The sequence below is a fragment of the Sminthopsis crassicaudata genome, chromosome 6 (genome assembly GCF_048593235.1).
Source record: "Sminthopsis crassicaudata isolate SCR6 chromosome 6, ASM4859323v1, whole genome shotgun sequence".
Lineage (NCBI taxonomy): Eukaryota > Metazoa > Chordata > Mammalia > Dasyuromorphia > Dasyuridae > Sminthopsis > Sminthopsis crassicaudata.
The window spans coordinates 215,361,799-215,433,887 of NC_133622.1; positions in this window are offsets into that span (position 1 = coordinate 215,361,799).

Sequence of the window (72,089 nt, forward strand, 5' to 3'; positions counted from 1 at the left end):
ACGAACTTGAATAATAGTGGTAATAATGAATACCATTATTTCACTTGTGATCTTATTGGGAAGCTTTTAATTTACTCTCATTACAGATAATAGCTGTTCTTAATTTTAGATAGATACTATTTATCATTTTAAGGTTTCCATTGATTCCTATCCTTTCTGATGTTTTTGTTTTTGTTTTTGTTTTTGTTTTTATTAGGAATATTGGTGTATTTTGTACAAAGTTTTTTTTTTTTTTTAATATCTATTTGAGAGCATTTTTATTTAATCCATTAATATAAATATAAATATGGATATAATTATTTCTGTTGTTTCTGCCATTGATATTGATGAGAATTAGCTAAGGAGTATCAAAGTGAAATTAGGTTTAATTGAGGTCTAGTGGCAGGTTCGGGGTATAGGGAGTCAAATAGAGCTCCTCTGCAACCCCTTTGGATTCGGTGCAAAGATACAGAGTTAAATGAGGTCTAGTTAGTAGTGGTGCAAGAGTCCCCTGTAAAGGAATTACAGACCCGAAAACCTAGATTAATGAAAGAAGTTTATTATGGGGTTTGGAAGTAAGGTTAGAAGGTAGAAAGACACCAGGGCCAGGGCTGGCACCAGTGGCAGAAACCCTTGACATGGCTGGCATAAAGATGCCATGTTTGGGATTTCTGCCAAGAGTGGACTCCAGTTTCCCCTTTTTATAATGGGGGGCTTTTAGTAATCTTGAAGGGGCTCGTGGGTGGAGTCCCAGGTTGGCTCCTGGCTGGGTTTCAGCCAGGGCTAGAATTTGAATAGAATTCAATGGGTTTTTAGATAAGGAACTGTTTGTGCTTGGGGTGGGGGTTGGGAAACCTGAGCAGATCATTAGAATAAGAGCTGGGACAGGCCAAGTTGGCTCAGATCCCATGGGGGCTGGGAGAGCCCTGGATATCTCCCATTGGAATTCATGGGGGTTGGAATCAGAAAGGAATCTTAATCCACAACAATATGGTTAATTATGCTGCTAGTTTTTGTTTTTGTTTTTGTTTTTGTTTTTTTAAATGTTGAACTGGTCCTGCATTCCTGGTTTAAATCCTGTATTTCTTGTATAAATCCCACCAAGTCTTTCTTAAAAATAATGCACTATCTTTGAAATACTGTTGTAATTTTCTTGTTAGTATTATATTTAAAATGTTTGTATCAACATTTATAGAAAAATTTGGCCTATAGTTTTCTTTCCCTTTTTTTGCTCTCTGTGATTTAGATATTAGAACCATATTGGGGTCATAAAAGAATTTGGTAGTACTCCTTTACCTCTTTTTAAATAGTTTCTTTATAATATCGAGATGAATTATTCCTTAAATATTTGATACAATTCACTGTAGATCCATTTGTTTCTAGAGATGTTTTACTTATGAAATTCATTTATGGCTTATTCAACTTTTTTTTTTTCAAGATAGGGTTTCAGCATTCTATTCCCTCTTCTGTTAATTTGGGCAATTTATATTTTCCTCAATATTCATCCATTTCACTTAAGAGTGTCAGTTTTGATTACTTTTTAAATCTCTACTGTTACCTTTTGTTGAATATAATTTTATTTTATTTTGGTCTGAAAAGAATGCATTTAATATTTATAGTTTTCTACACTTGGTTATAAAGTTTTTAGGTTCTAATACATGGCAAATTTTTTTGTAAAGGTGCCACATAGATTAAGAAAAAAGGGCATACTCCATTCAGTTCCCATTCACTTTTCTCCAGAGGTCTCTCATTTCTTGTTTTCTAAGATCCTATTAATCTCCTTAATGTCTTTCTTATTTGTTATATATTTTTGTTTATCCATTTCGGAGAGGGAACATTAAGTTCCCCCACTAGCATAATTTTTTTTTTCTATTTCTGTAACAAGCTGTCGTCTCCAGAAGCTGCCTGATCACTCTCTGGGAAGAGATCTGCTGTGTCAACTCAAATCTCTTGGACAGATTCTTCTTCCTGTAGTGAACCGTTGTGTCCAGGCAGTTGCTGTTAACTCTTGTCCTTAGAAGTGACTTCCCTTCCTGCAGAGAGCCCCGTCAAGCCTGATGCAATTCAGAGACTTCTTCTATCTCTGGGAGTCCTCTCTTTTATTCTCCCAGAGAATGGGTGTGGGATAATGCAAGGGCTTCTGGGAAGAACCACCTCAGCCAATGAGCCTGCTCCTTCCATCAAGTCAACCTGAGTTCTCACCTTGTAATTGTCCAACCTGAATTCTCACCTTGTCACTATCCAGACAACCCGAGTTCTCACCTAGTAATCCTAACATATTTCCTCCTGCTACTCATTTAATTTTCCTTTAAGAGTTTGGTTTCTAATACAAATAATTTTGATTACATTAAATTATCTTTTCATAAACAAAATTAATGCAGTCAAGATGAGAAGAAAAGCAGAAAATTGGTGGGAAAATTACAGGAATTTTCTCTGATTAAGTCCTGTGCTTTTTTTTAAACTTCAGCTGAATTATAATGGATTCTACTTCTGTATGCTTATCTCAATTTCAAGAGTGTTTCTTGTAAAACAAACAAACAAACAAACATATTGTTGGAGTCTGTTTTCTAAAACAAGTGAATAATTTTATTTTATGAGTGAATCCATCCCATTCAAAAGCACAATTTTGATAAATGTGTGTATTTCTTTTCATCTTATTTTCTTCTGTTTATCCTCCCTCTCTTTTTATTCTTTAATTCCTTAAAATTATATTTTGCTTCTTATCCCCGCCTCCCTTAATTTTTTGTCTCTTTTATCACTCCATGTTTCTTTTGTCCACTTCTCCTACTTTTCATATATAGATTTCTAAACCTAATTGAATGAATATGTATCTATGTATGTATGTATCTATTCTTGCCTTTTTTAATTATTTCAGATGTGAGATTCAATTATTGCTCAGTTCCCCATTCCCTACCATTTTCTCCTGCATTGTAAAAACTCATTCTTGTATGGCTTTTTTGTATGAGATAATTTTATTTTATTATCCCTTTCTTCCCCTCTTTCTTCCAGTTTATTCCTCTTTTTCATCTATCCTTTTTTTGAAATTATTCCAAAATTATCAAGTCACTTCCATGGCTTCTCTCCATAGACTTCTAATTGCCTGAATAGTAATAATAATAAAATGCTTAGGAGTTAGAAACATTTCTCATCTTACCATGTAGGGATATAGAGTTCAACATTTTTAAGCTCCTTATGATTTCTCTTTCATATTTGCTTTTTTCAGCTTTCAATTTTTTTTTTTTATTTTTGCAAGGAACTTTTCCATTAATTTCTGCTTTATTTGTTTGTTTTTATCAAAACTGTTTGAAGGTCCACTATTTCTTGAAATAAACATTTTTTTCCCCTTAGTTTAAGCAGCAAGGTTATTCCTGATATTACGCCTAGTCTTTTTGCCTTCCAGAATACTATATTCTAAGTCCTGTACTTCTTTATTGTGGTGCTGTTAAATCTTTTGTGATAATGACTTTGTCTCTACCATATTGGAATTTCTTTCTATCTACTTAATGTCTTGTCTTTTTAATTTTGGAGCTTTGAAATTTGGCTATCATATTCTTGGAAGTTTTCATTTAAGGATTTCTTTCAGGAGGAAATTGATGGCTTCCTTGAATTTCTGTTTTACTCTCTGGTTCTAATAAGGTAATTTTCTCTTATGATTTCTTAAAATATAATGTTTAGGATCTTTTATCATTATTTTCAAATAGACTGATAGTTTTTAATATATTTTTTAGATTTGTGTTCCAGTTGAGATATTTTTTTTTTTTGTTTATTTTGTTTTGTTTTTCAGAATTTCACATTTGCCCATTTTACATTGTTTTATTGATTTCTGATGTCCATGAAGTCCTTAGCTTCTAGGTGCCCTATTCCTATCCTATTTTGTAAGGAATCATTTTCTTCAGTGAATTCTATCTTTCTTTCTTTCTTTTTTACTTAGCCAATGCTGATTTTAAGATGAAATTTCCCTCATTTTTTGGTGTTTTACCAAGCTTATTCCCATATTATTTTTTGATAATTTTCTTGCATTGATTGGATTGATTTCATTTCTTTCCTCAGTTTTCTTCTTACTACTCTTAATTGATTTTTAAATTTTTTTTTGACTCTTCCAGGAATCTTTGTTAAGTTTGTTTGAGGCTGTGTTTGTAGTTCTTTTCCCATTATTCTATTCTTTTGAGTTTGTAGCTCAATCTTTTATGTCAACACAAAAGCGATTTATTGTCAGATCCTTTTTTCTTATTGTTTTCTCATTTTCTCAATCTATTTCTTTTTATTTTGAATTTTTATGTTTAAATTGGGCTCTGTTCCCAGGCTGTGGATGAGGGTGGAGGCATTGTCCCAAGTTTAGAATTTTTTTCTACTAACTGTTTTTATAGTTAATTATAAGGTTTTAGATGTTTTTAGTGTTTGCAAGATCTGGATAGAGTTGTGGTTACTGCTTCTTGGTCTATGCTTTGGGCCTTTTTAGGAAGGACCCCTAGTCCCTTGTGACTGCAAAGGGCATTGTTCCTCTTGATCTCTGCTCCCTTAGGACAGCAAATGCTTCTTCTAGCCTTGGAACCTCTACTTGGAAGTGGGTAAGGTCAAGAGAGTTGCAAAATAGCACTAGTTCTTTCTCCCAGCACAGGGTTCCCTTATGGTCTTTTTCTGACCATTGTTTAATCTCCTATAAATTTTCTGCCCTAAAAGCTCCTGAAGTTGCTGGTGGTGGTAGTGTTGCTGCCTCTGAGGCTCACAGTTGGTATAGTGCTCTAAGTCAGTTCCCCCCACAGTGTGACAACCTTTTCCCCCTATGTTTTAACTTGCTTCAGGTTGGGAAACATGTTTTATTCCAACTTTTTGTTAGCTCTTTTTTCCCCAGAATTTAATTTAAGGCCTTATTTTAAAGTTGTTTGGAGGGAAATGTTGGAAGAACTTGGATATTAGAATCTGCTCTGATTTCTTGACGCTGCCACAAAAAAATCTGACTGTTCATATTTGTTACCAAGATATAATTTTTCTTTATTTTCAATTTTGGAGAGTGGAGATAAAATACATTGTATAGTTGAAAATTATTTTTAAAAAGAAAAAAAAAATAGGCTAAGTGATTGGCCCAGAATTGCATAGTATCAGATGAAGAATTTTAATTCTAGTTACCTGATTCTTTTTATTACTTTCCCCTGCCCCTCTCCCCCCTGCCCACTACATTGAGATAACACTACTTTGTAGTCAATAGATTTGGAATCTGGAAAATCAGTGTTAATCAGGCCTCAGATATAAAGAAATTGTGAATTGTGTTTGGACAATTCACTAAATCCTCTGTGCCCCAGTTTGCTCATCTACAAAATAAAGGAGGAAGGCTGGGTTAATGATTTTTAGTATTATTTCAAGTTTCCAAATGTATGATTCTATCATTTATCATTTTTTCTTCCTCCTTCTTTGCTGTGAGACTGCCAACTTTCTCATCTGGTACTGTCTCTCATCCATTTCTCCTTCTAATGTGTAATTCAAATGTGTTTTTGGCTAGGGAACCTAGCTTGTTAGATAACTATACTGCAAAATATGAACTGTTGTAGAGTGATGTAGAGTGACATAAGTCAAATCAAGCAAAGTAGTATACATAGATTATAATCATGAAAATGGCACTTCAGTGCTATGTAGATATAAAGATGAAGGTTGACCCTTCTATTCCTTTATAGAGAGGTATAGGATTCTGGTGAGGAATATTGTATACATTAGTTTCAAGCACAGATGATATGCTCCTGATTTTGGCTGACTTTTTTGTCTCATTTTATTTTAAATGAAGAACAACTCTGTGAGTAGGATATATTTTGAATTTAATGCTATTTAAGAGAAGACAGCATATTTTTAAAAAAGCAAAAAGTGTTTCCACATGTAATTCTCAAAAGACTAGCCCTATGAAATTCATTAATATTATTACATTACCTTTATAATATCTGTCCTACTTATTCAGTGTGCTTCCTTACTTGGCTGTATTCCCACATATGTGATATAGGCTTGACTTCTGGATGAGTAATTATAAATGCAATCATTATTCTATCCTCATTTTAGATCTGAAAGAGCCTCAAAGATCATCTTGTCCAGGGCACTCATTGTACAAATGAAGATGAGAGCCAGAAAGGTATGAGATTTGTCCAAAGTTTTCTAGGAAGTTAGTGGCAGAAGTGGGATTAGAGGCCAAGGCCTCTGCCTCCAGAGTAAGACATCTATCCTTTCTATTATTCAACTACCTATAGTTGAATATTGCTATCTTTATTTCAATGAATTTTTAATCACAATTTAGATGGTTTTTACACCTTTGTAGAGAAGGAAGGCTGCATTAGGATATATCTTCAAAGACATACCAGTGAGCCATATTGCACTATGGATCACACAAAATTTTTAAAGAAGATAAACATGTTTCCTGTTACAAATACAGGAGACATGGCATGGTCTAATAAAAACACACACCAGATATGAAGTTAGGAGATAGGTTCAAATGCTATCACTTTCTGCATCTTTCTTTTGTTGTTTCAATTATGACTAACTTTTCATGACCCCATTTGGGATTTTCTTGACAAAGATAATGACTGGGGTGCTTTGCCATTTCCTTACCTAGCTTATTTTATAAATGAGGAAAATGAGGGAAGCAGGGTTAAGTGATTTATCCAGGATCACACAGCTAATAAGAATCTAAGGTTATATATAAATTCAGGAAAAGAAGTGTTCCAGATTCCAGGCTAGGCTCTCTATCTAGGATACCACCTGGATTGTTACAGAACTCATTTTTCATGTTTTCTTCCAAGTGAAACCTTTGAAATCTTATTTCCCTCCTGGAATTATTCTCTATTCGGTTTTTCAATGTAGCTGGCATATTCCCAACCTTATAGAATGTACACTCTTTGAGGGAAAGAATGGTTTTGCATTTTTGTCTTACTATATCCAACATGAAAATGGCACCTTCAAATATTTGCTGAATTAAATTATATAAATGTGAGCATTATTTAAATGCAAGAAATTACTAATGGCTCAAAATGAAAACGAAAAGTTAGAACATATTTTTTTTTTTCCCATATGTTTGAAGTGTGAATATCTGGCTCTTGTAAATATATTTAATCATCAAAATGTATTCCAAACATTTCTTTAATTGAAGGTGTGTTTAGTCATTTTAATTTGGAACTGTTTACCCATGCAAGTAATTACAGGGGCAAAGATTTTAATTAAGAAAGAAGGAAGCAGTAGGAGGAGCAAGAAAAAAGGATTAGAATGAGAAAGAAAAAGGGTTGGAAGAAGACAGAGAGAAAGAAATCTTGGCTTAAGAGACTTTGTGAAATGTAGTTGAAGGCCTCTGAGCCTGATTAAATTTGAACATGAGAATAAAACCTCTTGGGGTTCAGGGTCATGTGAAATGTCATTGAAAGAAGACACTGTTACACTCTGCTGTGGCTTAGAGTACATTTTCCTGTTTCCACAGAGTCTTCTTATTTCAAGAGGGGAAAAAAGGGTGGGGGGATTAAGACTCTTTACTCTTTTGGGTACCACAGTGATAACTTAAAAATAATTTGTCATTCCCACTAGGGAAGGCTGGTACGAAAATGTCTGCATTCCAAGCAGCTCCTGCCATGTATAAATAGTGAATTATTCTCACTGGGCTTAGATAGCAAGCTGCTGCAGCATATCCTGGACATGATAAATTGTAGCACTAATGAGCCCATGAATAGGAAATTTGGCTCATTGTGGGAAACGATTTCCCATCCTATGCCCCCAATCCTGGAAATTTTCTTTGCTAGCTTTGGAATTAGAACCTGAGGTTATTTTAGTGTCTTCTTCAACAGCGAATGATTACCTGATTCTGGCAAGCTGTGGGACCAGAAATGGGCTTTTTAAATAGATACCCAGTGTTTGCTCCATTATTTGCTGCCCTAGATAGAAAACATCTGAAGCTCTGGATTCTGTTTTGAGGGCCATGTTTAAGGAAGACTATTAGCATAGTAAAATAGCATATGTAGAAGAGTCAGGCAAGAAATATATATTAAGTACCTGCTGTATATACCCACTGTATGTCAGACATTGTGCTGTGTTGGGGATACAAAAAAAAAAAAAAATAGAAGACAATTTTTAACCCCAAGAAGTTTGCATCCAAATGGGGAAAGAATGAATAAAATATATGTTTAAGTAAGCTTTTTATAGGATAAATAGAAAATAATTAAAAGATGCAAATTCTAGAATTAAGAAGGATTAGAAAAGGCGGAGGAGGATTGGATTTTTGTTGGAACTGAAAGAAAGCCAGAGAATCTAAGGCATAATTTGTGATGACAGACATCATGCCATTGGGTGAATAGTTTGAAAAACTGGAATGTTTAGTCTACAGAAGGAAAAAAATATAGAGGATATATGACAATCATGTTCAGTCATTTGAAGAATGAGCGAGTAGAAGAGAATTTTTACTTAGCCACTGCTGTACAATGAGTAGAAGATTGGACTTAGCCTGAAAATGCCCTGGGTTCAAAGCCTGTCTTAGATGTTAGCTATCTGTATGAACCTGAACAACTTCTTAACTTCTCTGTGATTGTTTCCTCATATGTAGTAGGATAGTACCTATATCACAGAGTTATTGGGAGTTTTAGTAAGAACTCTTATGAAAAAGTGATTAGCAAGTTTTAAAATATTCTATAAATGTGAAATATTATTATAATAACGGCATAGAGGAGAACAAGAATCAATGGTTGAAGTTCCAGAAAAAGGAATAGTTTAGTTCAAAATTTTCCTAATAATTAGAATTATCTGAAAGTGGAATGGGCAACCTTAATTTCCTATCACTGGAGCTATTTACATAAATGCTAGATTGTCATTCATCAGGCAATCTATAGAAAAAAAAATATGTTAGGCAAGAAATGAGGTTAGCTACCCTCTATGACCCCTTCAAACTCTAAAAATCTATTATTTCATGATTGTGTAAATGTTTGAACAAAATAATCTACTTTCTGTCTATTCTCATTTCCAAAATGCACCTTATGCTGTAAAATAATTAATCAATTCATTATTTTTAAAAAACCTATTGTTCCATCCAGAAATTTCTCTTTTTTTTTGCCAACTCATTCCTTCATCCAAATTCTAACTCCCAACTTAAGGCTAGAAATTACAGAATGAAGTTCTTTAAATTATTGATTGCTTTATACAACATCCTAACAAAGCTATCCAAAAAGTGAAATTATTTGTCTAGGAGGCAATGATTTCCCCCTCACTAGAGGATTTCAATAAAGATTCAGGGATTCTCAAACTATGGCCCATAGGCCAGATGCGGCCCGCTGAGGACATTTATGCGGCCTGCTGGGTTATGGCAAATGGACTGAGGGGTGGAGACAGTGTGAGATTTTGTTTTTACTATAGTCTGGCCCTCCCAGGGCCAGTGAACGGCCCCCTATTTAAAAAGTTTGAGAACCACTGGGCTTTACTAGGCCAGGCTTTGCTAGGCCAGGCTTGACAAGGCTTTCTTCACCTAGGCTTTGTTAGGGTAGGCTTTGCTAGGCCAGGCTTGACAAGGCTTTCTTCAGCTAGTCTTTGTTAGGGTAGCCTTTGTTAGGGTAGCCTTTGTTAGGGTAGGCTTTGTTAGGATAGGCTTTGTTAGGATAGGCTTTGCTAGGCCAGGCTTTGCTAGACCAGGCTTGACAAGGCTTTCTTCACCTAGGCTTTGTTAGGGTAGGCTTTGCTAGGCCAGGCTTGACAAGGCTTTCTTCAGCTAGTCTTTGTTAGGGTAGCCTTTGTTAGGGTAGGCTTTGTTAGGATAAGCTTTGTTAGGATAGGCTTTGCTAGGCCAGGCTTTGCTAGGCCAGGCTTGACAAGGCTTTCTTCAGTTGGCCAGGAGTTCTCAAACTATGGCTTGCAGGCCAGATGCAGCCTGCTGAGGATGTTTATGGCGGCCCACTGAGTTATGGCAAATGGGCTGAGGGGCAGAGACAGAGTGTGAGCTTTTGTTTTTACTATAGTCCAGCCCTTCTACAGTCTGAGGGACAGTGAACTGGCCCTTATTTAAAAAGTTTGAGAACCACTGGATTAGATGATAATTTGTCTGGGATATTATAGAGGGAATTCCCAACAAGTCAATCCAGGTGACCTCTTTCCTACTATTCTATTCTATTTATTGTATATATTCTATAGTACACTATTCTACTATAATATTAATTCTATTATTGTCTTTGTTGCTCATAAGTTTATTTACAAAGTACTGTGAATAAGGAAAGCCTTCACAAGTTCCATAAAGTAGAGCCCTGAATTTCAGAGAGTGTGTACTGAAAACTCTAAAACTAATGGTTCTATGCCATATTTCAATTACTTTCCTCCTAACTTGACAAATCCCTAATTTGGAAATCAAGGTGATTGATGAGTCGCCTTCAGCACAATATATCACTGGTCTTCTAGGACATTGATTGTGATGAGCAAAAAGTGGAAACCTTGTTGTGTGCATGTCAACGTGGAGAACTGATAGAACCATTTGATAGAAGCAGGGAAATGTAGAGACATCCCAAAAGTAATAAGAAGTGAAGGGAATGCTCATGTCACTTCAAGAAAAGAAACATGAATTAGATAACCTTTCAATAAAAACTCTTTTTATGATATTCGCACACATGTATTGTACCTAGACTATATTGTAACACATGTAAAATGTATGGTATTGCCTGTCGTCGGGGGGAGGGAATAGAGGGAGGGGGGGTAATTTGGAAAAATGAATACAAGGGATAATATTATAAAATATATATATATATATATAATAATAAAAAAAAAAAAAAAAACTCTTTTTAGCTGAGAAGTCACTGAGCTTAAAGGAAGTTTGTTTCTTTTGTTAGATCATTATTCTTCTATGGGTCTCCATAGTTTGGGGAGCACGTTTGCATATATACATTCACACACACTCACATTCATTACATTTCAGTTGAACTACTATTTGTTAAGTATTTGCTGTTCTGTGGTGGAAATGCCATGCTCAATGGCTGAAAAAAAAAATATATATATATGTACAAATTCTTACTTTTTCTTTCTTTTTCATCCTCCTCTCCTCTCCTCTTTTTCCCTCTCCTCTCCTCTTCTTTCTGATCCCCTCCCTTTTTCCCCCTCTTCTCTCTTGTTTCTTCTATCATTCTCTCTGTGTATGTTTCTCTCTCTCTCTGTCTCTGCCTCTCTTTGTCTCTCTCTGTGTGTATGTGTCTCTCTGTCTCTATCTCTGCCTTTCTCTGCATATGTATTTGTGTCTTTCTGTGTCTGTCTCTCTGTATGTCTCTTGTCTCTCTTTGTCTCTCAAAATAAACATGAGCATGTGTCCCTTTATTGATCATGGCATTGTAATTAAAGAATTAGTTTTGGAGTATGAAAAACCTGGATTCAAACATATTCTTACACATAAATGTTATTGGATGATATTGGGCTATCATTTAACTTCTGATTAATTCCCCCAGGCTACTTAGTTTCTAATAGTATAGTTTCAAAATATTTAATGATCTACTTTGGTTATGGAAGTCTCTCCCTTGGAAGTCCTTATATTAGTAAAATCATAAATTATTTCAAAAATTGTTTATCCACCTAACCTGCAAATTGGTATGAAGATGCTTTGCAAACCGTAAAGTGGTATATCAATGCTAGGTAATAAAATTATGGTTATTATCTCTCATGTGCATATCTATTCTCAAGTCATAGATGTTCTACTTCCTAACATCTCTTACATCTAGCACCTTCTCCACCACTCACACAGCAATTATTCTTCAAAAACATATTAATTAATGCTCTCTTACTAAGAGTTTCTTCACTCTCTCCAAGTCCATTCATTTGCCAAAAGAACTATCCAAAGCATAGGTTTGATTTTCTAATTCCTTTGTTCTAAACCTTCAATGAAGTTTTAGTGTTTGTAAGATGTAAGCTAACAGCTTCCATTTGACATTATACTCTTTTCGTTTATTTATTTATTTTTATCACACATTGTTTTATGGCTCATTTTGGGACAGAAAAATCAGAACAAAATGGAAAATGCTGTTATTGTATACAATGTATTCCTGGTCTTACTTGTTTTGATCAGCATCAGTTTGGGTGAATCTTTCCAGATCTTTTTAAAATCAGTTTATTCATCATTTTTTATTGAACAATAATATTCCAATACCTTCATGTACCACAACTTGTTCAGCCATTCCCCAATTGTTGGTCATTTACTCTTTTCCATTTCTTTTCTACCACAAAAAGAACTGCTACAAACATTTGTTGTTCATCTGGGTGCTTTTCCCTCTTATGATTTCCTTGGGATATAGATCCAGTAATGGCATTGCGGGGTCAGAGTATGCAGTTTTATAGCTCTTTGGGCAAAATTCCAAATTGCTCTCTTAAGTATAGTTGGGTCATTTCACAGCTCCACCAAGAATGCATTAGTGCCCCAGTTTTCTCACATCCCCTCCAACATTTACCATTATCTTTTTTTGTCTTCTTAGTCAATCTGAGAGGCATGAGGTGGTATCTCAGAGTTGCTTTAATTTATATCTCTCTAATCATTAGTGATTTAGAGAATTTTTTCATATAATTACAGATGGCTTTAATTTCATGATTTGAAAATTGTCTGTTCATATTTTTGACCATTTAGTAATTGGGAAATGACTTGTATGCTTATAAATTTGACACAGTGCTTTATATATTTTAGAAATGCAATTTTTATGTGAAACATTGGCTAAGACTTTTCCCAGCTTTGTACTTCCCTTTTAATATTGTTTCTGTTGATTTTGTTTGAGCTAACACTTTTTAATTTAACTTATTCAAAGTTGTCCATTTTGCCTTTCATAATTTTCTCTAGTTCTTCTTTGGTCATAAATTCCTCCCTTTCTTCAAAGATCTAATAGGTAAATTAAATCTTGCTTTTCTAATTTGCTTATGATATCACCTTTTATGCCTAAATCATGCACCCATTTTGACCTTATTTTGGTATGAAGTGTGAGTTTCTAATATATTATTTTCCAGTTTTCCCAGCAGTTGTTTTATTTATTTATTTATTTTTTATTTTTTATTTTTTTTTGTCAAATAGTGAATTCTTATCCCCTAAGCTGGAATTTAGGAGATTATCATATCAAATGTTAGATTACTATAGAAATCATTGTTGTGTTGTGTATATTTAACCTATTCTACTGAATCACTACCCTATTTTTTAGACTGTACCAAATGGTTTTAATGACTGATGTTTTATACTATAGTTTTAAATCTGGTAGTACTAAACCATCATCCTTTGTATTTTTTTTTATTAATTCCCTTGATAGTCTTGATTATTTTATTCCTGATTAATTTTATTGTTTTATCTAGATTTTGGTATGGCATAGAACAAGTAGACCAATTTAGGCATTAAAATGGACTCCAATGCATAGAAATGGCATCTTATTCCCAAAAGTTTACATTTCATGTTGGGTTTCCATTTTCTCCCCACATGATTATAATGTATCATTTTTTAGTTTCTAAACTTATAAAACATTCAGCTTCTTTCAAGGTCCAGCTTGTGTGCTACGCCAATGCAAAATATTTCTAATTGTCCTACTTGTTAATTATATTGTGAAAATAAATTATTAATTTGTCCTATAAATAGCTTTCTGTCTTTTTTTACATGTCATATGCCTCCTGAAGAAATATCAATACAGTGAACATTAAGAAACTGTTTTTCCTTTTCATATTTTCAACCCCAGCACCTTGTATGATATCTTATACACAATATATAAAATGTTTGTTTAATTGGAATGGGTGAAACCTATCCAACATGAAAATGTCTTTATTACTTTTAAAGAAACCCAATTGTAAGGTTAATCATTTCTTTTGCATTTACTTCTATGATTTGCTCTAATCCTCTGATGGACAGAATTGTCTTCTTCATATGGATATTCATCTTGCTTGTCACTTGAGGTTAATTCTATTCATTTCTGGCATACTTATCATGAATTAGGGCCTCAATTTTCATTCTTTATGAAGCAAGTATCTTTGAAAGATAAAGGTAGTGAACCAAAACATCCAGTTTAAGGGCTTACCCAAGGCCACCTAGCAAGGAGTTTGACTAGAGCCATCCAGAATGAAATTAGCATAACTGTCAGCCTCCTTAGTTATTCTTTATCTCTGGTGGAAATCCCTTAAGTGTTTGAATGAAGTCATACCTTCTGAACAACTGACATAAGGCTCTTATTACTTTATTTTTTATGATCTTCATTAGACTAAAATAATAGATCTTTCTTTGTAGGGAGAGATTCTATTCTTAAATGGTGTGCTTTTGTGCACTGTGATACTCTTCTTATTTTACATTATCTACCTGCATGTGTGGGAAGCCATATAAATCTATATAAGCATCATTTCATCAAGTTGGTGGAATGAACACTTTACTTCACAAATCAACTCTCAAAACAAAACAAAACAAAAAATCAAGCGGAAATCTTCAAATTTACTTTTATTTATTTATTTTAAACCTAGATTCATCTTTTGCTTTTATATCATCTTTATTTTGTCATGAAATTCTCAGTATTTCTTAATATCTTTAGTTCATTTACCATCAATCTTATTTTCCCCTATGGAAGAACAACAACAAAAAAACCAAACAAACATGGAGGAGGAGTTCAACAAAATTGACCAATTCATCAAATAATTGTGTTCTCTGGATAGCCCTCTACCTCAGTAAAGAAAGGAGAGAGAGATAGTACATTTTCTTAAGCCTTCTTTGTAAAAATCTTGGTCAACATAATTATCTAATATTCATGTGATCATGTTTTGTTGCTTTCTTTTAAACTTTTGAAGTCATTTTATATATATTGTTTCATGGTTCTGCTCACTTTATTATATATCAATTTATATATATCTTCAGTTTTTCTGAATTCTTTATTCCAATTGTTTCTTCTAATAAAGTAATATGTAATTACATATACATTTCCAATAAATCAATTTCCTTTAACAATTCTGTTTGCTCTGGAATTTGTTTTTCTAACCCCCCCCCAAAAAAAAATAGTGTCTATGTTGTGTGTAAAGTGTCACTTCATCAGATTTTTCTTGAACCAATATGCCAGCCTTTTGTTAGGTCAATAGGACAACTTCTAAGGTCTCTCTCTACTTTCCCAAGTGCAGGACACTCAGCTGGAGGAATTATCTATATTTGAAAGACTGATGTTTTTAAGCCCTTCACCCTTCATGGGGTAGCTTTTTCCTCCCATTTTCAAAGCTTACATCAGGGCTCAGAGCTGCTTTGACACTTTGAGGACTCTGAGTCACCTTTTCCCTCTCAGATACTAGGGCACCAAGAGTATCTGTTAGACTCTTTGATCTATTGATTCAGAAGAAAAGAAGAAAGTAGGACTCTGGATTCCTCTTTTAGATAAAAGCAAAAATACTTTCACCTTTGCTCAGAAGAAGTGACTTCCCAGAGTGCCCAGGTCATATCTTTAGTGAATCTCTACCCTGTGATGTGGGAAATGAAAAATTAGTAAGCATAAACATAAATACAAAATTCAACTTTATTGACTCCATCATGTTTGGATTACAAACTCTAAGCTACATAGTCTAGCATTTAATGGGTCTGATTTCATCTCACTAATTATGTCACCTTACCTTTACTGGTCCTCAACATATAAAGTTCTTTTTAGTCAAACCAATCTTTAAAAGATAGATATGTATGCTCATTTCTATGGCCAAATCATACCCCCTACTGTTTACTTCTGACTGGTATGACTTTATCTCATTTTTTAGCTCTTTAAATCCTATCCATCCTTTAAGCCCCAGCTCAGGTCAGCTTTTTTGACCATATCTCTCTTTTTTATAGTTGATTTGGCTCCTTTGGGCCCTTTATACTGATGATCAGTGCTCAATATTCAGTGTGTACAAAGTAAATATAGTCCAATGTATGAATTAATAGACAATATAGTCAAATGTACTTTGTATATATTTTGTATTCACTTTTTAAGTGTAAGCTGAATTGCTTAGAAGAGGGAAATTGCATAATTGAAATTGGATATTAAGGGAAAACTCTTGAGTATGATTGTAAAAAATGATCAAGATGGGAGTATGGCATATTAATGAGGTGAGACAGTTTCTTCAGAGATTTGGAAGAGCAGCACAATGAGAGAAAGAGTTAAAGAAGCAAAATAAGGCATTGAAAATGAGAGATAAGGAAGAACGATAGCAGATGTTTAATGATGCCAGTCCAGCACCTTGAGAATGGACCTTGCCTCTTAGTGTTTTGTGCCCTAGCTTATTGAAACCCCTATGAAAGAAAGTGGCAAATACATAACACAAGGTTATTAAATGCTTTTGAAGTTATATTGAATTAACATGAAGTAAATTTATAACAATGTCTGGCTTTTATTAGCATCTTAAGATTTGCAAATAAATTTACACACATCTTCATTTTTCTTTGAGCTTTACAACTATGATTTTGGTACTGTAAAGCTTATTTCTATTTTATAAAAAAGGAAACTGAGATTCACTTGACTGTCAGCAGTAATATTTCATCTACCACTCTCTTAATTCTAAACCTAGTGCTATTTCCACTAATCAACACTATGTTTCATTAAATGCATTAACTTGTATCAAATTAGATAAAAATGTGATACCAATAACAAGCAGGACTTCACCATCTCCCTGTATTTTGTGGAAACAATTACTCCAAGGATAGCAAATATAGACTAATAGGATCATAGATTTAAGACTGGAAGGGATTTTAGAGATCGTTTAGTTCAATTCACTTGTTTTCCAGAGGAGAAATTTGAAACCAATAGACATCAAGTGATTCTTCTAAGGCCAAAAAGAGGTAAGTATAAAAAAAAGAATTTGATCCCAACTTTTCATGCTCCAAATTGAATATTTTTATATTGTACCAAACTGCTTCTGGAAAAAAGTGAACAGACAATTTGGAATTCTCAAATAGAATTACTAATCTTGAAAGAAGTGAAATATGTAAATGGGCAGAGGATATAGCTCTAAGGAATTGAACTCACAAAGCCAGAGTGAACAAGCCCATGAAACCAGTTGTACCTTTCTTTGTTGATTGTTGATTATTATTTTATCAATATACTCAAAGGATCTGTTGTGACCAAAAAGCAAGTATACATTCTGACTCCTGCCTCTACTGAACTGTTCTCCTGCAATGCACATGACTCAGCAGTTGTCTACAACTCACAATTTAGGATAGAAAAATAATCTTCCTATGTCAAAGATCTTAGTCTACATACCACAAGATTGAAATTCCAAAATATCAATAATAATGATAATAATAATAATAATAAAACATGGAATCTGTGTGTGTGTATTTCTTGATCTTAGCTGACACAAATTATTCCATGGTTGATTGGCAGTGGAATCACTTATGTACAGGGAAGTTTCTGAGTCTGTGTTTCTTTAGGATTGTGGCCTGGAAGCCTGAAGAGTTACAAACTTAGACAACTTTGAGTAAAAAACTACCTGGCTTGCAATTATCCTTTGAATACTTGTGTTCCATCTCAGTAACTGACCCACAATTGCACAGTGTAGAAATTTTGTAGTCAATATAATTGTCACTTTTCATAAACAAAGACTGATCCATGTAATGCATTTTTGCTGCATTGTCTATTTTAAATTGAACACGTTGAAAGAGAAAAAAATTGCTCATGCACATAGTTACATATCAGTGCATATCTAGGGCCAGACATAATTTCTTCTGTGAAGAGGGCCCTTTCTCTAGAAGAAAACCCCTCTCTGAGTAAAAACCAGTGCTTATTCTGCCTGGGGCACCCCAAAATTCTGTGATTTGTCAAGATCCCCAAGTTAGTATGTATCAGAATCTAGAATCTAGATTTTCACTTTCTTGTCATAACATAAAGGCTGGCACCCTGCTAATATGTCTACAAGATGTATGTGTTTGTGTGTGTGTGTGTGTGTGTGTGTGTGTGTGTGTGTGTGTGTGTGTGCGCGCGCGTGTGCATCAAACAGGAACATTGATAATAACAAACAACATTATGTGGCAATTACTGGGTGAAAGGTTGTCCCTTACAAAAGGGAAATAATCCTTATATTAAAAGAATTTGTACTTGATCAAGAAATAGAATACACATAGATAAGGGCATATCGAAAATATAAAAAAAAGTATAGGGAAAGAATATAAATAACTGAATTTTCTACAAAAGCTTCATATAGAATCTGGGTCTTGAAGAGAAGTAGGGATTCTAAAAGAGAAGTAAAGTGGGCAGGAAAAGTATAATATTCATTACACATATAAAACACATTTATCTACACATGTATGTATACATCCAAATACATGTATATGGATATGTACATATATAATATATATTATATGTGTCTCTCTCTGTGTGTATGTGTGTGTTTCCAGGGTACTTGGGCAACATTGAACATCAGAGCACTAGATTAGGAGCCAGAAGTGCTGGATTATATGTCAGATTACTATTTTGTTTTGTTTGCTTATTTATAAATTCCTGGAATTTAGTACAGTGCCTGCATGTAGAAAGCACTTAACTGACTTTACTCAAATAATTGCCTTTTTTGGCGGGGGGCTCATATCAACTATAAGATATTATCCAAATGGTAACTAACTTCTCCATGATCTGATAAACCCTGAGTCAATTCATCTGTTCTCTATTGCATATCTTGACAAATGGTCTTCCAGCATTTGCTTGAAGACTTTCAATGATGGTTGGCCACTACTATATCTTGAAGTTTGGTTTGATTCGGTTTGGTTTCCTTACTATCCCTGGTTTCCTCCAGGGACCAAGCAAAACTAATCTCATTTCTCTTCTATGTGACAATTAAAAATAAATAAATAAAAGGACAATAATTTAATTTTCCTCAGTCTTCCTTTTGACTGAACAAGACAAAACAAAAACTACCCTGTTTTTTTCAACTTATCCTTGCATAGAAGGATCTTCAGGTCCTTAACCAGCCTGGTCACCTTCTGCTGAATGAATAAATGAATAAAATAACAAACGTTTTCCCCAACTCATCAATATCTTTACTAAAATGTGGTGTCCAAAAATCAAACACAGTACTGCAAGTATGTTATAATCAGGGTTAAGGGACTTGGGATTATCATCTCATTCATGTATGCATTATCTTCCTCAATGAAGTTTCAAATCCCATTGAATTTTTTGGTTTTATAATAAACATGATGAGAAAGGATGATTCATTAGCTATGCTCTAGAGAACTGAAGACATTCTATCCTGGTGTGTAGCTTTTAGACTATAAGAAAAGTTTCCATTAAAGTTCCAAATGGTGTCTACTGTGGCTACCAAAGTCCTTTCAAGGCTAAAAAATTAGGCAGAAGAGTTCCCATTTCTTGGGATTATATTAAGTGATGTTGTAGTTTTTGTTTCCCTCTCCTCATCAAAATATCACTGAGAATCTACCTTAAAGCAACAACTGACTCAGTTTCAATAGGCCTGTTTTTCTAACCTTTGATCTTTATTTCTAAATAAGTTTACTTTTCTTTTTGTGAACATCCTGGTTCCCAGTTTCTTAAAGTCCGATTCATGACTCCATATGGGGTCTTCTAACTGAATATGGGGGTTGCAAAATTATGATTTATTACTAATTTGTATCTGTTTTGTATACCTGTTTTATATACCTATATACTTAGAATTACATAAAGCTTTCTCAGGAGAAAAGGGTTCTGCAATAGAAAAAAATTTAAGAAGCCCTGGCTCAGATTATTTCTAAATTAAATTTATTCTCAAGACTTTCCATTTTCTCTATTAAAACGCATAATCACAGATACAATAATAGGATCAATATGGCCACCAATAATAAAACAAAAACACAGCCTCCTATTGTGTCACTTTCTATAGCGTTTTTTAAACTAGTAGATTGGGGAGGGGGGAACATAGCTGGATGGTACAATAGATGGTGAAGTAAATTGACCCTAAATTGACCCTATTGACCCTAAAATGAGTTCAAACTTGACCTCAGACACTTAACACTTCCTAGCTATGATCTTGGACAAGCATGTTAGCCTTGATTGTCTAGCCAAAGTATATTTATATTTTAAAAAATGAATAAAGAGGAAAGATTTCTAGACATTTTCTTTTCTGAACTAAAGCCTTACTCCTCTGAGTGTCCTTTGTTAAATCAGCCTTTACCCCTGCTTCAGTATCCTTATGATGAATAGAATACATCCTGCCTTCTATTTTCTATAGGATGAGATGAAGTAATTTATGTAAGACACTTAGAAAAATCAAGGACTGTATATGGGAGATATAGAAATCTGGTTTAGAAATAAGAGGTCCTAAATTCAAATCCTACCTCTTTCTGTCTTTACAAATATAACACAGCTAGCAAATAGTAGGCCCAGATGGAAATTCAAATTGTCTGCCACAAAATTTAGTGTTTTTTTTGTTGCATATCACATTCCAGTCATTGTTATGACTTTTGTCAGGTTAGAGAACATCTCTGATTATCCATTTGTTCATCTGTAAAATAGGAAGGTTGTAATAGATAGACTCTATGATCACCTTTTTTAGTTTTAGCTAACATGATATGGTATATGAGAGATAATTTAGGCAGAGATTCTGCCACATGAACATCCAGCAATATCTGTGAATCTATCTTAATGAACCTTAGAATACTTTCTTTTTTCTTTTTAAATGCAAGAAGAGGTTATTCATTCACAAAGCTCATATTCTACAGGGGAAAAATGTATTTTACTTAGGAAGGCAGGGCCATTGTTTGTTAAAATACTGAAACATAATTTGGAAATTTTAGCACTTAATTAAAATTGAATAACTTCATTTAGAAGACATACATAGTGATGTTCACAAAAGTAAATGTTAGAAGAAAATTAAACTAAGCAAAGTGAAATAGATATTTTTATTAAAAATCAGCTTGTTTAAAATATCTACATAATTTAATCAAAAGTTGAACTTTCTGTACTGAAATATCTAAATGACTTCCTCCCAAAATTCCTTTTTATTTGCTTGGTTTGGGGGGGCTATTTGCAAATTTTAAAACAACTATAAATTATAGAATTTAAATTATAGAATAATTTAATAATAATTTGATAATAAATATTAGCATCATTGGAATCCAACTCCAGTGAATACTGAGAGTGTGAATCTGAATTGAATAACTGCTGCCAGGTGGAGATATGCTTTGCAATATTCCTTTCTTAATCTGAGAGTCAAAGTTTATCAACTCTTTAAACTAGAGTTGCATTAACACAGACTACCCCCAGGTGATGCCATATGCATTCCCGGGTAAATGCATAGACCATACTTTAACATTTCAGTTTCACTTTAACTCCTGACAAGGTCATAAATACCAGTAATTATTAATAACAAAATATTTGTCAAAACAGTAGTGAATAATAAAAACTATCAACAACAAAGTATTTGTCAAAAAAAGAGTTGTAAATAGCATAATTGTGATACTTTGTTCCTGTCACATGCATTCTCCATCAAGACTATTCTAAATTTATCTCCAGTATGTCTTTCATTCATTGTTAAGGGAGGTGGTGAGCCAATGCTTTGAATTGTTCTTCCTTATAGAAAGCAGATCTCAGGTAATATCTGAACCGATTCTTCCTGTATGTGGACTTACTCAATACTGGTCCTCTACAGAATAGCTCTCTGTATTGGTTGAAAGACTTTTTTTTTTTTCCACTCTGAGCTCTCAACAAAGATGAAATGATAAATCTAATTTTAAAATTTCTGTGATTTTTTTAAAATAGCAACTTTGTGAGGAAAGGATGCAAGTGACATTTTACGTACTTCTTAAATGATTAAAAGGACTCAGAGAGGTTCAATATCTATGGTCAACTTAGGTTCTATGTTTCCAAATGGAGTATTTTTTTCTACTCTATCACAGAAAAGGCAATGACTGTGTTTAGAAAATCAATTATCAAATCATCATTGGATATAGATTGTTGTACAATATTTTGTGTTGAAGTTTTAAGAGTCTCCTCCTCTGGCTTTCCTTATATTTGATGAAATAGTATAGGCACTTGTAAATAGAACTTGTCAGCAAACATTTAAGTACTTTATGAAAAATGCAATGGGAAAGTATTCTAGCCTTTCAAAGGAGGGAAAACTTCCTAGTCAAGGAATGGTTGTCATTCTTCTAAGTAATGAGTGAGATTAAGGGAAACCCACTGCATATAATTTAAGATATTAATAACTAAACATTTTTGTTGAATTTGTATTTACAAGATATGACATGGAAGAAACAACCATCACCACCAAAATCAACAACACCAACAAGAAAACATTGGTTACCTTACATAGATAGAGGAAGTTGCCACAGAATAAGCATACTACTAATATGAACAATTTTTCAAATGCATTTTATAGAATTTGAAAAAGTCTAGTTATGTTGGGTTCATAAAAGAATACCTATTGACCTTGGGAACATATGGTACAAAAGGGATTTTCTCACAAGGCTTCTCTAATTTTGGTAATGTTTCATTATTCCTGTTTCATGGAAAAAGGACTAAGACTGAAAGTAGGGAAGTGATTTACCCAGGGTCTCACAATAACTATTGAAGCATGTTGCAAACCTAATATGCTTCAAGAACTGCTTTTCACACAGGGTGAAGGCACACAAAAACACATTCCTTCATGCAAATAATTGGAATGATCAATGTATGAGAGATATGCTTTTCCGACTTGTGTTATGTAGAAATAATCTAAGTAGACAATTAGAATATATGGAAAATTCAAAGTCTAAAGTTTGAAAAACTCCTATACCTAAGGAAAAGAATTTTTTTGCTCATTTTTCCTTTCTTATTTTTTTCTATCCACAATTCTGTAGTTGGGCTAACCTTTTTTGAGTTGCTTTATAAAAATTAATTAAATATACACTATAGAATATCAGAACTGTAATTTACCTAGGAGGTTATCTAGTCCAATCTTTTCACTTTATACATTAGGAAACAAGTCTCAGGCATGAAAAGACATGCTCATTATCATATAAGTTGATTAATCAGTCCATAAACATAAAATAGATATCCACTATTGACAAAAGTCTGAGCTATAAAAAATAGAAAATCTCCCTTCTCTCAAAAATTTGTATTCTAAGTGGAAAGACAAGATATATGCACATGAAAAGTAAAATATACCAAAGTGCCAAAGTGACTATAAATGCCAAATTGTACCCCCATAATGGTCTTCTGTGGTCCCAAAGGACTTGAGGAGGAAATCCTTGAAAAAGAGGGCCCTGAAAAATGGCTGATCATTAGATAGGTAAGCTGAATTAATTATACCTGGTATTATATAGCTCCTCAAGTCTGTGAAGCCTATTTCATACCTTATCACCCCTGATTTTCATAAAAACCTAGTAAATACACAGAAGCATGGTTATTATCTCCATATTATAGATGAGAAGAATGAGACAGTGACATTTTCCATAGCATTAAAAGCTAGATTTATTTTAAATTCTAGGTCTTCTTACTGAAAAGGTACTGATTAGACATTGTTTCATTCTATGCACAGTATCTATTGCATAGTAGGTACATAGTAAATTCTTGTTTAATTTATAGTATTCTATCCTCTTTACCATGCTGCCTTTTAAAATCCAGAATTAAATTAATAGAATAAAATGGGTATAAAAGTAATAATTCTTAATCAAAGAAAAAGCAAACTCTTACTTTTTTCCTATTGTTATCAATGGATTGGAAAACTTTACTTGCCCAAGCTTTCCAGGGATTAGCAAAAGAAGTCTACTCAATTCTTACTTATGTATATTTGTTTTAATTACAACCACTAATCACAAAGGGGAAAGTGGATTACATGCATTTGAAGCATTTGGCTCTTTCTCTTGATCATTCCATCTGGGGAAGTCTCCTGGGAATGGAAATAACCTGAGAGAAAAGCAGGCCTTTTGGCCTCCTTTTACAAAGGTAAAATAAAATGAATTTATCCTCTCTAGCCAAATACATAAAGCCTCATTTCAGGGCTGGAAGGATCCATCATTGTGTCAGGTCAGCTGCATCTCTACACACAGCACAGAACTGTGTGTACAATGCTGATAGAATTGTCGGTAGAGAAGCTCAAGGAACAACTGAGATTAATGAGCAGTACAGGGGCTTGTCCATAAAATACAGTTTCAATACGTGGAAAGAGATAAACAATAAAAACAATCTAGGAAAGACTCAAAATAATAAAGCTTTAGAATCCCAATTCTGACATTTGATGTTCCATTAATAACCCAATAGCTGTTTGCACAAGTACTCCAGTCATGAAGCATCACTTAGAAGCATCAGTTCTTATCCCCATTCAGTTTATTAACAACTGAATAAAAACTCTAGCATCCTTCTCAGAATAGGAATGTTTCTTTATTTCTTTCCATACAACAGAGATGAAGGTTGTATTATGATTAATCATCTGAAGCAATGGGAAAACCAACAGGCTTATTAGAACTATTGTTTTCTGAATATTTTTCCCAGAATGTTGGAATTCATTAGTCTAGAGAAGGAGTAGTCTTGGCTTCATCGTCACCTTCATCAAATAATTCCAGAGGATTGAAAATGGGGGCATTTATGACAAGATAGTAGAGTAGCAAAGAACACTATCATTTTATTTAGAATTGGCAGACCTAGGCATGAATGCAGTCCCTGTCATTTATAAGCTCCCCTGATGTTGAATTGGTGACAAATTCACCAAGATGGTGTTTTCCATCCAAACTTTATTGGAATTGCTTTGGATTATGGAGAAGAACCAAGTTTATCATACTTGCTCATCTCATAATCTTCCTGTTGCTTTGTGTAATACTATCCTGGTTCTGTTTGTTTTACTTATCATCAGCCAATATAAATTTTCCCAGGGCTTTCTAAAACCTGCCTGTTCATCATTTTTTAACAGAACACTAGTATTCCATCATTTTCACATAGCATAACTTATTCAGCCATTTCCCAACTGATCAGCGTCTATCATTTTCCAATTTTTTGCCATCACAAAAAGAGCTGCTATACATAATTTTTGTACATGTGGGTCCTTTCTCCTTTTTATGATCTCTTTGGGATACAGATGCAGTGTGGCATTGCTGGATCAAAGACTATGCAGTTTTATAGTACTTTGGGCATAGTTCCTAATTGCTGTCCAACCAATTGGTTGGATCATTTCACAACTCTACCAGCAATACAATAATTTTCCCATATTCCCTCCAACTTTTTTTGTTATATTTTCCTGTCATCTTATGAACTGGTATTTTTAACAGTAGAGGGTAAACTTTTCAAAATGAGAGATACTTCATCATTGCATTTACATTCTGGTTCCTACCATGGAGTTTGTTATATAATAGGGATTTAATAAATGTTTGTTGCACTGACATAGTTCATTAAATTCTGTTATGTTAATATGGAAGTGAAGCAGAAAAACATTTTATTTTTCTGATTGAGTTTAATGATATAGGCTAGCCATTGAATGTAGTGAAGTTTCATAGGAATCTTTCTGATCTCTCGCATTTTCTAGAAGTCTCTGAAAATTAAATAAGGGGGATTTCCTAACTGAATTTGTGCCTTTCAAGCAGCTCCACTTTCTAGCCCCAACTTTTCTATTACTCTTTTAGACCAAGATGATTTTATATTTTCAGGCCATACTACTTGATGGCCAGGAACATATGGTCTTTATTTTGATAGATTCTAAGTCCAAATGAAAAAATGAAGCTACGTGTTTTAGACTTCTTTCCAAAATTCAAACTATTTGTTTGTTCTGGGCCAGTTATGAATCAGTGATTCTCCAATTGTATTAGCTGGAAGGAAAAGATCATAAGATCTAAAGCTTTCTTTTTCCAAATGGATATAGTGAGAGCCAGAGTCAAACTAGTAAATGATCAACAAAACCTAGAAGTTTTACCTCTCAGTCCAGTGGTGATAATATGATAAGCAGATAATCTGTGTATATTTTGTGCCAGATGCTTATAATATTGTAGTGCAAGTATTTATCTAATTCTTCTGCCTCTAAATGATTGATCTATGTTATTAATGTTAATAACTTTATGTTGTATCCTGTTAATATACAGAAAACATTTCTGTCCTATTGTAGATCCATAAAAAGAATTCATTTGGATAATCTGCCTTGGATCACATCTTGTTTTCCAAAATGGTAAATGTTTTTTATTCCTTTCACTTGAAGAGTTTTTCCAACTGTTGCCTGGTTTTTGGTGACCCTAATGCTAGGTTTATTATTCTTTAAGAAACAGGAAAATGGATGCTATTAAAATGCAAATAAAAACAACCTTTATAATGAGCTTTTAAGCTCAAAGGAATTTTACTTGTTTTCAAATAAATAGTAATTATAGAGAATATTTTCCATGGAATTATAGATAACTTTGGTTTCTTCTAAAAATTTCTATCATTTCACCATGTATCAGTTAGACAATTATTTCTATTCTAATAAATTTGGCTCAATTCTCTGTATATTTAAGAAATGAGAAACTTGCTTAATTTTTTCTCTAGTTTTATGCTTTTTGTTTTGTCTCAGCTTCATTGGTCTTGTTTTTGTGAAACTTTTACTTTTAAATTTAATATAAACAAAATTACTTATTTTATATACCATAGAACTCTGTACCTCTTTTTTGCCATAAATTTCTCATGTATCCATAGATATGACAGATAAACTATTCCCTGTACCTTTAATTTGCTTATGGTATCATAATTTATGTGTGTAGCATGTACTAATTTTGAACTTATCTTGGGTATACATTGTGAGATTTTGTCTATATCTAGTTTCTATCAAACTGCTTTCCAGTTTTCCTAGCAAGTTTTGCCAAGTACTGAATTGTCTCGAAGACTTGGATCTATAAGTTTCTTAAATACTGGATTACTATAAGCATTATTACTGTGTTTTGTGTTCCTAACCTATTTCACTGATCTGCCATTTTATTTCTTGTTACTTTATAATACAATTTGAGAACTAGTACTGCTAGGTCATCTTCTTTCACATTTTTTCTACCAATTCCCTTCATATTATTTATCTTTTGATTTTTCAGTTAAATTTATATTTTTGGTTATCTCAATAAAATATTTTATTTTTTATTTCTTTTAACACATATTGCTTTATGAATCACACTGAGAGAGAAAAATCAGAAAAAAGGGGAAAACCATGTGAGAAATCAAAAGAAAACTGAAAAAAAGAAATGAACATAGAATGTGTTGATTTACATTCACTCTACTTAGTTCTTTTTTTGGCTGCAGATGGCATTTTGTATCAAAAGTCTACAGGGATTGCTTTAGATTGCTGAACCACTGAGAAGAACTAAGTATCTCATAGTTAATCATCACATATGCTTGCTGTTATTGAATACAATGTATTCCTGATTTGTCTGTTTAGCTCAGCATTAGTTCATCTTTCCAAGCCTTTCTAAAATCACCTTGTTCATCATTTCTTTATAAAACAATAATATTCCATTACCTTCATATACTACAATTTGTTTAGCTATTCCCCAATTAATAGGTATCTACTCATTTTGCAATTCTTTGCTACCACAAAAAAAGCTGCTACAAACATTTTTACACATGTGGGTACTTTTACCTCTTTTATGATTTCTTAATGACAAGGCTGGGTCAAAGTGTTTGTAGTTCCATATTTACACTTGCAAATTGCTCTCCAGAATGGTTAAATCATTTTACAATTCCACCAATAATGCATTAGTGTCCCAGTTTTTCCATATCCCTTCCAACATTTATCATTATCTTTTCTTGTCATTTTAGCCTATCTGAAAGGTCAAAGTTGGTACCTTGAATCTCTGTAAATAACAGTGAAGAGCATTTTTTCATATAACTATAAACAACATATGAAAATTGTTCATATCCTTGGAACATTTTATCAATTGGGGAATGAATTGTATTCTTATAAATTTCCCATTAGAAATGAGACCTTTATCAGAAATACCCAGTATAAAGATTTCTCCCCAACCTTGTACTTCTCTTTTAATCTTGTTTTTGTTGGTTTTGTTTGCACAAAAAGTTCTTAATTTAATGTAACCAAAGTTCTCCATTTTATCTTTTATAATGTTCTCTAGTTCTTCCTTGGTTATAAATTCCTCCCTTCTCCAAAGATCTGATAGGTAAATTATCCCTTCTTCTCTTAATTTGTTTATGGTATCAGAATCCTTCCTTCTCTATCTTAGGGGTAAACTTTTAATTTGCTTATAATATCACTTTTTAAGTATAAATCATGTAAATCATGAGCCTATTTTCAACCTTATCTTTCAATATGGTATTTGGTACAGGTAAATGCCTAGTTTTCCTGATATTGAATCAAACTTACTTTCCTCATTATAAATCCCACTGGATGATAGAGTATTATCCTGCTGATAAATTGCTGTAATCTCTTTGCTAACATTTTATTTAAAATTTTAGCATCAATTTTCATTATGGAGATAGATCTGTAATTTTCTTTCTCTGTTTTCGCTCTTCCTGGTTTAGGTGCCATATTTGTTTCATAGAAGAAATTTGGCAGAACTCCTTCTTTACCTGTTTTTCTAAAATTTTCCAAATATTTTACATAATATTAAAATTAATTGTTCTTTAAATGTTTGGCAAAATTCACTTGTGAATCCATCTGGCTGGAATTTTTTTCTTAGGACTTCATTAATGACTTGTTCAATTTCTTTTTCCAAAATGGGACTGTTTAAATAATTTATTTCCTTTTCTGTTAATCTGGGCCATTTATATTTTTATCAATATTCATCCATTTCAGTTACATTATCAGACTTGCTGCCACACAGGCAAAATAGCTTCTAATTTTTTCTTTAATTTTTTTTTTTTTTTTTTTTTGTCATTGGTGGTAAGTTCACTCTTTTCATTTTTACTGCTGGTGATTTAGATTTTTTTTTCTGATCAAATTAAGCACCATTTTATCTATTTTTTTTTCATAAATCAACTCTTAGTTTTATTTATTATTTCAAAAGTTTTCTTAGATCCTATTTTATTTAAATTCTCCTTTGAGTTTCAGAATTTCTAATTTGGTATTTAATTGGATTTTTAAAATTTGTTCTTTCTCTAGCGTTTTTAGTTGCATGCATAATTCGTTGATCTCTTCTTTCTCTATTTTATTCATGTAGCTATTTTGAGATATTACATTTTGTCTAAAAACTTCTTTGGCTACATCCCATAAGTTTTGGTATATAGTCTCATTATTGTCATTCTCTTGAATGACATTATTCTTTCTGTGATTTGTTGTTTTACCCATTTATGCTTAGATTATTTAATTTCATTGGTAGTTAGCCTGTCTTTCCCTGGCCCTTTATTGAATATAATTGTTATTACATTGTGATCTGAAAAGGAAGCATTTACTATTTTTGCCTTTCTGTATTTGATTTGAGGTGTTTATACCCTGATACATGGTCAGTTTTTGTGTAGGTGCCATGCATTACCAAGAAAAATATGTATTTTTTTCTGTCCCTATTTATTTTTTCTCCAGAGGTCTATTATATGTAGGTTTTCTAGAATCCTATTAACCTTCCTACTTTCATTCTTGTTTATTTTATGGTCAGATTTTTCTGATTCTGAGAAGAGAAAATTTGTTCCCCACTAGAATGGTTTCACTATTTATTTCTTCCTATCACTGGCTTAAAATCTTCTCTAGGAATTTGGCCACTCTACCATTTGTTACATACACATTTAGAATCATTATTACTTCATTATATTCAATACTCTTTATCAAGATGTACCTTCCTTCCTTATCTCTTTTAATAAGGCTTATTTTTATGTTTGCTTTATCTCAGGTAAGAATTGCTACTCCTGTTTTTTTGTTTGTTTGTTTGTTTGTTTTTTGTTTTGTTTTGTTTTGTTTTTTAATTTCAGCTGAAGCATAGTAAATTCTGTCCCAGCCTTTTATCTTTGCTCTGTATATGTATCTGTGTCAAATGTGTTTTTTGTAAACAACATATGTAGGATTCTGTTTTATTAATGTACTCTGCTATTTCTTTCTGTTTTATGTGAAAATTCATCCAATTCACATTATTTGTTATGATTCTCAATTCTATACTTTCCTCCATGCTATTTTCTCCCCTGTATATAATTTTGTTCTCTTTCTACTCAGTTTTTAATCCTGTGTTTTTTTACTCACCCCACCCAGTATTCTACTTCCTATCATCCCTCCCCCTTCTTTTAATAGTGTTTTTAAAAACTTATTCCACCCAGTATCTATCAACCCTTCCCCTTTTCTCTTACCTTTTCCCTAGTGTATTTGCCCTTCCTTCTATCCTGTCCTTCGTTTTTCTTTTCCTCTTTCTCCTACTTTTTATAAGGTTAGATAACCACTCAGATGAGTATAGAAATTTAAATTATTCTTAGAAACAAAAGTGATGAGATCAACCATCAGACGACGTTCATCATCTTCCCTTGTTTCCCTCTATTATAATGTCTTTTGTACCTCTTCATGTGAACTAATTTTCACATTGTACCTCCCTTTTCCTCTTTTTCCAATACAGATCTTTTCCCATTCCTTAATGTCTTTTTCTTTGATGTTATTTCATCAGAGTCCATTCACAATAATACCCTCAGTCCATGTGATTTGCCCCCCTCTTGTTTGCCCCAGTGACTGATAGAGTTCTCAAGAGTTACAGATATCATTTTACCATCAAGGGATATAAGTAGCTTAAACATTAAATAATATATATTTTCCATCTGCTTACCTTTCTAAGCTTCTCTTGAGTCCTTTTTGGTAGATTAAATTTTCTGTGTAGTTCTGGTTTTGTTTTTTTTTTCAGTAGAAATGATTGAAAGTCTCTTATTTCATTGAAGCTCCATCATCTCCCCTAAAGGATGATGCTGAATTTCCTTGAATAGTTAATTCTTGGTTGTAACTCTAGGTCCTTTGCTTACCAGGATATGCTATTCCAGGCTTTTTAGTCCTATTTTTTTTAAGAAGCTATCAGATCTTGGGTAATCTTGACTTGATATTTGAATTGTTTTTGTCTGGGAGCTTGTAGTATCTTTAACTTGAGATTGTAGTTTTGCAGTTTTACAACAATGTTCCTTGAGGTTTTCCTTGTGGGATTTCTTTCCTGAAGGTGATCAATGGATTCTTTTAATTACTATTTCTCCTTCTGTTTCTAGAATATTGGGGCTATTTTCCTTAATTGTCCCTTGTAGAATGCTATCCAGGCACTTTTTTTTGGTTGTGGCCTTCAGATAGGCTAATAATTTTTAAATTATTGTGGCAAATTGGAAAACTAAAGCACTGTTGGCAGAGTAAACTGATTTAACCATTCTGGAGAGCAATTTGGCACATTGCCCAAAGGGCAACCAATTTGTACGTTTTGACCCAGAAATGCCACTATGTCTGTATTCCAAAGGGATCATAAAAAAGAGAAAAAGAAACTGTATTTAATTATTTAATTGTATTTGTAGTATCTATTTTCATGGTGGGAAAATATTGAAAACTAAAGTGATACCCATCAATTGGGGAGTGCCCGAACAAGCTATCTGTATGACTGTTATGAAATACTATTGTATAGTAATAAATGAACAGATAGACCAGATAAACCTGGAAAAGCTCATATGAACTGATACAAATTGAAATGAGCAGAACCAGGAAAATATTATACATTGTATGATGATCAGATATGATTGACTCAGTTCTCAGCAACACAAGGATCCAAGACAACTACAACAGACTTAAAGGAAAAGGCTATCCATAACCAGATAAAGAAATTATGAATTTGGGGCAACTAGGTGACACGGTGGATAGAGCACCAGCCCTGAGTTCAGGAGGACCTGAGTTCAAATCTGGTCTCAAACACTTAACACTTCCTAGCTGTGTGACCCTGGGCAAGTCACTTAACCCCAGCCTGGGGGGGGGGGAGATTATGAATTCAGAATGTAGATCAAAGCAGATTTTTTTTTCATATACTTTAATCTTTCTTATGTTTCTTTTGACCTGTTTCTACTTTCAAATTTGTGACTAATGTGGAAATATTTTTCACGTAATAGTACAAGTGTAAAACATATAAAATTGCCTACTATCTTAGAAAGAAGAGGGTATAGTAGCAAGAATGGAGAAAAATTTGGAACTGAAAATCTTGAAAAAAATGAATGCTTTTTTTTACATATAGCTGAGCAATAAAATAAAATGTTATTTAAAAATTTGACTTTGTATGAAAAGTGTTGGAAATGTGTTTTGTAATTGGTCCATTTAGTAAGAGTCTATCTCTTTATCTGGCTAACCATCCCTGATACTTTGCAAAAAAGCTCATATGCTCTGTCACCATCACCATTACTTCCTTCTAGATAATTAGAATAATTTACAGATATATAATGTTTTGATTTCTGTAAATCATTTCCTCTTCAATAATGCTATGAGAAAAGCATTATAAGTATTATCATTCTCATTCTCTAGATGAGTAAACTAGATGAGTTAAAATTGATTTTAACTTTAACCATGTGACTTGTGTCAGAGTCAAAATTCAGATAGATAAGATTTTAAATTTAATATTCTATTTTTTCACTAAATTATGTTTCCTTTCTATTTGCTGCTTTAATTTTTAGTGTCCTTTCTTGATTAGGAAATCTGAAACTCTACCTAGTGCCTTGGATAGTAATCACTCTGGTTATGATAGTAAAAACTGTAGTTCAATTAAAAGAGTAAGAGGTAGTACTACTTTTTACCACCATATCATAATTACTCCACAATAGCATCTATGTACATATGTATGTTTATATATGTGTCTATGCATACATATGTAAATATATAATCATTTTCAAGTTTACACATACATGCACACACACATGTAAACACAATCTATAAACTATCTATACATTATCTCACTTATGCCTCAATTATTGGAAGAAGTACTATTATGACCATTTAACAAAGTAAGTAACTGATGCTTATTAAGGCTATGAAATTTAGTGGTATGCATTTGATTTTTCACATGGTAAAATGTTGAGTAAGTGATTTTTATATTTTTTGATTCATTCATATATCTAAAAATTTAGAAGAGAAAAAGTAAAGATCATCTAGTCTAACACTTGCATTTTACAGATAAGGAAATTAAGGATGAAAGAAATTAAGTAAGCTCCTGAGTAGCATACCAAAGTGAAGCTAGAAATTAAATACCAATCTTCACTCTACAGATATAACATTCTTCACATGCTGACCTTTGCCTCATATTGAACTTATGGAATAATCCATTTATATTATTAATTATTTTCACTGGAACATTTAGAAAGGTATCCTTTATATCTCACATTTATATAGTTGATTTTCTGAACCTGAGTAAAAATGTACTATTATTATTAAATTTAATTTTTGTTTATGTTTAATCATATGGATTAGGAGTTGGATTTGATTCTGTCATTTGATGTGATATTTAATTGCCCCATAATTGTGTTATTGGCAAAGTTGATAACCATGACACCTATACTTTTATTCAGTTATTGATTTAAAAATTTTAAAGCAAATATTACAGCAGCATGGGTCTTTCAATTATTCCACTACTTTGGATTATACAATGTTGATATTTCAATCTATCTTTATAATCATTGCAATGACCCTATTCTTCATCACCATTATTGAATACCTGTTATATAAACTGAATCCTTGACCTATGTAACAGTTTGAGAATTGGATTCCAGTTGTAATAAGACATGAGGGAATTCGAAAATTGAGTAGAATATTAGAGATAATCTAGTTCTTTTCTGTCAGGAATATACAAAGAAAACATTCATCTGCAGAAAATGCCATCTGTCATTAAAAACTGCCTTCCTTCAATCAAATGTTGTATTAATGCACTTTTAGAATATCAAGCCAGGTCTTAATTATTCCAGACAGTGCTCAGTAACATGCACCACTTCAAACAATAAGCAATCCACTGAACATGTAAAAGCACATTACATCACTATTTTTATTTATATTTTTTCTTATGATTTATTTTTAAAACTTATCAATATAGGACATAACATTGGATTTCAGACATTTTTTCAGTACAAAATCATTCAGATAATGAAAAAACTTTAATTTAGTCATTTATCCATATTTTAAGCTATAAAATTATAGATGTATGGTGATCTTTACCATACAGTACACACTTATCACAAACTTCTAACTGATATGGAAAATGATATTTACATTTCACTTTTGCCGAGCAAATTGAGCATTATCTAATTTTTTTTATATGTTGGTCTAAATAGACTAAAAGCTTCTGGTGGGCAAAGTCAAAATTTCCTTCAAATTTCCTTTGTATTCTCACAATGCCAAGTATAGGGTAAGATGGAAAGCAGATGATCAATATATTACTATTGATTGATTTATATAATCAACATTTTAAAAAATCTTGTCTTTTTTTTTTACTTTTAAATTATTTATTTCAATAATATAAAGCATAAAAAACTAATTAAGAATAGCATAACTTTTTTTTTTTCCAAAGGGAAGTTCCTGTGGGAAATTTCCCCATAGTTGGGAATTATGGTTGTGAACAGTCTTTCTACTAAGAATGAGTGAATAATTATAAATGTCATAGCCTATGCCTGCGTTACTAGGAGTTATTAGGAGTTATTATTATTAGAAGTCAAAAGCCAGTCTTTAGCCCAGGTTTTCTATATTCCAATATTATCCCAATATCAACTATCCTATATTCCATTTTACTTTGTAGTTATTTATTTCTACAATTACTTTAAATATTAAGAAAATGCTTAATAATTTTAAGTCATGTCCTCAGAGTTTCCTGCAGAATTCATTGCCCAATTCCCATTTCCCTGATAATTATGATGTTTAAATTGTATTATGTTTTGTTTTTTTTTTTCATTTTCCAATAATAGATAAAAGCTTTCTCATATTACTTTTTAAAAAGTATTTCTTTATATTAAACTGACATTCTAATCACATTTATTATTTTTAATTAACAGAAGCTGATTTTCTCTCCCTCACATTCATCTCCCTATTAGAAAAAATGGAAAACCCTTTAATTATGCATAAGTTGAAAAATAAATTTCTATGTTAGAAATGTCTGTTATCTGAATCCATCCCCTCTCTAGCAGGAGGTAGATAATATGCTTAAAGCTTGGTCTTCCAGGGGCCATTTTTTTCGTCATTTTGTTGAACAAAGTTTTAAGAGTTTCCATTTTGTACTAGCTAAGAAACAGAGTAATTGAGAAAGATCTATCTGTGTCCAGGGATAGGACTTTGGAGATTGGGTGTGGATCATATTATAATATTTTTACCATTTTTGTTGTTGTTTCCTTGCTTTTTCATTTCTGTTTTTCATTTTTTTCCTTTTTGTTCTGTTTCTTTTCTTGTGCAACATGATAAATGTGGAGATATTGATGATGGAATTTCACATGTTTAGTATATATTGGATTGCTTGCTTGTCTGAGGGAGAGGATTGGGAGAAGGGAGGGAGAAAATTTTGAAATGCAGTGTTCTATAAGAATAAATGGTGAAAACTATCTTTGCATGTATTTTACAAATGAAATGCTACTATTAAAAAAAAAAAAAACAGAGTAGCTGATCATTGAATAGATTAGGTTTACAAGACACAATTGTCAATGACTATGGTAATCTAATGTTTGATAATCCCAAAGAATATAGCTTCTGGGATAAGAACTCACTATTTGCCAAAATTGTTGGGAAAATTGGAAAATGGTATGACAGAAACTAAGGATTGACCAACACCTAACACCTTATCAAGATAATTTGACATGGCTTCATGATTTAGGTGTAAAGAGTGATCCTATAAGCAACTTAGGAGAACAAGGGAAAGTCTGCCTCTCAGATTTGTAAAGGAGGAAGAAATTTATGGCCAAAGAAGAACAAAAAGACATTATGAAATGCAAAATGGATAATTTTGGTTATATTAATTTTAAAAATCTTTGTATAAACAAAATGCATCAAAGAATAGAAAGGAAGCATAAAATTAGGGAAAATTTTACATCCAAGGATTCTGATAAAGGCATCATTTCTAAAATATATAGAGAATTGATTTAAGTTAAGAATACAATTGGTCAAATAATGTGAACAGCCAATTTTCATGTGAGGAAATTAAAGCCATTTTTAGTCATATGAAAAAATACTCTAAATTATTATTGACTAGAGGAATGAAAATTAAAACAACTCTGGGGTACCATTACACACCTGGCTAATATGACAGTAAAAGATAATGATAAGTGTTGGAGGAGATATGAGAAAACTGGGATACTAATACATTGTCAATGAAGTTGTGAACTGATTCAATCATTTCAATTTGGAACTATGCTCAAAGGAATATCAAACTGTGCATACCCTTTGATCCAGCAGTATCTATAACCCAAATATATCTTGGAAAAGTTAGGGAGACCCACATGAGCAAAAATGTTTATAGCAACTTTTTTTGTAGTGGCAGGGGACTGGAAACTAAATGGATCCCTTTATGGAATAGTATATGTTATGGAATTTTATTGTTCTATATGAAATGATCAGCAGAATTTCAAAAAGGCCTGAAGAAACTTCCATCAATTAATGTTAAGTTAAGTGAATAGAACCAAGAGAACATTGTATACAACAACAAGATTATATGATAATCAATTGTGATGGAGTGATTCTTTTCAACAATGAGATGATTCAGCCCAATTCCAGTTGACTTGGGAAAGCCATCAACATTCAAAAAGAGGACTATGGGGGCTGAATGTGAATCACAATATACCTTTTTGTTGTTTGCTTTTTTATTTTCTTTTCCATGTTTTCCTTTTTGATCTGATTTTTCTTGTGCAGCATTATAAATGTGGAAATGTGTACAGAAGAACTGCACATGTTAAGAAAGGGAGGTGGGGGAAAGAGAGGGAGAAAAATTTGAGATATAAGGGTGAATGTTGAAAACTATTTTTGTATGTATTTTGAAAATAAGAAAAACTGTTTAAAAAGTCTTAAAAGTTTCAAAATTGTTTTTATGTAACTACCTTACTATATTTAATAATTCTTCTCTTGGTGGGCATTGAGAACAGTTCAGTTGTTTTCAACTCCCCACCTCCCCAAATAATTAATTAATTGAACTCTTTGAGAAGATAACTTTTTTTTTTTTTTTTTTCCAGAATACTTCACAGTGTATTTGCAACAATGGCTAAGTGCTTTGAGTTTTTCTGGATAATATTTACTATGTATTTCCATGTTGTTCTCTAAAAATGTTTATATCTTTATCTCCACCAACAATTAGTTTTTGTGTCTTTTTATCTAAAACCCAACCAACACTAACTTGAAATTCTCTTTCATTATTTTGACACTTCAATGATTGTGAAATAAAAGTTTTTCTAATATCCACATATTTGATTACTAGTATGGTCAAGCATATCTCAAGAGAATAATAATATTTCAATAATTTAATAATAAATAAATATATGTATGTATATATTTATATGTGTATGTACACTCATCTGATTGACTAATAGTCAAGCCCTTCTACCCCACCCATAAAAATTCTATTTTACTACTTAATATAAAAATTTCTTTAAAATTGATAAAATAGAATATTTCACTTTATTTTATGTTTCTCATAATTAAAATTGATATATAATCCAACTGGAATTAACTAAAATGCATATCATAAGGTACTGTGGCAAATCCATTTACTGTCAAACTTTTAGTCAGTTTCCCAAAGGACATTTCTTAAAATGATATTTCTTTTTCCTATTTAAAAAAAATCTTTAGGTTTAGCAAATGCTAATATTTTGCATGCATATGGATGCTCATCTGGAGAACTATTTCATGCTCCTATTTTTTTCCTTTATTTTTGACCAGGACCAAATATGTTTTGATCATAAAAATGTTCTGACATGGTCATAATCTGATCAAGGAAGTTCAGTTTTATCAGTTTAATATCCTTTTGATATTTTTGCTCTGTTTTATTTTTTAATCCATATTTATGTATGACTTTCACAAAGAAACTACTTCATTCTTGTGTTGCTGAGAAGAGCTGAATCAATCATAGCTTATAATCACACAATCTTGCTGATAACATTTACAGTGTTTTCCTGGTTCTGTTCATTTCACTTTGTATCAGTTCATATAAGTCTTTCCTGGTTTCTGAAGTCTGTCTGTTCATTATTTCTTATTGCACAAGATTCCATTACATTCTCTAATTGATGGGCATCCCCTCAGGATGCCCTCAGTTCCCAGTATTTTGCCACCATGAAAGGGGATGTTATAAATATTTTGCATTTTATAATTCTTTTTATTTCTTTCTTGGTCACAAATGTTTCCCCTCTTCATAGTTCTGACGGGTAGCTTATCTCTTACTTTTCTAATTTGCTTATAGTATTTAATATATTTACCTCCTTAATTTCTTTCCTGTTCGTTTTCTGATTTGACTTATGAAGTTCTAAGAAAAAATAGTTGTGGTCCCCCACTAATATAGTTTTGTTATATATTTCTTCCTGTAACTCACTTAACTTCTTAAAGAATGTGAATGCTATATCATTTGATACATTTTCTGAGTTTTGATATTACTTCATCATCTATAATACCATTTAGCAAGATGTAGTTTCCTTCCTTGTCTCCTTTAATTCACTCTGTTTCTGCTTTTGCTTTGTCTTCATCAGAATTGCTATCTTACTTGTTTTTTCCTTCAGCTGAAGCATGATAGATTCTGCCACAGCCACTTATTTTTGTTTTTGATTTCTTGATCTCTCTCTCTTTCAAGTGTGTTTCTTGTAAACAATATACTATAGGATTTTGTTTTTTGATCCACTCTGCTATCCACTTTCATTTTATGGGAGAGTTCATCCCATTAATCTTCACATTGTGTATTCTTTCAATTCTATTCTTCTTCATGTTTTTCCTCTTTCTCTTTTTCCCTCCTCACTATTTCTTTTTTGCTTTTATCTACCACTTCCCCTGATCTTCCCTTCCTTCCGTAAGTTCTTTCTCTCCCTTTTCCATTTTCTCCTCCCTTGTATTGGTCTTTTGCATTTCTTCATATGAAATAATTTACACTATTTTACCTCTTCCTTCTATGTCTAGTGTACTACTTTCTCATCCTTTAATTTTTCTAAGTGTATTCTCTCAATTTCACTTTATGCCCATACCATCTCTCCATGTATATTTCTTCTAACTGTACTATTAGTAAAACATTTTTTTAAAAAATTACAAATATCTTCTGTGTATATGTGTAAACAGTTGAGCTCTCTTGAATCCATTATGTTTTCTTTCCCCTTTTTATTTGTTTATGATTCTCGTGGGTCTTGATCTTGGAGGTCAAATATTTGATTTGGTTTTGGTGTTCTTAATGAAAGTTTGAAATCCTATTATTTCTTTGAATGACCCTTGAAGTAGTATGCTTAATTTTGCTTGGTAGGTGATGCTTGTTGTAATCCTACCTTCTTTGCTTTCTAGAATATTACATTCCATGATCTCCAGTCAATTAATATTGAAGTTGTCTAGTCCTTTATAAGCCTGGTTATGACCCTCTGATAATTGAATTATTTCTTCCTGGCCACTTACAGTATTTTTTCCTTGACCTTTTAGCTCTAAATTTTGGCAATAATCTTTCTTGGGGATTTTATTTAGAGACTTTTTTTTTCTGAGGTGATTGACAGATTCTTTTGATGCCTAGTTTATTCTCTGAATTCAGGATGTCAGGACAGTTCTCTTTGATAATTTCATGAAAGATACTTCCCAAGTTTTTGTACAAAAAAAACCTGATGCATAGAAGATTAGAAGGGAAGCAATAAAGGGTTCTGATAAAGTACTCATTTCTAAAATATATAGGGAATTGACTCAAATTTGTAAGAATTCAAACCATTCTCCAATTGATATATGATCAAAGGATATGAACAGATAATCATCAAATGAAAAAATTGAAACAATTTAGTCATATGAAAAATGCTCTAAATCACCATTGATCAGAAAAATGCAAATTAAGACAACTCTGATGTACCACTATACAACTCTCAGATTGACTAAGATGACAGAAAAAGATAATGATGAATATTGGAGGGGCTGTGGGAAAACTGGGACACTGATGCATTGTTGGTGGAGTTGTGAAGTGATTCAACCATTTTGGAGAACAATTTAGAAATATACCCAATGGGCTATAAAACTATGCATATCCTTTGATCCAACAGTCTTTCTATTGGGCTTGTATCCTAATTATAAAGGAGGGAAAGAGATCTACATGTGCAAAAAATGTTTACAGCAGTTCTTTTATAGTGGCAAGAAACTGGAAACTGAGTGGATGCCCATCAGTTGGAGAATGGCTGAATAATTTATGGTATTATGAATGCTATGGAATATTATTGTTTTATAAGAAACAATCAGCAGGATGATTTTAGAGAGACTTGGAGAGACTTACATAAACTGATGCAAAGTAAATGAGCAGAACTAGGAGAACATTATACATGACAACAGCAAGATTATACGAAGATCAATTCTGATGGACATGATTCTTGTCAACAATGAGATGATTTGGACTACTTCTAATGGTATTGTGATGAAGAGCGCCATCTAAACCTAGAGAAAGGACAGTGGGTACTGAATGTGGACCCAACATTGTATTTTTTTGGGGGGGGGATTTTGTTTTCTTTCTCATTTTTTCCTTTTTGATATGATTTTTCTTGTGCAACGTATTTGTGAAAATATGTCTAGAAGAATTACATGTTTTAGTATATATTGGATCACATGCTGTTTTGGAAAAGGGATGGAGGGAATGGAGGGAAAAATTAGAACTCAAGATTTTGTAAGGGTGCATGTTGAAAATTATCCATGTATATCTTTTGAAAATAAAAAGCTTTATTTAAAAATAATAACAAAAAAAAAGAAAGCTACTGCCTAGTTTCTTTTGGATTCTGACATTGTATCTTTTGGATCTATTATCCAATTGAGATTATTTACCCTGAGGTTATTATGTTTTTCTTCCATTTTTTATGTTGTATGTTTTCTTCCATTGTTTTCATTCTTTTGAATTTCTTTAATTGTTGCTGTCTCATAGATTCATTAGCTACCACTTCTCCAATTATTACTTTTAAGGTGTTATTTTTCTCAATTAGTTTTTGTTCTTTCTTTTCCATTTGGCCAATTGTGTTCTTTAAGAAGATATTTGCTTCAATAGATTTTTGTTTCTCCTTTACTACTTGGGCAATTTTTCTTTTGAAGCAATTTTCCAAGATGTTGATTCTTTTTTCATATTTCTTTTGCATCACTCTCACTTATTTTCCAAATTTTTTCCCTTCTAGCTCTCTTAAATTATTTTAAAGCTACTTTTCAAGCTCTTCCAGAAGTTCCTTCTGGACTTGAAACTATTTCCTATTTTTCTTTGGCATTTTGTCTGTAGATATCTTGACATAGTTGTTCACTTCTGAATTTGTGTTTTGGTATATTACCAAAATATATACCAAATTACCATAATTTGGTAATTGCCATAATAATAACCAGAATAGGTTCATCATGTTCTTGAACCATATCACTGAGCAAATCAACATTTTTAAAAACAGATAGCCAAAATTCAGGAATTCTTTTAGGATCTTCTTTTTCTTCATTTTTTTCTCCTCTTCAAGCTTAGCCTTCTCTTTCATTTGTGAAATCTCTTCATCATCATCTGGTTTCCATTCACATTCTTCCTCTGTAGGTTCATAAATTGCAATTTGTGTTTTGGTCATCATAAGAACTTTCTTTGGTTAGGTTTCTTTTTCATTGTTTTGTTCTTTTTTTACCTTTTTAAAAATTTGAACTTCATTCCCCAAGTGTAATGAATACTATCTCAGGCTTCTTTTTTACCTTCTATTATTCTAATATTACCCTGGAGTCCACAGTTGATCTTTGTATTTAATCCTGTGCTGAGGGGGTAGGGTACAGGTTTTTGGTGCTGTTGAAAATTGTAGATATGAGGTCTGCCAGTTTACCTGGTGCTGAGCTGGAGTCTTAATGGTGGTGATTGGCATGTGCTGAAACCTGTTGGTGTGTTTCTGTGTTTCTTCAGGACAAAACTATGGCATCCGGTGGTCTGACCTCAGGAGGAGTTCTTCCTTCTAAGTGAGCTAATTAATTAAACCTATTTTCTCTCAGAGATTGTAGGCTTTTTAAAGCTACTCTATCATGTTATTTTCTAATATATTTTTTTTTCATTTTCAGTACCAGTTATTTTTTCTTTCCTACCATCTTGGTAATTGCTAGTTTTTAATACCATGATGTATAAGGAAAAGTAGGTCTACTTGTTTTGTCCCAGTTTTTTTTTCTTTCTTGTGAAAATACAAGGTTTTCATTTTGTTAGCTACTGACTACAAATATATATATATTTTTTAAATGTTGAAGAAGCACTTTTTTCTCCATCTCTCCTCCCCCCATCAAATATGTGTATACACACATATATTTACTAACACATACACACGTGTGTGTGTGTGTGTGTGTGTGTGTGTGTGTGTGTTATTTTAGTTCTTTTGTCAGGGGTGGATATTTCACTTTTATCTCAATTAGTATTTTGGTATCTGTTGATGAAATTCTAAGGTTTTTAAAAGGACTTTTTGCACACATGCTGAATTATAATCAAAGGTTTCCAATGTTGAACAAACATTAAAAGGTTGTTAGCAATGATGAATGAATATATATTGTGATTTTATAATAAGTAATGCTTCATCTAGAAATGTTGAATTTCTATTAAGAAAATTAGTCTATAATTTGCTTTTAATATATTATTTTTGGCAGGTTTTAATAGCCACACCATAACTACCTCATTAAAAAGTGTTGGGAATTACTACCTTTACTTAAGCGGAGTTTTTTTTTTTTTTTTGGAATAATTTATATGAAGTATGACTTATTTGTTCTTGGAAAAATTAAAAGAATTAAGTTGTAAATCTTTCTAGTACAAATTGTTTTTTTTCCTAGTGAGATAAATTTGATAAACATTTCAAACCTTTCTTTAAGGTTAGACTTTAAATTATGCATTTTCTTTTGTGTCCACTTGGGTAATTTATATTTTTATAAATCATCTATTTCTATTATATTTCCCAAGGTACGGGAATATATGTGTGTAATAATTGCTAGTAATTTTCTTAGCTTTTTTATATCTTATAGTTTAACTGATTTCCCCCTTTTCTTTCCAGATATCTTGGTATTCTATGGACTTATCCTACTTTCAACTAGAAATTTGGAAGCCACAGCAGAGTATATTTTTCTTATTTTTGGAAGTACAGAAAAGCATTTATATGATGCAGTGTTAATCATCAGCATCCCCAAATTGATGAATTTCTATTTATTGTTTAGCATGAGAAACAAATGGTGGGAAAATCACATGGAGAATCAAGAGTACTGAATAATTTTTGAATAATTACTTAAGTTAATAGGTAATTTCTACCATACATGACTAACATGAAATTTAATAATGAAAAGTGATGTTAGCATCACATGGCAGAATGAAAAGTAAGAATCCTTTGAACTCTAGAAGTCTTCAGTTCAAGTCCCATCTGTGTCATACTATTTATGTGAGCCCAGACCCATTATTTAAGCTCATGTTCTACAAGAATACTTTGCAGAATAACTACCTCTTTGTATTCATAAAGGGAATTTCCTCACCAAGAGATATCTTTATCAATAAAATCACAAATATGATTAAAATAATTTTAACAATGCTAAGGTTCACATATCTTCCACTGTTTCATTATATCATATTATGCTTATATTGAAAGATAACATTGTTAAGTACACAGAGTGCTAGACTTTGTAGGTTTACTAATTTGGCTTTCTCTCTCCTTTGATATTTTGTTAGCTGTATGACTAGCACACAGTTAAACCTCCTAGATCTTTCTTGTTCATATATAAAATGTAGACAATAATTCCTGTAGGACATTTTTCACAAGTTTTCCACTTTGTAATACTTAGTGCTTTTCAATTGACTTGTTTAGGAAAATTATATGTATGTGGATATACACAAAAATACAAACAGACTCTTGCACAAAATTTGTAAATGAACTTGTGAGCATAATGAGTTATAATGTATGGGAAACTCATCCCTATATTTAAAATGTTATATAAATATTAGATATTTTTATTACTATTATCTCTGCTACTATCATTAATATTCTTAAAATAATATCTACAATCATCTTTAGTAAATGACAATCACATTCTTATCACCAGCAATCCATTCTGACTATTCCTTCTGGCTACTATTGAAATGCTTTCTATATTAGACACAAAATACAAGGGACTGGATTTCTCAGAAATGAAAAACAACCAAACACTTTCTGAACTCCTGATCAAATTTATTTGAAGTCAGAAATACAGGAACATTGAGTCTACTTTTTTTGTTGCTATTCCCTTACTGCCACCTTCTGACATGATATATGTTTACTGCTAAGGCAATTTGTCACCTCTCCCAAAGACACTGCCAATTCTGTTCATGGGTTGAATTTCTAGGTAGACTTGAGCAATTGAGGCTCTGCCTTCCATTGAACTACTTTCATTTTTATTCATTTTCTTTCCCCATTCTTCTCTCTAGTGAGAAAATCAAGTTGACTGGAAAGCTGGCTGACAGTTGAGTTCATGTCATTGATTGGGGACCAAATAATTAAGACAGAAATAAATTGGATCACTGGGTATATTTGTAATCCAGAACATAGTCTATTATTGGGAGAGGATGGAAATTGTAATGAGTAATATTTCTTTGTAATGATGAAAATAAAGTCAGTTGAAGAAATGGGAATAGGATTAGGAGATTTTCCAGGAGCATGAACCAGCAAAATATTTGATTTGAATAAAAATGATTTAATGGTAACATACCCCTGGTGTAAATAATTTCCAAAACCATTAGGCCCTAGAGACAACTGGCAAAGATATTTGCTAAAAGAACAATACTTAGCAGTGTGACATGAATATGATTGTTCTGTAGAATGCCAATGCATTAATGATTCACAAAGGATATGATAATAAGGATAATAATAGTAATTCACATTTATATAGTATTTTAAGGTTTGTCAATAATAATAAAGAGAAGTGTAAATGGCAGGCCGAGATATCATGGTCAGGGACATGTGCCTGAATTTACCAGAACTCTTACTTTCTTTTGTCTTTTCCCTTGATTTCCTTCTTATGACAAAAAAAAAAAAAAAAATTCAGAGTCTAAACATACAACTTAAAGAATGAGTTTGATTTGGGAGCTAAGTAATAGTTGATAGAATTTCTGTGATCCAAAGGTCATTCCTATCATCCCATCTTACTCTGGCTTTCCCATTTTTAATGTTTTCTCCCTTACCTTTTTTTGATCTGTGTAGATAGGCATACTATTTCCTAATAGAATAGAAGCCATTTGAGGACTTTGTACTTTGTGGGGGATTGTTTCTTTGTTTTATTTTCTCAGCACCTGATACTTTGTGTATGTTAAATCCTTTAAAAAATATTTGTTGAGAGAAGGGGCAACATAGAGGAGAAAAAGCAGCAACTTGCCTGAACTCTCCCTAGAACCTCTCCAAATATCTTTAAAGAATGTCATAAAACAATTTCTGAAGCAGTAAAACCCACAAAAGGGCAGGGTAAAAATATTTTTGCATCCAAAGACAACTTAGAAGGTCAACAGGAAAGGTCTGTCACATCTGAGTAAGAAGAGAACACAGTTTAGTACAAACTATGTCAGCCCAAAGTCATCTATTTCTTCCATATTTTATACATATTTAATTTTAATGCATTCTTATTTCTCTAATCCAAGATGGAGAAGGAAGAAAATAAGGAAGAAACAAAGAAAAGAGGGGTGAAAAAGAAATAATTAAGAATGAAAGAAGAAAGGGAAGAATAGAGAGGAGGAAGAAGTAAAAATGGAGTAAAAGACAGGAATAAGGGAAGGATAAAAACAATTTCAGAAAACTAACCAAAATATCAGTTATGTCTAATAGCAGTACAATGATTCCTACCTCTAAGAACAAAAGAGAGAAACTAAAAATTTGCCAGGATCACACATCTAGTAAATGTCAGAGGCAAGTTGGAACTCCTTCTTTCCTGATTCAAGTCCAATCCTCTTATATCTCCTGGATATCTTAGTTGACCCAGTAAGAAGTATTTCCTTCTATCTTACAGCTGCTTGAATTGTAAAGTAATAGAGTTCACTAGATTCAAAGTTAGAGATCCACTTTCTCTTCAAAGTTGAATCAAGTCTTAGGATTTGATTTGGAACAGATTAATTTTAAATCACAACAACAGAGAAAATCAACATTTTTTTTTTAATTTTTTTTTATTATATATATATATATATATATATTTTATAATATTATCCCTTGTATTCATTTTTCCAATTTACCCCCCCTCCCTCTATTCCCTCCCCCCGACGACAGGCAATACCATACATTTTACATGTGTTACAATATAGTCTAGGTACAATACATGTGTGTGAATATCATTTTCTTGTTGCACAATAAACATTAGAATCCGAAGGTACATGCAACCTGGGCAGACAGATATTAGTGCTAACAATTTTCATTCCCCTCCCAGTGTTTCTTCTCTGGGTGCAGCTACCTCTGTCCATCATTGATCAACTGGAAGTGAGTTGGATCTTCTTTATGTTGAAGATTTCCACTTCCATCAGAATACATCCTCATACAGCATTGTTGTTGAAGTGTACAGTGATCTTCTGGTTCTGCTCATTTCACTCAGCATCAGTTGATTTAAGTCTCTCCAGGCCTCTCTATATTCCTCCTGCTGGTCATTTCTTACAGAGCAACAATATTCCATAACCTTCATATACCACAATTTACCCAACCATTCTCCAACTGATGGACATCCATTCATCCTCCAGTTTCTAGCTACAACAAAAAGAGCTGCCACAAACATTTTGGCACATATATGTCTCTTTCCGCTCTTTAGTATTTCTTTGGGATATAATCCCAGTAGTAGCGCTGCTGGGTCAAAGGGTATGCACAGTTTGATAACTTTTTGGGCATAATTCCAGATTGCTCTCCAGAATGGCTGGATTCTTTCACAACTCCACCAGCAATGTATTAGTGTCCCAGTTTTCCCACATCCCCTCCAACATTTGTCATTATTTGTTCCTGTCATCTTAGCCAATCTGACAGGTGTGTAGTGGTATCTCAGAGTGGTCTTAATTTGCATTTCTCTGATCAGTAGTGATTTGGAACACTCTTTCATGTGAGTGGATATAGTTTCAATTTCTTCCTCTGAGAATTGTCTGTTCATATCCTTTGACCATTTATCAATTGGGGAATGGTTTGGTTTCTTATAAATTATGGTCAGTTCTCTATATATTTTGGAAATGAGACCTTTGTCAGAACCTTTGTTTTTAAAAATATTTTCCCAATTTGTTACTTCCCTTCTAATCTTGTTTGCATTAGTATTATTTGTACAGAAACTTTTTAGTTTGATGTAATCAAAATCTTCTATTTTGTGATCAATAATGATCTCTAGTTCTCCTCTGGTCATAAATTCCTTCCTCCTCCACAAGTCTGAGAGGTAGATTATCCTCTGTTCCTCTAATCTATTTATTATCTCCCTCTTTATGCCTAAATCATGGACCCATTTTGATCTTATCTTGGTATATGGTGTTAAGTGTGGATCCATATCTAATTTCTGCCATACTAATTTCCAGTTTTCCCAACAGTTTTTTCCGAATAATGAATTTTTATCCCTAATGTTGGAATCTTTGGGTTTGTCAAAGATTAGATTGCTATAGATGTATCCTTTTTTGTCCTTTGTATCTAATCTGTTCCACTGATCTACCGGTCTATTTCGTAGCCAATACCAAATGGTTTTGGTGACTGCTGCTATATAATATAGCTTTAGATCAGGTACACTTAGACCACCTTCCTCTGAGTTTTTTTTCATTAGTTCCCTTGCAATTCTTGACCTTTTATTCTTCCATATGAATTTTGTTGTTATTTTTTCTAGGTCATTAAAATAGTTTCTTGGGAGTCTGATTGGTATAGCACTAAATAAATAGATTAGTTTGGGGAGTATTGTCATCTTTATTATATTCGCTCGGCCTATCCAAGAGCACTGAATGTCTTTCCAATTATTTAAATCTGACTTTATTTTTGTGGCAAGTGTTTTGTAATTTTTCTCATATAATTCCTGACTTTTCTTTGGTAGATGGATTCCCAAATATTTTATACTCTCAACATTTGTTTGGAATGGAATTTCTCTTTGTATCTCTTGCTGTTGCATTTTGTTAGTGATATATAAAAATGCCGAGGATTTATGTGGATTTATTTTGTATCCTGCCACTTTGCTGAAATTTTGAATTATTTCTAGTAGCTTTTTAGCAGAGTCTTTGGGGTTCTCTAAGTATACCATCATGTCATCTGCAAAAAGTGATAGTTTGATTTCCTCATTTCCTACTCTAATTCCTTGAATCTCTTTCTCGGCTCTTATTGCCGAGGCTAGCGTTTCTAGTACTATATTGAATAGTAATGGTGATAGTGGGCAACCTTGTTTCACTCCTGATCTTACTGGGAAAGGTTGCAGTTTATTTCTATTGCATATTATGCTTACTGACGGTCTTAAATATATACTCCTGATTATTCTAAGGAATAATCCATTTATTCCTATACTCTCAAGAGTTTTTAGTAGGAATGGATGTTGGATTTTGTCAAATGCTTTTTCTGCATCTATTGAGATGATCATATGGTTCTTATTAATTTGATTATTAATATGGTCAATTATATTAATAGTTTTCCTAATATTAAACCAGCCCTGCATTCCTGGAATAAATCCTACTTGATCATAGTGTATTATCTTGGAGATGATTTTCTGAAGTCTTTTTGCTAATATCTTATTTAAGATTTTAGCATCAATATTCATTAAGGAGATTGGTCTATAATTTTCTTTCTCAGTTTTCGATCTACCAGGTTTAGGTATCAGTACCATGTCTGTGTCATAAAAGGAGTTTGGTAGGACTCCTTCATCCCCTATTTTTTCAAATAATTTATATAACATTGGGGCTAATTGTTCTTTAAATGTTTGGTAGAATTCACATGTGAATCCATCTGGCCCTGGGGATTTTTTCCTGGGGAGTTGATTAATAGCTTGTTCTATTTTTTTTTCTGAAATGGGACTATTTAAGCAATTTATCTCCTCCTCTGTTAATCTAGGGAGCCTATATTTTTGGAGAAAGTCATCCATTTCACTTAAGTTATCAAATTTATTGGCATAAAGTTGGGCAAAGTAACTCCTTATTATTTCTCTAATTTCCTCTTCATTGGTGGAAAGATCCCCCTTTTCATTTGTAAGACTATCAATTTGATTTTCCTCTTTCTTTTTTTTGATCAAATTTACCAAAGGTTTATCTATTTTATTGGCTTTTTCATAAAACCAACTCTTGGTTTTATTTATTAATTCAATAGTTTTTTTACTTTCAATTTTATTGATTTCTCCTTTTAATTTTTGTATTTCGAGTTTAATTTTTGGTTGGGGGTTTATAATATGGTCTTTTTCTAGCCTTTTAAGTTGTAAGCCCAATTCGTTAATCTTCTCTTTCTCAATTTTCTTCAAATAAGCCTCTAAAGATATAAAATTTCCCCTTATTACTGCTTTAGCTGCATCCCAAAGATTTTGATATGATGTCTCATCATTATCATTATCTTGGGTGAAATTGTTAATTGTTTCTATAATTTGCTCTTTCACCCAGTCATTCTTTAAGATGAGATTATTCAATTTCCAATTACTTTTTGGTCTATTTACCCCTAACTTTTTACTGAATGTAACTTTTATTGCATTGTGATCTGAGAAGAAGGCATTTATTATTTCTGCCTTCCTACATTTAATTTTGAGATCTTTATGTCCTAATATATGGTCAATTTTTGTATAGGATCCATGAACTGCTGAGAAGAAAGTATATTCCTTCCTATTGCCATTCAGTTTTCTCCAAAGGTCTATCATACCTAGTTTTTCTAATGTTCTATTTACTTTTTTAATTTCTTTCTTGTTTCTTTTGTGGTTTGATTTGTCTAAATCTGAGAGTGCAAGGTTGAGATCACCCACTATTATAGTTTTACTGTCTATTTCTTCTTGCAGTTCTCTTAACTTTTCCTTTAGAAAGTTAGATGCTATACCACTTGGTGCATATATGTTTAGTATTGATATGGCTTCATTATTTATGCTACCTTTCAGCAGGATATAGTTTCCTTCCTTATCTTTTTTAACGAGATCTACTTCTGCTTTTGCTTGATCTGAGATAAGGATAGCTACCCCTGCTTTTTTGGCTTTACCTGAAGCATAATAAGCTCTGTTCCAACCTTTTACCTTTACTCTGTATGTATCTCCCTGCTTTAAGTGTGTTTCCTGTAGACAACATATTGTAGGGTTCTGCTTTTTGATCCAATCTGCTATCCGTCTCCGTTTGATGGGATCGTTCATCCCATTTACATTTACAGTTAAAATTACTAATTCTGTATTTCCTGCCATCGTATTATCCCCAGATTATACTTTTTTCCCTTGACCCCCCTGATCCCCCTCCCCGATATTTAATTTACAGACCCCCCTTGTGACGCGCAACCCTCCCTCTTTTTTTTTTTTTTAGGATCCCTCCCCCCTCCCTCCAAGTCCCTTCACTTATTCTCCTTTTTCTTTCCCCTTTTCCTCTCCCCCCTTTTAATGAGGTGAGAGAAAATTCTCTGAAAAACAAATATGTTAATTATTTACTCTTTGAGCCTCTTCTGATGAGAGTAAGATTCACACAATGATTCTCCCCCTCACTAAGTTCCCTCAGATATGGTGTATTTTCTATGTCTCTTCCTGGGATGTAGTTTCCCTCTTTTTATCACTCCTTCCCCTTTTTCTGAACCGACCTCCTTCCCTTTACCACACCCCCCTTTTTTTCTTTTATATCAGTAAAATCAAATTATCCTTGAGTATTTTTTATATACCCACAACAAAGTTACAGTTCTCAAGGGTTCTGTGTACCTTTTTCTGTTTCTCTTCAGTCTTGTGGATGTAGATCAAATTTTTTGTTTAAGTCTGGTTTTTTTCTTAGAAACATATAGAATTCCTCTGTTTCATTGAATGACCATCTTCTTCCATGGAAAAAGATGCTAAACTTAGCTGGGTAGTTCATTCTTGGTTGCAGTCCTTGATCTTTTGCCTTTCGGAATATCAGGTTCCAGGCCCTTCTATCTTTTAATGTGGAGGCAGCCAGATCTTGGGTGACCCTTATTGTGGCACCTTGGTATTTAAATTGTTTTTTTCTAGCTGCTTGCAGGATTTTCTCCTTTGTGTGGTAATTCTGCAGCTTAGCCACAATATTCCGTGGTGTTCTTTTTTTAGGGTCTATTTCAGAAGGAGTTCGATGAATTCTTTCCACATCTACTTTCCCTTCTGTTTCTATTATCTCTGGACAGTTCTCTTTGATAATTTCCTGTAAAATAGAATCTAGGCTCTTTTTTTGGTCATAGTTTTCTGGAAGTCCAATAATCCGTAGATTATCTCTCCTAGATCTATTTTCCAGGTCTATAGATTTTCCCAGTAAGTATTTGACGTTGTTCTCCAGCTTCTCATTTTTTTTTGTTTTGTTTGACTGATTCTTGGGTTCTCTGTGAATCATTCATTTCTATTTGTTCCATCCTGACTTTTAAGGAGTTATTTTCTTCTTTCACAGTTTTTAGTTCTTTTTGTAAATGCCCAATTTCGTTTTTAAATGAATTATTTTGCTCTATTGAGTTTTTTTCCATTTCCCTAATTTTTTTTTTTTTGAGAATTATTTTCTTTTTCCAATTCAGAAATTCTATTTTCTTGAGACTTTTTTATCTTTTCCAATTCAGATATCCTACTTTCCTGTGTTTTTTTAACCTTTTCTAATTCACTAATTTTGTTTCCCTGCATCTCCTGTGAATTCTTTATTTTTTCCAACTCCGATTTCAGGACATTGTTATTCTCTATCATAACTTCCCTTTCCTTGCCCCATTTTTCTTCGATCTCCCTCAATTTCTTAAGAGCTTCTTCTAGGAGAGAGTTATGTGATGGGGGGCAGGAATCGTTCCCCTTTAGGTTGTTATCTGATTCTCTGCTGTCAACTTCCTCGGGGTTGGACACCAGCTCTTTCTCTGTATAGAAGGAATCTATGGTTTTTCTAGCTTTTTTGCTCATACTTAAAAAAAATCTTTTGGGGTCTGTCTCTGGGGTAGGAAATTATTTACTTCTTTACCAGCTTCCTCCCAGACGGGATGGATGCAGCGGCTCCTGAGCCGGAGCTAAGAGAGAGCTCTGGGAGAGAGTTCCCCACCCTCTCCCTGGGAGTGCCTCAGAGGTGATTAGCACTACTGTGCTTTGAGGGCGTAGAATAGTGAAGACTGCAGGAAGCCCAGGCTATGTGTCCGGGTGGGGAGTGGGTGTCTGCAGCAGGTGACGTAAGAAGTCCCTGCGCTCAAACTGGAAGTGTCTGCCAGAAACCACGGTCCCTAGTTCAAAGGTTCCGCTTCTCTGGGACTTCCTGGAGCTGAGTTCCACTCCCTCCAGCTAAGCTAGGCAGTGTGTGTTGCCTTGGGCCGTATCCACCCACTTGTCAGTCTCTTAACTATTCTCAGGAGGTAGCTGAGGCCACACCCCCTGGTGCCTGAGTCACCCCCAGGGTCCGGGGAAAATCTAATCTGAGTTTTAAAATATTTTGGCTTTCTCTTCTGAACTGCTAAATAATTAGCAGAGAAGAGCTAACAGCCTGTGCCAGATTCCTTTACCTCAGTGGCTTCTCTGATCCCAGAGCCCCTCCCAGCGCAATGGGCGCAGTGTGCCCCTACCCCACCGTCTGTGCTGGTCTTTCTTATTCCTCCCCTGAGAACTGACCTTTCCTGTTGAAACTCCAGATTCTCTTCAGCTGGTAAGTCGTGCTTCCAGTCCTTGTGGTATCTGTCAGTCCTGAGCTAATTTTGAGACTTAATTTATCTAATTGGTTGTGAGGGAGTGAGGACGTTCACTGAGTCATGTGTTTCCTCTCCGCCATCTTCGAAAATCAACATTTTCAAAAAGACCATTATTATTCTACTCTGTTTCTTTGACAAGAAACAACACACACACACACACACACACACACACACACACACACACACACACACACACACACACCCTTAAGCTCATGGTAATATCTAATTATCTAATATAATAAAGCACTTAAAGAATTGCAAAGACCTCTACATTTGATCATTACAGCTCTTATTATCCCTATTTTGCATATGAAGAAACTGAGGCTAAAAGATTTTAAGTAATTTGTCCAGATTCAAAAGGCTGATATTGTTCTGGAAGATAATTTTAACCAAGATTATCTTGATTCCAGATCCAGCAGTCTTTCACCTAATAGTGTTTTTGTAAAATGAAATTAATTCTATCAACTATCATCTATATTTATCCAAATGTTTGGCATAAAGTGAACACAATTTAATTTTTTTGGATTTACTTTGATAGTGTTTTCCATGTTATTACTTCCCTCCTCACACATCCCAACTCACTTCTATAACCAATTATTTTTACAAAAAGAAAATATCAATTGAGTTGTGTGTGTGTGTGTGTATTTAAGCAGATAGATATATTGGGGGATATGTAAATGGACAAGGGTATTAAATAGAAGAATTACAAAAAAGAGGCTCAAGTCAGGTGGCTCTGTATAAAATATCAGCTATTTTGATTTCTGTGTGATAATCTTCCAAAGGTGAGAAGGAAAAAAAGACATAAATATCAAGATTATTGTGTGGTCTGGCACAAAAAGCTGTCTGTATTTAAGAGATGGTATTGTATCAACTGTAAATCCTCACATGACTTTCATGGAAGTTCCACTGTGGGTTTGAAAGAACAGACCAGGACTTTCCTTTACAATATAATTTTCAATGATGTTCAACATGTGGTTAAAAAGAAAAAGTTGCTTTGACTGAAACAACAGTAGATCTGAATCATGGCTAAATCAAATTTATATGGCAATGCAAGATCATGTGCAGAAGGCTAGTGTGCATTTGATCTGCCATGTGACAGTAAAGAGATTTTTTAGCTGATGGTTAAGGGATTGAAGATCATTATACAAAGACATGTTGAATCATATTTGAAAGGAATTAATGCAGTAGCAGAAAGTCATCTCCAGAATATACTGATGTTGTTTGAAAAATAAAGACATATGTCCAGGACATGAAAGCCATATATGATTTCTATAGAAACCTCTAGAATTGGGACACAATCTCCAAGTTGGAGCTTTGGATTTGATGAAGTGCTTGCCTCTCAAAAATCTTGTAAGAAAACTTTTTTGATTATGATTGCAACCATTTTACAAATGCATAAATTGAGGCTCAGAAATTAAGGGATTTCCTTAACAAGAATATGTGATGAGGTTTAGAATGATTGTTTAATTCTTTTCTATTAACTTGCAAAGTTTGAAAATCAGATTCTCTGACTACTTTTCAAATAAATCTTTAGCATAATTTCAATATGCAACAATGTCTTTCAAATAGAGCAGTGAACCAATTTTATTTTTTTTTAATGAAAGGGAATATTTACCTAAAACTCTAATATCTAAAAATTTAAGTGAGCAAAACTATTTCTAAATTGGAAAAAATAATTAAGAATAATGCTATTTTAAACTGATTTTAGGCAATGAGGTGGTACTGGGGATAGAATAGTGCAGTTTGGAAGATTCATCTTCTTGAATTAGAAATTTGGCCTCAGACACTAATTAGCTGTGTGATCCTAGGCAAGTCATTTAACTCTATTTCCAATTTCTCATCTATAAAATGACCTGGAGAAGACAATTGCAAACCATTCTAGTATTTTTGCCAAAAAACCCCAGATGGAGTCACAAAGTATCAGACCTTATGAAATGACTGATGACTAACAAAGCTTACTATATAGCTTTGAGCTAAAATATAGGTTGCTATAATAGATAAAGCTATAACTTTGCAAACATTTGGAACAGACTATCTGAAGAAATAACCAATATGCAAGAAATAAAAGTTCTAACTTGTTTCTATATGAAGAGGGATTAAAAATGGATATTGTAATTTGTAAAGTCCCAGCTAGCTCCTCTGAAGGGCTCAGAATCAGCCAGAGTCAGGATAAGCAAAAGTCTTTGCCCCACATTGGGCACCAGTAATTAGCCACCATCAGTATCAACTCCAGCTTCACTTGAAGCTATATGCTAGCAAATCAACATTCTCAAGGCTAATGTTGGAAGCTGGACCATGGGGTAATGTACAATGAAACATTGGTACAGTGCTTGGAGAAAATGGTATAGATGGAATCTTTGTATAATTGAGAATTAACAAAGGAGAGGTATTGAATATGGATGCATTTGTGTTTAAGTGGAAGAAGATATAGTTACTATAATAGATTTAGGGACAGAGGAGTATTTGATTTCTAGGCAATATTAGGATGTCTTTTAGACTTTGAGATATGTGTTCCAAGAGATTTAAAGGTTCTTCTGAGAAGAGGGGTGACATAATCATAGTCATGACTAGCATAAGATGCCTATGATTCTGATGAAAGGAAGGCAATTTAGAGGATGCAGAACATGAACTAGGCAGGATATGTCAATAAGTATTTATTAAGCATGTATTATATGTCAAGTATTGCTAAATATTAGGAATACAATAAAAAAGATGTTTGCTCTTAAGGAATTCACAATCAAATGATGATGACAAAATCAGTAAGCTCTCTCATGGGGGAGGTAGAGGCTGATGAAAGTAAATAAATGTCTGGGTTTGGAGTCAGGAAAGAATGTTCCAGGATGATTATTGCTCTCTCTAATTTCCAACAAGGCAAACTATGTAACTTGTTCTTATATACTTTGATCTTTCACAGCTACAAAAGTAGACAAAAAGAGGTACTCAAATGATTCAGCCTTCATAATATCATTTGAGTTCCTTGGGCCACCTTCCTAAAATAAATAAAACCCATATATGCCATAGCCTCAGAGCTGAAGGAGGAGAGAAGTTTGAATATAGCATTCCCTAACTCCCCTCGAGATGTATATAGTTCCTCAGATTTGACATGCTACCAGGAAACGTGTGCTGCACAGCTCTACTGGAATGGGAAAGTGGTGTTCCTAGCAAAACTAAGTGCAAAATTCCCTTTCAATGTTGCTCCAAATGTTACGTCTGAAGTGCCATATAGATTTATAGTGGACCAGGGGAATCTCACTTCAATAATCTAGAAATCACAGGTACTATGTAGAGGAACAATGTAAGTCAATGGAAGGAAAGATAAAGAGTCATCTTTCTATTAACCACAATATATTTCCCTTCAGAAGGAGTCTCAATGACTGAACAATTTATTTATTTTTTAGAAATTATAGATCTTTTTGTCTAAAATATGAGTTCTCTTTTTTAATTGGTCTTTATTCATTACATCCCCAAATCTTTTATCTTTTTTTGCATTCTTTATGTGAAGAAAGTCTATTTTTCTTATATCCAGAATATATTGTTAACTTGAAGCCTATTAGGTTCTTATTCTTACAAGGACTTATTCTTATTCTTGTGGTTTGAGACCCAATGAAATCTGGCAAATAGATGTGACCTACTATAAATCTTTTGGTTGTCTGCCTTTCATCCACGTGGTAGTAGATACCTTTTTAGGATTCACTTTTGCAATGCCAACAGCAAAAGAGACAGCCGAGTGGTCACTGAATTCCTTATCCAAGCATTTGCAATTATGGGTGTGCCACAAGAAATAAAAACAGATAATGGACCTGAATATAGTTCTAAACATTTTACACATTTTTGTGCACAGTATCAGATTTTATACACCACCTGAATAACTTTTAATCCACAAGGTCAGGCAATAGTTGAGAGAAGAATCAGAGACGTTAAGACACTCCTCCAAAAACAAAAGAAAGGGGGAGCCACAGGTAGCCATAGAGAACTACTAAATTTAGTTCTCTATACCATTAATTTTCTAATTTTTGACAAAGATGCACTGGCTCTGGCAGACAGGTTTTATAACCCACCAGAAGGGCAGTGTCCAGTGCGAGCAACTCCACTGTCCTTAGATAATCACCAGTGATGTGGAGAGATCCAGAAAATGGTGAATGGAAGGGACCAGATAGGTTAACTGCCTGGGGGAGAGGGTTTGCTTGTATTTCTTCAGAAGGAGAAGGAATCAGATGGGTGCCAACAAGTCATATCCGCCTTGTCCATTGGAGAGAGACAGAAAAAGAGAAAGACCTCAAAACAAGGAAGAAAATCTAAGAAACATCTGACACTGAAAGAGCATGGCTAATAAGAAGACTTTTAAAGAACTTTAAAACAAGCAGGAATCATTGGATTTCCTAACACAAGATGAGACTAATGGACAATGGACTTATGGACATTTATAAATTCTCAATTTATGATTATTTAATCATGTTATTTGTTACATACTTCTAGCATGTATTATGTTACTATGTTACTATGTGTTTATGTAATCTATGTAATTATGTGTAATACCTCCAATATTGATGGATTTATGTTTCAAGGTCATGACCACCCTATGTTTTAAATCAAAAGAAAGGGGGAGATGTTAGGTTCTTACTAAGTGCTAATGAGATAATGAGATATTAGGTTCTTACTAGGTGCTAAGTAGGTACTTAACATTTCTCTAGTTCAGGCCTTTGGGGGGAGTTCTACCCCTTTGAACTTCTGGGGAGGAACTTGCATGCTTAGGAGGAGCAAGTTCATTGGTTGAAGTATTTTTTTCCCAGAAGCCCTTGAGTTATTCTACGCCCATTCTTTGGGAGGATAAAAGAGGCAACATTGAGCAAGGGAGAGAAGTCTCTACTCTAGGTCGTCAGAGTTGGCAGCCAAGAAGATTGAGTTGAGATAGCAGATCTCCTCCCAGAGAGCGATTGGCAGTCTCTGGAGACAAAAGAACATTATAGAAGCCTTTATCGCTATTATCTCAACCAACAACAACACCACCACCATCACCACCCTCATAATTATTACTGTTACCATGTACATAGAACATTAAGGTTGACAAAGTGCTTTACATGTATTCACCTACATCTATATAGATGTAGGTACAAACTATCTTATGTTCTAAATAAATTCTATGGATTGGAAACAAATTCTTAAAGCCCCAGAGGAAATCCTGAGAAATTTAGTCACAATTAAGATAATAATAATTACAATAAACACCTAGCACAGCTTTAAAGCTTTTAAAATGCTTTACAAATATCTTATTTCACTCTTTAACTGGATAACAAATATTATTATTACATCTATTTTACAGATAAAAAAAATGAAGACAAGTGGAATTTAAGTGACATCTTAATTGAGATCACACAGCTGGAAATGATCATGTATGTACTTAGTAGAAGTCACAAATCCTACCTTACTAGTCATACATCCCCCCCAAAAAGAAAAAAACCCTGAAATTAAGGTTTGTCATATTATTAAGCACAGAACTAAGATTCTGAGACATGGTTTACCTGGGTCAGCAACTAAATGGTCAAATACTTAATATTCCTTTTTTTCTTTGTAAGGGAAATGAAATCTCAAGCTAAAGAACTTTCCATACCAGTGTTCATTGTTTGTAAATTGTGATAATTAATTGATAAAATATCTCAGAAATTTTGTATATAAAGGACTGAAAGAGATGGGCATGAGTAAAGAATGAATAGTTTTTAGTCACTGAACTCAGTATAGAAATTCCTATGGTCCTGAGAACTTCTTGAAGACATAGTCCTGATTTGTTTTTTTGGTATCACTAACACTTAGTACAATATCTTGTACATATTTAGGCTTTCATAATAGAAATTGAATTAAACTGAGGAAATTAGAGAAGGCGGTAAAGGGTGATATTGGTTCAATATTCTTTCAAAAAATTTCAAGGGCAATACACATTATAGTTGACTGAATATTTCCTGTATGCTATAATTCCCCAAATACTTTGAATATGGCCTCATTTGTGAACTTTATCATATCCATTTTTGCCTGATGAGAGAATTCAACTCACTCTCCTAGAGGATGATCTTGGGGGGAATATCTTTGATTTTATGATGAAGGTTAATGGGAAAATAAAATTCTTCTTTAAGAAATGTGATTTATGGTCTGTTCTACATAATAGAGGACAAGTATATTATGTAAGACATATATTGGGTAATGATAGAACAAGAGAGCCTATTGTACAGTAAATATTATTTTTATGAAGTGATATTCTTTGACAACTTTTTCAGCTGTGTGGATCACTAAGAAAGAGACTGTTGCATGCTAGCAGTAGGATGCACTATCACTACTTCCCATTCCCTGACACGTGATGACAGTTAAATTAAAATGTTTCTCTCTCTCTCCCTCTCCCTCCCTCCCCTCTCTCTCTCTATCTCTCTCTCTCTCTTTCTCTCTCTCTTTGTTTCTCTCTCTTTCTCTCTGTCTCTTTCTCTCTTTGTTTCTGTCTCTCTCTCTCTCTCTCTCTCTCTCTCTCTCTCTCTTTGTTTCTCTCTCTTTCTCTCTGTCTCTGTCTCTCTTTGTTTCTCTCTCTCTCTGTCTCTGTCTCTCTTTGTTTCTCTCTCTTTCTCTCTGTCTCTGTCTCTCTTTGTTTCTCTCTGTCTCTCTTTGTTTGTCTCTTTTTCTCTCTCTCTGTCTCTGTCCCTCTGCCTCCCCCCTCCCTCCCCTCCCTCCCTCTCTCTCTCTCTCTCTCTCTCTCTCTCTCTCTCTCTCTCTCTCTCTCTCTCTCTCTCTCTCTCTCTCTCTCTCTCTCTCTCTCTCCTCCTTCTTCACTTCCTTCTGTTCATTTTTCCTTTCTTCCCCTCTTCTCTTCTAAAATCTGCCCTTATGTACTTTCTAACTACTTGTGCAACCTTGGGTTCATTATTAAATTTCTGTACCTTAGTATCTTTTGTAATTCTGTCAATTAATAAGCACTTCCAAAAGAGTTCCTATGTTCCAGTTACTTTGTTATTTGATGGTAATTCAAAAAAATTAGAATAGCTCCTATCATCAAGAAAGTTTCAGTCTATTAGGAGAAGAATGATGTAGATATATAGATATATAAAAATAGTACAAACTCAAAATGAGGTAAATTGAGCATAAAAGGACTTTTTTTAAAAAAAGAATCTGAGATATAAAAATTCATTCTATATAAGTAAAATATTTTCAACTAGTCAAGCACCTATCTTTTATGTGAATTGATTAATAATAATTGTGTTTTAAAATGGGTTACTTGTGAAAATCAGATGATTTAGTGGTAGTTAAAAACAGAGCCAGTAATCAATCAAGATGATTACCTATAGCAAAGTTGTAATTAGTCTAAGCCATAGATTAAATATATTTTTTATTTATCAGTGATTATTTTTTAATAATTTGCTTTTGCTGAAATTGTCCAGTTGTTATGGGAAATAACTATAAATTGTTTAGAATAAACTCTTCCTAAAACATCCTGAGAGTATTGTCAGATTTGAATATGCTGAATTAAAGTGAATTGTGTGCAAGGGGGAAAGATGTATGCATACATATATATACATATATGTATGTATATGTAAAATCATAAGGTTATCAAGAAAATAGAATCGAAATATCAGACCAAGATCTTTGAAAATGAAAGTCAAAACACTAAAGACAAAACAGCATGAATGTGATGGCTGAGAAGGAAGGGAGGCAAATAGATCACAGAATTGTTTAATGTTTGAAATCAAGAGATGAGGAAAATGAGACCCTTAGAAGACAATTTACTTGCTAACTCCTATTAGGTAATTAATTTATTTCTCTCCCAGTTGTGGGTTCCTTAAAGGTTTTTTTTTTTTAATTTTCATATTTCTCATTAATGAAAATTAAATGAACATTCCCTTAGCCATGAGTTGACACAATGAGAAAATTATTCCCAATTCTAAAATTGTAATCAGTTGCCATTGTTTTGTTTGATTAAAAAAAAAAAACAAAACAAAACAGAAATATCACTGTTTGGGCTTTAAGCAGCACTTGGTTATAGACAGAGGTTCAGAATCTAGTTTTCAGAGAATTAGAGCCAGGTTAGAAAAAAGGAGTATAGGAATAATCTAAAATAAAGGTAAAAATAGAACAAGAATTCATGGGAAAACTAAGAGGGTACCTCCAAATAAAGAGAGTGGAGGTAGATTTCTTTAAAGATCAAGATGAGTTGGTGGGACACAATCATAGATGAGATAAGAAGTAAAACTATTTACTAAGAGGATTGCTCAAGACGTTTAGTTCTAGTATAAGTTGAATATGAGGGGATAGTATTAAAAATTAAATTCAATAAAGGGTGAGAGCGGAATATATTGTGAGAAAAGGAAAGGGAGAGGTGAAATGGTATAAATTATCTGCCATAAGAGAGGCAAAAAATAGCTTTTAGAGTAGAGAAAGGGGTGGGCAGTAAGAGGAAGTGAGTAAATCTTATTCTCATCCAAATTGGCTCAAAAAGAAAATAACAAGCATACAGTTAGGCATAGAAATCTATCTAACCCTGCAGGAGGGTGAGAAGGAACAGAGAAAGGAATATGAAAACAGGGTAAGATGATAGAAGGGAGGTCATATTGTGGGATGGGGTAATCAGAAGCAAAACATTTTTGAAGATGACGATGGTCAAAGTAGAGAGAGAATAAAATAAATGGAGGAATGAAATGCAGTTAGCAATATTATTGGGAAAAGAATTTTGAAGCAAGTGTCTCTGATGGTCTCATTTCTCAAACATACGGAGAACTGAGTCAAATTTTTTTTAAAAAAGAGCTATTCCCCTATTTATAAATGATCAGAAGATAGTAACAGTTGTTGGATAAAGTAATCAAGCTATTTATAGCCACATTAACTAATTATTTATTGGAGAAATGCAAATTAAAATAATTTTCAGGTACCAGGCTAATGAGTCAGAAAAGAAAATGCCAAATTTTAGAGAAAATGTGGGGAAAAATTAATTATCTATAATTATCCATATCCATATCCATCCATAAATATCCATAAAAACCCATTAATAAGTGGAATTGTGAGATCACAATGGAATTGGATTTAATAGAATTGTTATTCAACCATTCTTTAGAGCAATTTGTAATTATGCTCCAAAGACTATAAAATCATTGATAACCTTTGATGTAATATTACTTCTAGGCAGGTATTCCAAAAAAGATTTTTTTTTTAAAAAAGAAAAGCACCTAATATATAAAGTATCTCTTTTCTCAGGACAAATAATTAGAAATGGAAGAGATCCCCATCATTTGGGGAATATCTGGATAAACTGTGATATGTGATTATGATGGAATATTTTTGTTATAGAAGACATAAAGAGCAGGATGCTCTCAAGAAAAGTGGGAAAGATTTCCATGAGCTTATGTAAAGTGAAATGCACTGTGCACAAAGTAATAACAACATTGTGGAATAATCAGTTATGATTATTCTCAGCAATACAATGATCAAAGACTACTGTAGGACTCATTTAAGCAATTTACTTTCTCCTCTGTTAATCTGGGAAGCCTATATTTTTGAAAGTAGTCATCCATTTCACTTAGGTTACCACATTTATTGGCATAAAGTTGGGCAAAGTAACTCCTTATTATTGCTCTAATTTCCTCTTCATTGGTGGAAAGTTCTCCCTTTTCATTTTTAAGACTAACAATTTGATTTTCCTCTTTTCTTTTTCTAATCAGATTTACCAAAGGTTTATCTATTTTATTGTTTTTTTTTTCATAAAACCAACTCTTAGTTTTATTTATTAATTCAATAGTTTTCTTTTTTTACTTTCAATTTTATTAATTTCTCCTTTTAATTTTAGGATTTCAAGTTTAATATTTGATTGGGGGTTTTTAATTTGGTCTTTTTCTAGCTTTTTAAGTTCCAAACCCAATTCATTGATCTTCTCTTTCTCTATTTTATTCAAGTAAGCTTCTAAAGATATAAAATTTCTCCTTATCATTGGGTGAAATTATGAATTATGTCTGTGATTTGCTGTTTCACCCAATCATTCTTTAAAATGAGATTATTTCGTTTCCAATTACTTTTTGGTCTTTTTATCCCTAGCTTTTTGTTGAATGTAGTTTTTATTGTATCATGATCTGAAAAGGATGCATTTGCTATTTCTGCCTTTCTGCATTTAATTTTGAGGTCTTTATGTCCTAATGTATGGTCAATTTTTGTATAGGTTCCATGAACTGCTGAGAAGAAAGTATACTCCTTTCTGTCACCATTCAGTTTTCTCCAAAGAGCTATCATACCTAACTTTTCTAATATTCTATTTACCTCTTTAACTTCTTTCTTATTTGTTTTGTGGCTTGATTTGTCTAATTCTGAGAGTGCAAGGTTGAGATATCCCGCTATTATAGTTTTGCTGTATATTTCTTCTTGCAACTCTCTTAACTTCTCCTTTAGGAAGTTAGATGTTATACCACTTGATATATATATGTTTAGTATTAATTAGTATTAGTTAATTAACTAATGTTATTATTATATTATTATAATATTAGTATTGCTTCATTATCTATGCTACGCTTTAGCAAGATATAATTTCCTTCCTTATCTCTTTTAATTAGATCAATTTTTGCTTTTGCTTGATCTGAGATAAGGATGGCTACCACTGCTTTTTTGACTTTACTTGGGACTAGCAGCTGAGCAATGAAAGTGTCACTGCCCTGGGCAGAACAACACCTTGCGCATCAGCAGTTGCCTTAGGAAGAGCCCCTAACTGGAAGTGTCTCTGACCTGGGAAGTGAGGTCTCCACTGTGGGAAGTTCTATTGCCTCAGGAAGAACCCCCTTATTGTGCAGATTTGTGGCTGCCCTGGGAAGAGCCTCCTAATAGTGATCAGAAGTATGACTGCACTGGGTAAAAACCTTGTGCTGCAGAATGCAGCTGTACAGATGTGCTATGCTCTGTCCTGAGTTACTTCTGGTGCTGGGTGGGTGTAGCCAGATCCTGTTAGATTCTGGCGTTTTTTGGAGTACACTTTACCTTTGGCCTTTTTGTAACTTCTCTGCTGATCTACTGCTTTGTAACCAAAGCAGAGCAACCAACCTGTGGTAGAGTCCTTCCTCACCCATGGAGACTGCCTCTGCCACATCCACACAGTGTGGTAGCCTCTGCATTCTACTCCCTACCTGTGCTGGCCTGCTCCCACTGATCAGGACAAACCTTTTCTGGAGATCTTCCAGATTATCTTGGTCTGGTAATTTGTTACTCTCAGTATTCATGGATTTTACCAGTCAAGCACTATTTTTGAGACTGAATTTGGTAATTAATAGTAAGGGTAGAAGAGGAGCTTAGAATGAAGTGTGTGTCTTCTCTGCCATCTTAGCTCTGCCCCTGACCTCTCTATCTTATAAGTGTGAAATTATACTTTTTAAAAATCCAGGTATATGGTCACTGTTTCTATCACCCAATCTACACACAATCTCTAGCTCATAGTTTATGTCATCTGAAAGTTTCCTCAGGATACCATCTGTTTCTCTATATAAGTAATTGATAAAAATATTAAATAATACTATAATCATTCATATACTCCAGAGACTGCACTATGTTTATCTATATTTACCTAAAATCAGTAAAAACTTTTTCTTGGGTCAAGTCATTATAAATCCACTTAACTCTATTTTCATCTAGTTGTTACTTCTTCATCTTTTTCACAGGATAGGAAAAAAAATACCAAATGCATGACCAAAATCTAGATAAATTATATCTATAAAATTCTTCTGAATGACTACTCTTGTCAATACCTTTTGAATTCATGGAAATGGTAATTTTTTCTATAACTTAGAGTTTTCAGAAATTGAGGTTCAGAGAGAAGAATTAGTTTATGTGTGATCTTAGGCTATGTATCAGAAGTATCATATATGTAGAAATAGAGGTGATATCAGGTCTAACTCTATAATAACAAAACAGAGGCCTAATGAATTTAACTTGCCTGTCCAAGTTAGAAAAGAAAGTATTGATAGAAAAGATTCCAAATGTCTATATTAAAGGCATCACAGCAGACGAGCCTATTTTTGGACTTATTAGTCCAAGTTCAATTAGGTATTAAGCATCAGAGGAAAAATTTGAACTTGCATGTTCCTTATGCTGGTGCAGGATTATGTATCATCTTTCTCAGAAATAATTTTAAGTCATTCTTGATTTATACCTGATTAATTTTTTTCCTTCAGAAACTTAATGAAACTTTAGCTTACTAAGGATAGCTATATACTTTATTATGATGTCCCTAGTTATCTTAGTTAACAAATCAATTAATTTATCAGTATTTTTCACTTCTAAGAGCATTCTTATTGTCAGATAAGAGCGATACCAAACAATAGTTTTGCCTACTTTGTTATGCCTTCTTTACATAGTCAAAGGATTCTGGAATCATAATTTTTGAATAGTATTTTATTTTTCAAAATACATGTAAAGGTAGTTTTCAACAATTACTTTTGTAAAACTTTGTTCTAAATTTTTCCCTCCTTTTATCTTCCCCATTCCCAAGGCAACAAGCAGTCTGATATAGGTTAAATATGTATGGTCTTTTTAAACAATTTTCACCTTTGTCATTATTGTACAAGCAAAATCAAACCAAAAGGGGAAAAATATGAAAAAGAAAACAACAAAACATTCGACTCACAATCAGTCTCCATAGTTCTGCCTCTGTCACTGGCATTTTCCATGCCAAGCCTATTGAAATTGCCTTAAATCACTGCATTGTTGAGAAGAACAAAGTCCATCACAGTTTATAACCACATAATCTAATTGTTATTATATACAATGTTTTCATAGTTCTGATAATTTCACTTACCTTTCCTCTTCTGTAAGTGATATATGATATATTCAACATGAAAGCCTGTTATAGCTCAAAATGTTCTTTCTTGTCAATCAGGTGAGGAATACCTGAATAAGTTATGATACATGGATATAATGGAATATTATTTTTCTCTAAGAAATGATGAGGAGACTGATTTCGGAAAAGTCTGCAAAGACATGAATTAATGCTAAATAAAATGATCTGGTACACAGTGTATCTTAATTTAATGAGAGATTATGTACCATTATATATGTGATTAATGCTATGCACATGAGTACATGAAAAAATTAGGCACTTATTCCTGAGTCTCAATTTCCTTATCTGGAAAACAGTAATATTGGACTAGTTTGCTTCTGAAGTCCCTTTAAAATCTGTGTCTGTGAAACTATGAACTATATGCAATAAAAAGAGAAAATATTCTCAAATCTAATTTATCAAGAACTGACCCTCAGAATGGTTAAGAGATTTGTCTAGTTCATAAAGATAATGAGTATATCACCAAGACTGAGTTCAATCTTCCAACTCCAAGTCAAGAATATTTTCTGCAGTAACACTGAGTATTAGTAAGGGATTGTCTTGGGGACTGTGTAAACCAAAGCATAGAGTATCTAAAACAAATCCAACTAATCCATGTTTGTCCTCTGACTTCAAAAACAAGAAATTAAGCCTTTCAAAACAAAAAAAAATTGGTTCAATTGGTTCGTGGATCCAATATATGGGCCAAGAGATGAGGCTTTCTTCAAAAAATAATAAACTGTTTCAGTATTCTCTTGCCAGAGACACTGGCTATGTCTATTCTTTCTCGAAATAAATAGGCCAATTTGGGCATTAAAGTGTAGTCTTTCCATGGGGCCTGAATAAATTTAAAAGCTACAATTTGGAATTCATTGTCAGACCTCATTATCCAAAAAAACAACATGCTGGATTGCCAAGTTTTATACATACACAAATGTGGGCACACACACACGTATACATAGGTGCACACATATTTATAGGTATATATGTATTTATTTTGTATATGTGTGCATATATGTATATACATGTATATGCATATAGTTTTGTAAAGTATTATCAAATTACGTGTAAAAAATTTAACACTTTTTTTTAATCTTTGAGTTCCAATTTTCTTATTCTCTCTTACCCTGTTCCCTTTTTAGGAATGCAAGCAATTTGATATCAATTATATATGTGAAGTCATATAAAACATATTTCCACGAAAACATGTTACAAAAGAAAACAAACAAAAAATAAAATAAGAAAAATGAAAATTTTTAAAATATTCTTCAGTCAGCATTCAGAATTCATCAGTCCTTTCTCTGGAGATGATAAGTTTTTCCCTCATAGATCCCTTAGAATTTTTTTGGATCATTGCCTTGTTCAGAGTAGCTAAGTCTTTCAAAGTTGATCATCCTTATAATATTCCTGTTTCTGTAAACACTAGCCAGAATATGCACACAAATACTCATAAGAATAGTGTTGATGGTGACGTAAGAGATTTTAGTTGAAGTAGGATAGAAATATGGTTGCTAAGGAAATCCTTTCTTGATTAGAATGAGACTATAATGGTGGTGTAGTCAAAGTGAGGATTTGCAACTTTACAACTTTTGTATCTGTACGTATGTGTATTCCCCTTTTTTCTCTTTTGTATTCCACATAGTAGGTATTTAATGAATGTTTGTTGCACTAAAATAAATTAGAAGAATGAAGAAAATTTGAATGGAATATTAATAGTAAAGCCATTAGTACAGAAAATAGGAGAAGAAATTGTATCTTGCTGATCTTGCAACAACTGAATAGGAGTTTAGAGTAATCCAAAGGTAATTAAGAAGACTATAGAGACAAATAAATCTTTTCTTTCTGATGTCCCCTAAACACTTGGCTAATGTCAAAAGCAATGTTTCATGTTCCAAAATTCTTGTACTTTCAAAGGGAAAAGAACAAAAGTTGGGATGATGCTAGGAGTTTCACATTAATGTCACTCCTGTGTTTGCTGCTTTGACATTTTAGGGCTTGAGAACAAAAATCCAGGGAATATTTTGCTAAATCTTTAAGCTTTGTTCCACCTTATACAATGGGCCTTTCCTCGGTCTTTCTCTAGTAGCCACTAACATCTCTCTTCTACTATCTCTAACTTTGCCCTCTCCATAAATTGTATCTATATAACTATTCCCATTCTATCTCTCGTGAAATATCAGGTTTCTTAAGATAGGTATTGTTTTAATCTTAATTTGAATCCCCCAAATTTAAAAGTGGTTGGCATATATTGAGTGCCTAATAATTGCTTGTTGACTGACTGCTTCAATGGTAATGGACTTTTGGCTAGGAAACATGAATCAGGGCAAATGTGTTACGTAAACTTCAATGAATAATCTATTGGATTAGGGCAGAAGCAAAGTTTGCCTCTTAAATTTTGTTCTGTTTTATAATTTGAAATGATGGGAAAAGAGAATCTCTAGTGGTGAATATGTTGAGAGAATAATTCATATTTTAGATAATGGAGTAGTTTTTTTTTTAAATCTTCACCGCAACCTTGTCAAATAATTATGATGTAAGCATCATTATCTTTTTTTTCTTTTTTAGGAATTTGAAAATTGAGACTCAGGAAAAAAAAAAAAAACACTTTGAAAAGGCCATGTATTTAGTTAATGACAGAAACAGACTAGATGGGTCATATACTAGATGAAGCATTGCTGTCATCATTGCTACATGCAGGCAGCTATTTTATATAATCATTTTTTGTTCTTTCAGTTCACCAATTAAGTAAAGAATCCTTTGATACAAAAACCCTGTTCTTTATGACTCTTTGTTTCCAAACACAGCTAAGGTGAAAGAAGGTCTTTAGTTTCAAATATATACCATCTGTTATAGCAGAGACCAACAGGGGTAGAAAAGAAAGACTTGTTTGTTCATTTAGAGTAAGCATGGAAAAATCAAAGCAGGAACTAGAAAGTATATTTCTTGGATTTGGGGGATTTTTTTGAAACAATTGATAAAAGAAGCATGGATCCAAACCCAAGCTAGAAAAAGTCAGATTTAACCCCAAGAAAAGAGGATAATTTGAACCAAAAAATCAGTACATTTTTAAAAAGATTTTTATTTATTTTGAGAAAATCAAAGAACCAAAGGTAGGAAAGATGAATATAAAGAGAAAAGGAGTGAGTATTTGGGGGAGTTAAAGGTATAATGCAGGGATTTTGAACTAATACATTCACATGGAGGACATATTGACAATGAGTCTCAGAAAGATGTATCAACCAAATGACCAGAGAATTTTCAGGGTTTATAGCAAATATGTTGTGAAAAGAGTTGGTCATATGCAGTGAAAAAAATGGCAACATGCAGGTGATTTATGGAAATAACAGGTTGACAGGAAGCAGTCAACATTGTCCAAACCGTTCATCAGTCTGAGTGACAGATGGACAGGCTTCTTTCTCTCCCTAGCACTTTAGGAAATCACAGTAAAAACACAAACAACAACTTGTTTTGCTTTTGTAAACCCTAGCTATTTTGGTATAGAGACATCATGTTTTGTTAGCTCTCTAAACCTTGGACGATATATTGGCTCAACTAAAAATTCCTGGGACAATGCAATTTCTTTCTCTCACCACCACCTTCATCTAAAAGCATTATGCTGCAGTATAGATTTCATATTATTACAGATTTGAAAAGAAAACTTTGTGGTTATTTGATATAATTTCGTATTTTAGAGCCAAAGAAACTAAATCATAGGCAATGAAAATACGTTTGTCATTAATGATATCATCAATATATTATGGAAAATACATTGAATCTGATTTTTAAAGAGCTAGATTCAAATCTTTATTTTCACTCTTACTACCTTTTTGACTTTTGTGAAATCATTTCTCAAGTGTGAATCTCAGTTTCCTTATCTTTTTTTTGTGAAGTCATTGGATTACAGTATATAGAGCACTGGATTTAGAATCAAGTTAACCTATGGAGAAATCCCACTTCAATCATTAGCTAGCTATGTAAACCTGGACATCTCAACATTTCATCCCTAGACCTGGTATGGTAGTACATATTTGTAATCCCTACTACAGAGAAAGGCTGAAGCTAAGGCCAGTGGATTACTTGAGTTTGGGCGTTCTGTCCTGCAGTATTAATATTAATTGAGGGTCAGTTAATGTCTAACACTATTATGATGAGGTTCAGAGAGTTAAGGACCATTTTGTGTCTTATAGAGGAGGCAAGTAGATCCAGGTCAGGAAAAGAAAAAAAAATAGGTCAAAGCTTTTGAGCTTATCAGTACTGGGATTCTGCCTATAAATTATTATGCTCATAACCTATGAAGTCACTCTAAAAAACAAACAAATCACAAAACAAAAACAAACAAAAAATCTCCATGCTATTATTATTTGTAAAATAAGGACATAAAGACTTAGTGAACCCTATCATTCTTCTTGCCTATAGATCCATTATCCTATGATCATATGATTTCTAAGGCCATGGAAACAAAGTTATGATTCTATGATCCTCAGGATATAGAGAATACAAGTGTCTTCTAATGAAGTATATTGAATAAGGTCAGAATCATTAAGCAAGTCTCATGAATAAAATAAAAATTCAGGCCAAGAACTCACATGTATTTCTTTTGATTGTTCATTCACTATTTTCTCTGCTACCATGTACTGCTATTTTGTCTATTTACTGTTATTCTAGAGGCAAAGAGCCAAATTAATAGAGAGTTGTAATCAAGAAGCCCTGATTGAAATCCTGCTTCTAAAATTCATGAATTATATCACCAGAAGTGAGTCACTTAATCCCTTTCAGCCTCTGGTTTAGATGTATTTCAATTGATTATATATTAGTATTGTGATAGATCTATGTCTACCAAGAAAACCACAGTTCACTCATGAATATATTGTACTTTCATATATATTGTTTCTAAGTCCTTATCTGATCTTTAGGTAGCAACATGATACAGTGGAAAGAATTCATAGGAATCTGAATTCAAATCTTAGCTCTATTATGTACAACCTGGATGATGGTGGACAAGACATTTAATCCCAATAGATTTGTTAAATTTTGTTAAATGAGGGAACTGGAAAAATAACTATATAACCCCCTCCAATTTGAAACATATGATCCTTTATGTCTTAGATTCTGCATCTGTGAAATGAGACTGCCAAATTATCACTGTGAATATAATATAGCATAAACCTAAATAGTAAATATATAGCATGTAGAGCTGGAAAGTCCATAGCCTCTAAGCCTCTCATTGTGTAGATGGGGAAACTGAAGGCCAGGAACAACCAATGTCATGTAGGAATAAATAGATAATTGCATGTGAACTCAATTCTTTTTTCTGGCCTCTTTATTATCCTACTTCAATTCCTTTTATGTATACATTCATTTATCATCAAATTTACTTCATCTTCCTCCCCCATTATCTTGGGCTTTTCTTTGAAAATTGACACGGAGTATATTTCTATTTCTTTATTCCTTTAAAACATTCATGTTGTATTTGCTATGATCATTGCTGTGCATATCACACAATACCAAAAAAAATACATATTTGATGTCTTTTCTTCTCACACATTTTTGATGCCAACAGTATCCCTTTCAGCTGTTCTCCCTGGTGGCAATAAATATGGCTACGATTTTCTACCAATAAGAATAAGACTTTTTTCTGCATGTATGAATATATTTAAATATGCAAGAAGGAAAGAAGATGTTTCTCATTAGAAGTGCTTTGAAAACAACACATTATTAGGATAATGGTGTAAATACCAAAATATCTGTTTTGCATGCCTGATGGTCAACAGTACTGGTATTTATTAACATCCAGGGTGTATGTCAGGAAATATCAATCTGTAGTTTAATTTTGCGCCAAATTGATGAACAGAATTTATCATAGGATCAGCAAAATCAGAGTCATTAGGTTGATTGAACCATGCTGATTTACTGAAAGTTGTGTTATGTTTTTCTGTGAAACTGGAGGGGAAACCTCACAGTTTGAAAAATGAGGATTTGCACCTCTAAGAAACAGGATCATGGGCAATTTCTGTGATTACTTTCAGCAATTCTAATTTTGGCCCAAATCTGTTTTTAGTAATGTGCTCACACTTAGCTATTTGTGTGGTAATTAGTTATGCAAAGCAATGAATGATTCCCCAGGCTCATTTTTTTTTTTTTCTTCACTAGCCTTAGGTTAGCTCCTTCACCATGTGTAGTTTTCAAGAGAGAAAACTTGATTTCTGTTTCAGCTACTTTTGCCCATTAATACTGCAGTTTAACTATTTAAGAATTCTGAAAATGAGAATAATTTATGTAGGGAATGAAGCATGTGTTTTTATAACCAGTTTTCACATACAAGATATATATTGGAGATTTTACCTTCACCATACACTGGACTTGAGTAAAATAAAAATAAATTGGAAAAGTATGATTTATGTAATACTTTCCTTATATAATAACATTTCCTATACAAGATCTAACCCCTTGAAACAGAATGACACGCATTGTGGTCAGGGTATGTGTGTGGGGACACTGAGATATCAAAATTTTGGACAGGAATTGCTGCTAATCAACTTGATAATCTACCCACATGATAGCAAATCTTGTGATATCTTCTTTAGTATAATACTAGGGATTATTCATAACTCTGTCTAGCACCC